At 36.4% G+C, this 72,089-nt stretch overlaps 5 protein-coding genes and 2 pseudogenes across 8 annotated transcripts; 5 read left to right on the forward strand and 2 right to left on the reverse strand.

Annotated features, from left to right (window-relative positions):
• Nucleotides 1-13,523: 13,523 nt before the first annotated feature.
• Nucleotides 13,524-15,306, forward strand: LOC120125589 (glucan endo-1,3-beta-glucosidase 1-like). Its single transcript, XM_039143986.1, has 3 exons — nucleotides 13,524-13,749; nucleotides 13,849-14,949; nucleotides 15,059-15,306. The coding sequence occupies exons 1-3, from the start codon at nucleotides 13,689-13,691 to the stop codon at nucleotides 15,088-15,090; spliced, it is 1,194 nt and encodes a 397-aa protein (XP_038999917.1). The 5' UTR covers nucleotides 13,524-13,688; the 3' UTR covers nucleotides 15,091-15,306.
• A 1,067-nt stretch (nucleotides 15,307-16,373) lies between these two features.
• Nucleotides 16,374-17,307, forward strand: LOC120125590 (zinc finger protein AZF1-like). Its single transcript, XM_039143987.1, has one exon. The coding sequence runs from the start codon at nucleotides 16,485-16,487 to the stop codon at nucleotides 17,256-17,258; it is 774 nt and encodes a 257-aa protein (XP_038999918.1). The 5' UTR covers nucleotides 16,374-16,484; the 3' UTR covers nucleotides 17,259-17,307.
• A 9,401-nt stretch (nucleotides 17,308-26,708) lies between these two features.
• On the forward strand, nucleotides 26,709-29,179 carry LOC120125624 (annotated as a pseudogene).
• A 798-nt stretch (nucleotides 29,180-29,977) lies between these two features.
• LOC120125623 (casein kinase II subunit alpha-like) lies at nucleotides 29,978-34,359 on the reverse strand. 2 transcript variants are annotated; one of them, XM_039144009.1, is made up of 10 exons: nucleotides 33,888-34,359; nucleotides 33,526-33,658; nucleotides 33,237-33,431; nucleotides 32,489-32,646; nucleotides 31,587-31,677; nucleotides 31,084-31,149; nucleotides 30,720-30,802; nucleotides 30,566-30,629; nucleotides 30,416-30,484; nucleotides 29,978-30,221 (listed from the first exon to the last, which is right to left on the reverse strand). In XM_039144009.1, the coding sequence occupies exons 1-10, from the start codon at nucleotides 34,235-34,237 to the stop codon at nucleotides 30,165-30,167; spliced, it is 1,266 nt and encodes a 421-aa protein (XP_038999940.1). In that variant the 5' UTR covers nucleotides 34,238-34,359; the 3' UTR covers nucleotides 29,978-30,164. The 2 variants fall into 2 exon arrangements, with proteins under 2 accessions (XP_038999940.1, XP_038999941.1); XM_039144010.1 differs by having other exon boundaries at nucleotides 33,526-33,655; nucleotides 33,888-34,357.
• Nucleotides 34,360-46,127: 11,768 nt separating this feature from the next.
• On the forward strand, nucleotides 46,128-47,186 carry LOC120125617 (LOB domain-containing protein 38-like). Its single transcript, XM_039144005.1, has 2 exons — nucleotides 46,128-46,585; nucleotides 46,676-47,186. The coding sequence occupies exons 1-2, from the start codon at nucleotides 46,402-46,404 to the stop codon at nucleotides 47,170-47,172; spliced, it is 681 nt and encodes a 226-aa protein (XP_038999936.1). The 5' UTR covers nucleotides 46,128-46,401; the 3' UTR covers nucleotides 47,173-47,186.
• A 2,202-nt stretch (nucleotides 47,187-49,388) lies between these two features.
• LOC120125613 lies at nucleotides 49,389-51,898 on the forward strand. 3 transcript variants are annotated; one of them, XR_005516377.1, is made up of 3 exons: nucleotides 49,390-49,575; nucleotides 50,035-51,537; nucleotides 51,630-51,898. XR_005516377.1 is itself a non-coding variant. In XM_039143999.1 (2 exons), the coding sequence occupies exon 2, from the start codon at nucleotides 50,057-50,059 to the stop codon at nucleotides 51,122-51,124; it is 1,068 nt and encodes a 355-aa protein (XP_038999930.1). In that variant the 5' UTR covers nucleotides 49,389-49,575; nucleotides 50,041-50,056; the 3' UTR covers nucleotides 51,125-51,610. The 3 variants fall into 3 exon arrangements, 2 of the variants coding, with proteins under 2 accessions (XP_038999930.1, XP_038999929.1); XM_039143999.1 differs by lacking the exon at nucleotides 51,630-51,898 and having other exon boundaries at nucleotides 49,389-49,575; nucleotides 50,041-51,610; XM_039143998.1 differs by lacking the exon at nucleotides 51,630-51,898 and having other exon boundaries at nucleotides 50,035-51,609.
• A 395-nt stretch (nucleotides 51,899-52,293) lies between these two features.
• Nucleotides 52,294-59,542, reverse strand: LOC120125677 (annotated as a pseudogene).
• Between the last annotated feature and the right edge of the window lie 12,547 nt (nucleotides 59,543-72,089).

The following is a 72,089-nucleotide window of genomic DNA, read 5'->3' on the forward strand; positions in this document are numbered from 1 at the left end:
TTTGAATTTTTTTTATTAATTTAAAGTGATTATAAGATAGTATTTATTTAAAAAAATTAATTATTTAACAATAAAAATTTAAATTTCTTTATAATTCATGATATTAAAACCTAAAATTTGTAAAGGTAATAATAATCCTTTAATTACTTGAAATAGTTTAGTTCCTACTGTTTTAACATTATTTTGAATCCAAACTTTCTATAACCCAAGCATTTTACCACAACGGTTCAATAACAATATGCCAGTAAACGGTCATATGTGGGATCATTAAAAAGTGACCTGACACCATTATTTTTAACTATATATGGAACACCTCATCGCTGTATCCGCTGTGATGCACGTCAGGCATTTAACCTTTGCTTTGTCGGCAATGTATAGCCAGAGTGAAGAAAGCATGTATTCAGTATTCAGTATTCAGTATTTCATCTGTGCTTTGGCGGGTTGGAACTTCTAAGTGCTACACTCATTTTTCGGTTGTGTCCGTAGATCTATCGTAAGTTATTTTGGGTGCCGTGTCGCTGTAAGATTCGTTCGAATTGGTTTAAATAAAAAATTATAAGAATCTAATTGAAAAGATTAAAGACTTAAAGGACCTGATCAATGAAATGAAAAACTTTAAACGACCAAATTACAAAACTGAAGGAGAATGAGTGACGGGAATCGAACTGACCACCCAAAGCACACAAGGATTTGCAAAGCATCTGGGTGCTTTACTTTAGCAATTAAGTGTGATAGCAAAGTATTTTTAAAAAGACCTTTGAAAAATATTTTAGATTATTTAATCAGTTGAGCGTTGGTATTTCAACCCCACAACGTGATTTCACTCCCAATTGCGCCATTTAGTCATATAATCCTTCAAGATCTTCAATATTTTTTATCGTAACAATCTCCTCAACATCACTTTAATTCATTTTTTTAATATTTTATTTTAAGGTAAACAATTCTTTTTGAAGGAAGAAAACCTTAGTTAACAAATAATCAACGATAAAAAATATAAGAATTTTTATCTTAAAATAAAATGTTGAGATAAAAATACTAATAAAGGAATATAAATTAAAATAATTATTTAATTAAGTATTAATTTTTTTAATATTATGTTTTATTTATTTATCGAAATAACACTATTCAGTATCACATAGGTGAAAACATATCATGTCAATTATCTTTCTAGAAATATTTTTTATTTATATACGTTTTCATCCATCTTAACTCTGGAAGGGTTTGTGTGATACATTATATGATCAAATAAAAACAATAAAAAGAGTCATAACAAAATCAAACGAATTTTGCCAAAAAGAAGAAGAAAAACATGCTATATATGTTAAGGACAAGTGTTAATACGAGTAGGGGTGTAAATAAATCGAGCTTGAAAGAAAAATGTTAAGTTCGTGTTCATTTGTTTATTTTTAAGGAATTCGTGTTCATTTATTTTTTATTCATGAACATATTCGTTTAATGTTCATAAACGTATTCGTTTATTTGTTCATTTAGCGTTCACGAACAAATTTGTGACTACATTCAATTTTTAGTTTTTACCCTTTCATCTGCAAGCTCAAGAAAATGGTAAAAGTATGTCACTAGCTCAACTCTTTAAAATTCATTGTTTAAATTTCAACTTTATCATTTGTTCAATTTAATTCATACCTTCACCAATATTTAAAATATAAAAAAAAGGAAAAGGAAAACCGAGTAAACGAGCTTGTTCATGAACATAAATGAATGAGTCGATAAACATGCTTGTTCGTGAACATAAATGAATGAGTCGATAAATGAATCAGACGTACCTTTGCTCGTATTTGTTTGTTTGTTTGTTTATTAAACGAACATAATTTTTTTTGTTCATACTCGTTTATTTAGCTTAACAAATGAACGCTATACGAACGGTTCACGAACAGTTCACCGAACCTTTGTTCATTTATACCCCTAAATACGAGTACAAGTTAAGCAACAGTAACAACGATATACGTGTATAGACTTTATCTTCAATCACCCAATAAATATATATATTAAAAGACCATAACACTTGATAAAACTAATTTCTAATCAACATGTGATTTGATAATACAAATCTCATTTCGGTTAGATATGGATTATTTTACTTACTTTAAAAAATAATATTTTAAATACACACTTATTTAATAATTGAAGATAAGACTTGTACACATGTATTATTATTGTCGTCGATTGTCTCACACTCGTACTGATATTGTCATTGACATATATTATGATATTTCTTCTTTAGATATAACATTTTGAACATTGTATATATATATTTTTGAAATATATGAAAGACACATTTCCTAATTTACGTTTTCTAGAAATTATGTCAAGTATATAAAATAGATATAATTAATAATAGAGAAAATAACATCAGTGATCAAAAATGACTTATAATATACGAATTTAACCATTTTTTTTGAATTTGTCAAACTGACCAACAAATTCGCAACGCGAATTTCAATTTCGCAACACAGTTTCCAATTTCGCAACGCGAATATGTAAATCGCATTGCGATTTTTCAAATTCGCGTTGCGATAGTCAAATTCGCAATGCGAAAGTCAAATTCGCAACGCGATAGTCAAATTCGCAACACAAAAGTCAAATTCGCAACGCGAAAGTCAAATTCGTGTTGCGAATTTGTAAATCGCAACACAGAAGTTAAATTCGCAACGCGAAAGTCAAATGTTTTTACGCGAAACACAATATTAATTTCACAACACAAATGTAAATAATATTATCGCAAATAATCTCTAACCTAAAACCCTAAAGCACAACTCAGTCCCATCTCCATCTCTCACTCTCTACGGCGACATCCGTCCCCATCTCCGACGAAATCCATTCCCATTTCCGACGAAAACCGTCTATCTCCATCTCTCAGAGCAACCCTCACAACCATTCACAGTCAGAAATGGAAAATCAACCACCGAGGGTTAGTTTTTTTAATCTCTTATTTTTATTTTGAAATTTTTGTATTATTATTAGATTAATCATTTCACTGAGATTGCTAAATTCATTCGGCTGCTGCCAATACTGCTAAACTGTTTAGTCTTTAACCCTGTGAAGTTAGTATTTGTCTTTGTTTTGTCTTTTTGTTGAAGAAACCTTAAATCACAACGCGCTTTTCATTTTCGCGTTGCGCTTTTCATTTTCGCGTTGCAATTTTCATTTTCGCGTTGCGATTTTAAGTTTCAGAAACTTCTTTTATTATGCAAATTGAAACTTGAATGAATTGCATTACTTCAACCAAAAAACAAAGACAAATACTAACTTCACAGTGTTGTTAATTTAAGTTTTAAGAATAAACTACTATTCTTTATGTTGTCCTTGAACCTGCACTAAACCTATATGTTGTCCTTTTAAATGTTTATATAAGTGCTTACTTCTGGAATGTTATCTGATGTATTTTGTGAACTATGATGGAATAATGACTTGGGTGAATACCGTGCTAGTTTGAAACATATTTGGCTTTGTTTTCACTGTTTAATATCATGTCTGTTTATAGTGTATAATAAGGAGTTTTTGGTATATCTAACTGTATGTTTATTGTTTTTGTAGAAATTTTTTTCGGTTGTATTGACCTTAAGGAATAAATTAAGCCTAGCCACTAAAATTGCGTCGACACTTACACCTCTACAAAGAAATTTGTTTGAGGATACTTGCTTCGGGCCATGGCTGAAAGTGCAATATACGGGTGGAGATGCTATGTTGACACATTTGTTTCTTCAGACCATGACTAATGATCTACCCGAGGGGATACAACGTGGTGATGAGGAGATATGGTTTCATTTTCCTCCGGCACATACTTGTTTTGGGCGGGAGGAGTTTTGCTTAATCACTGGTCTACGCTTCGGACACGATGATGTAGGTCGGTACACTAGTCATATCGCCTGCCCATCATGGTTATCTCGGGTTTTTCCTGAGCTGGCAAAGTCGAAGCCGAGTTTACACGTCGACGACTTGAAGAGATTATTTGATAAAGATGGTTTTACTCGGATGAATAACCTTGATGTTGTCCGAGTATGTCATTTATTACTTTTGCATGTCGGCTTTTTAGGCAAAGAGGGCAGACAACCTATCTAAAAGGACCTAATATTATTGGTAGAGGACCTAAATGCATGGAACCTATTTCCGTAGGGTTCATATCTATGGAAAGCTACCTGGAAGAAGTTATCGTCTGCCTTTGAGGACCGAAAAAGTTTGCGAGGCGATGGTTCTAAATACAATTTGACATGCTTTACTTGGGCCTTTAAGGTAAGAATTCCTATATAATGTTTCCAAAATTATAATTAATTATTTAACAATTACTAATGTTTGTGTATTATATTGTTTGTAGATTTGGATATTTGAGGCTTTCCCCAGCATGCGGACATATGCGATAAAAAGATCAAATGATATTCATAGGGCTATTACCTGGAAGAGGATCCGCATGTTGGATTGGGAAGAGTTACTCCCATATACGACTATGAATGATGTAAGTTAACACACAAATAATATCATATGTAAACAAGTTATTACTAGTACAAGTTTAACTTTGTTTGAGCTTTTATATTGTTAGGAGGCCAACTATCCATTACAGAGGCTGACACCTACAGAGGCTAAGCTTGCCACTGATTTGTGGCAAGCTAGTAAGCAGTTTTTTGATGGGACGGATGATGAGCAGCCCCTACTTCGAGAGCCATCACCTGATCGGGTCGATTCTACAGTTCGACACCCGGAGCCATCACCTGATCGAGCCTCTTCTCCACCTCTACCATCACCTATTCCATCACATAATTGAGCCTCTTCTCCACCATCACCTCATGATAGGCGATCGACAAAGAGGCCACGACATTTATCTCCCTGTTCTCCACCTCCACGTGATGAGTTAGGGGAATTACGTGATGAGGTTGGTGCTTTGCATCATGAGGTCAGTACTTTACGTGAAGGTAATGGTGCATGGCGTGATGAGGTTCGATCTTTACGTGGTGAGGTGGATTTTTTACGAGATGACAATGGTGCGCTACGCGGTGAGGTATATAGTTTACGTGATGAGGTTGCCGCTCTACACGAGATTGTTTCATTGTTGCAGAATGAGATTCATACTCTACGCAATGAGGTAAATTTGTTTAATACTATACTAAAAATGCAAATAACCTTTTTTCGGCATTATTTATTTATTTATTTACTGATTTATGTATTAATTTATTTTCAGTGGCCCGATAAGGTAGATGCTTTACGTCGGGTTTTTCTTGCACGATGGGGTTCACGCATCAGACGTCGTGCACGTACCATTACGTCTTCGTTCACCCCACTAGTGCCAAGACTCCGTAAGAATAAGCCCGATACATCTATCATTATTCAAGAGGCGTCTCCTATCGTTCAAGAGGTTACTCTCATCATCAAAGAAGCCTCTCCCACCGTTCAAGAGGCTCCTGTCATCGTTCAAGAGGTCCCGCCCGCCGTTCAAGAGCCCGATTCACATGGCGTCATATGTCGACATATTGATAAACCCCCTCCCGTGCTCGATATGATGGATGCGAGTTGGCTTTCGTATGTGTTACCGGCCAGTACCATTCCTCAGCAGGAGAGGGAAACACTACCGGAAATAATTACGGATAATACCCTTTGGGCTAAGACCGTAGCTGATTTTTATCTACATGAGCGGAGCAAGGGGTGTTATTCTGACCTATGCCAAATCGATGATGCTATTCATTTGTTTCTTGATCGGTCTTGGTGGGATATTTTATTAGGGGTTGAAGATAATGGCTACCTCGAAGGGGTGATAAGTATTATATTCTTCTTATATTGCATTTTGATTAATTTTTTTTAAATTATTAATAAATTCACTAATATATTTATTTTTTTAATAAAAAACAACATATTGATGCATGGGTGTCACGTCTTCTAATAATAAGGAAATTGAAGAAAAGAGGTACTCGATGGACTATTATGCCGACGTCTTTTCACGCAGCTCACTTGAAGGATCAGAGAGATGCTTCATATAAGTTGGCTAATGGAAAAACTAAACTTTATCCTGCGTGGTGGGAGGTCGATAAGGTTAGTATTTACTTTTTTGAATATTTTAAAGGTTTTCATAAATTTTATTTGATGTGCGCAATTATTTATGATTGCAGGTGTTTATCCCTATTTTGGAACGTCGTCATTGGCTTCTCGTCGAGCTTCAGCTCCCATCCCTGAAGACAATGGTATATGACATCATGTTGAATTACATACCATTGTCTGATTTGAGAGATATTATTACAAAGGGATGGAGCGATCATTTGGCTAAATACTTGAATGCGATTGATTATTGGACAAATTCTGGAAACAAGAAGCCAAAGAAGTTCAAAATTACAATGATCAGAGATGAGACTGCGCCATAACAAACGCAGGGAGCCAGAGGGGATTGTGATCCTCTTGTATGCTTGTGCTTGGAACGTTTGACGACAAGAAGTACACATTATCTACCTCACACAGATAGAGATAGAGCTGCAGTAGCCTTGTGGTTTCGGCATTATATGGCCAGATCGGTATATGCGAGACGCTGCCTACCTGCATCCACGTGTTGAAAGTTGTACATAAACAATTGGTAAGTTTGAGCAAGTGTTGTTAACATATATACTCTTTAATTAGTTTAAAAATATTTGGTTAAGTACCTAGAATTTAGTAATTTGCTGTTTGTTGGTTTTAGATGTGTAGAAAGTGTTGTTTGAGCAAATGTTTGGTTTCTGCAGGTTAATCCTGAAGTGAGCTGCGTGAAATGTATTTGTTCATAAACAACAATCTGGGGTACACTTTTTTTTCTTTGTTTAATTGAATTTTACATTGAAAGTTGATTTGTTTAATTGATGAGGAAATAAGATTTATTTTTTGATTAATTGATTTGTAAAAGTTGATTTGTTTACTTTGATTTGTAAATAAGAATTATTTTTTTGCTTGTTTAATTGATTTGTAAAAGTTGATTTGTTGTTTCTAAAAAATTCAATCTGCATTATGTTTGAAGGCAAAAAAGACCTGTTGAAGGTACAAATTCGCAACGCGAAATAAGCGTTGCGACAGTCAAATTTGCAACGCGAAAGTCAAATTCGCAACGCGATTTTTGGTTTGCGAATTTGACTATCGTAACGCTTATTTCGCGTTGCGAATTTGACTTTCGCGTTGATCGCAACATACAACATCAAGGTATATACAACATCAAATATATTCCAAGCTATAAATACAAGCTAAGTACACTTAAAGAAGCAAGAGAACAACTATCCAAAAACTCAAACACAATAGAAAATCCCAACATGATCAACTGAACAGATCATATCAATGTTCAAACTCAAGTTGTAGATTTTGATTTCCTTTTGCTTGGCAACATATGAGATTTGGATTTGGATTTTCTTTTTCTTGGCACCAAATGAGCTTTGGATTTTGATGAGCATCGGAAGCATTTCAGACTTATGATTTGGGTGGTACTCAGAAGCATTTCGGACTTATTATTTTTGTTATTATTACAAGTTGCAGCCCTCAATTATCGATATTTTTAGTTGCCATTTATTGCATTTCTCGTATACCACCCAGATCATACGCCCGAAACATTTCTGACGCTTTAAAGTTGACCAAAAAATACGATGGTCGGGATTTCCCTCGCGTTTAAAGTTGAATTTTTTTTATACATACAATATAATCAAACAAAAACATACATACACAACAAATTTATACATAACAATGTTCAAATAATCTACCCACAAAAATGAAATTAATCCGATGAAAAAGGGTTATTTCTAACGAAGTCTGGAATATTATTTTTCCAAATAATGTACCCATAACAATGTTCAAATAATGTACCCACAACAATGTTTAATTGATTTGTTGTTTAATTTTCAATCTGTATTATGTTGAAGGTAAAAAAGACCTGTTTAAGGTAAATTCGCAACACGAAATAAGCGTTGCGATAGTCAAATTCGGTTTGCGATTTTGCGTTGCGAATTTGACTATCGCATTGCGAATTTGTCTTTCGCGTTGCGAATTTGACTATCGTAACGCTTATTTCACGTTGCGAATTTGACTTTCGCGTTGATCGCAACATACAGCATCAAGGTATATACAACATCAAACACATTCCAAGCTATAAATACAAGCTAAGGACACTTGAAGAAGCAAGAGAACAACTATCCAAGCAATCAAACACAAGAGAAAATCCCAACATGATAACAATTGAACATATCATAGCAATGTTCAAACCCAAGTTACTAATGAATGTCTAACTGAAAATGTATGCATTCACACATAAAATACACATAATACAACGTTTGCATTTAAAAATCACCTAAGTTAATAAGTCCCAAAAGGTGAAGCCTGTTGTGATTGAGATTTTGATTTTGATTGCGATTTTGATTTCCTTTTGCTTGGCACCATATGAGCTTTGGATTTTGATGAGGATCCATTTTTTGATAGAGGAAAAAATGATTGTGATGGCACTGGTGATCCACAGGTCAACATTGTATGACCATTTTCCTTTTACCGACTACATGTCGATATCCTCTTCTCTTCACCCTTAGACGGTATACGATCGTGATTTTTTGGTCGGCCAGGTAGCCTGCTGTCCATGACTGGTGGCAAAACTGTTTGTAAGTCATCTGGTATGTCCCACTCAGAAGGATGTGGACATGGGTAGACAATCTCGGCATAAGTCTGTCGATATACTTCTGTAGTGTAACAATCCATAGTGTATGCACTTGAATCATCTTGGTTTAGATGAAGAGCAACTTTTATAACATGACTACACGGATAACCAGATGTTTTCCATTTCTTACAACTACACGTCTTTGCATTTAGATCGACAAGCCCATTTAAGTTATTATCCAATACTTCAAACAAAGTGTTTGAACATGGTTCAACTCTCCAGGACGTTGACTTCACAACATGTTTCGTTATCTTTTTTCAGTCCATGATGTAACGCGACGTTCCAATGTTCCTGTAAATTTAAATAAATAATACTTAGTAAAATATATGATAAGTTACGAATTTAAAGAAATAATACATGCATGGTTTCTTTTCTTGTAGTACCACTGTTGAATAGAGGCTCGAAAAAACTCCATTAACATAGTAATGGGTAATTTCTGAGAATGACAACTTAGAGCGTTGATTGATTATGCACTATTAGATGTCATAAAACCATATCTTGCTCCAAGTTGATGTACTCTTGACTATCTTTCAAACCCGACATCTTCTAGTGTTTGAGCACATTGAGGCAAAACACGTCTTAAATAATATAAATGCTTATTAAAATCCACTTCCCGATAAGCTTTTACAGTCTTCCAGTATGTCCATTTGTAATTTTTTATACCAGCAGACATTGATTTTAGATTTCTATACAAATAAACACCACAAAGTCCATGAAAAACATATGGGAAACAACTTCTAACAGCGTTGTCAATTGAGTTTACCCTATCGGATATAATTGTCAGATTATTAATAGGACCTATGCAATCCCTAAGATGCCCCATAAACCATGTCCATGAATAAGAGGTTTCAGATTTGCCAACCCCGTAAGCTATTGGCAGTATCCCATTGTTAGCATCCATGACTACTGCTAATAAGTTTACTCTAAGGTATCGACCTTTCAAATGTGCTCCATCAACTATAATAACTGGACACATGCAAGTAATAAACGAACGAATCTACAAAATCATATACACAAGAAATATAATCATTTAAATGTGAAATGCATGCAACTAACAAAAATGAGTCAACAAAATTATAATTATTTACTAACCGCAGCACCAATGGTGATAAACATCAACTCAAAGCGTCCATCTCTATCTGTTTTGATATGAGTTACCGACCCAGGATTTTTCAGCTTTAAATTGTGACAATAAGCCGGCAGTTGGGCAAACGATGGTTCTGGCAACCCCCTCAACAATTCCAAGGTATAACATTTGACTCTCCAAGCTTGAGAATACGAGATACTAATCTTGAACCGATCATTCATGTCAGTCATAATTTCATGTCCCCGATATACCCTTCCATTCAAAAACATTAACTCAGCCAGAAAACCATCCAACACATTTTTGTTTGCCTGTCTATGGTGAGGAAAAACTTGGGTTCTTGAACATGTATGTTTATCAATAAAAGTCCTAACTTGAAACATTTCACAATCTTTTATCCTCTTTGCAATCATACGTCACGTACAATTTTTGTCAATCATACAGCTTGTTTCAAAATGATCTTTGCTTGATTTGTTAACTCTTAGTTGATAGCCATTTTCCACATATTTCGTATACAAAGCTATCTTCAAGTCTTCCTTTGTATCAAAACAATCATCTTTCTTGATACGAATAACTTTTGTGTAACAATCAACTGATATCTTTACCAACTCTTCTTCCGGTATCTGAAGTAATTTTGGCATATTCCAGTTATACTCCCGTGGCATTTTCTTCTTTTTTCTTTCTTCGGGGACTTCTTCTTTTTCTTCTTCTTCAGGGTTATATGAATTACATAATGGATGTTCAATATGTTCATTCACAGTCGTAACTTCCTCCTCATTATCATCAACAACATCTTCCTCGACAGCGGCTGTTTCATCATCAAAATTTGGGTATTGACCAATATCAAAATCATTACATGCAGGGTTTGTTTCTTATTTCATCACATCATCAAAATCTGAGTATTAACCAAGATCAAAGTCCGGGTATTGACCAAGATCAAATTTCGAATACTGACTAGTACTCACAATTTTTTATGTTGGCTCATAATCGTCTAACTGGTCAATACGAAAATCAGAATTTGGTGCTGAAAGTTGATTGGGATTTGGATTAGGAAAAGGTTGTGGGTTTTGAGATTGTGTTTGATATTGTATTTGGAATTGTAAATGTGGTGAAACAAAATTTGCTTGGTGATGAAATTGTGGTGGAACCATTAAATTTTGGGTTGAAGAACTTAGTTTATTACTACCCACTACTGACCCAACTTCACTACTTCTAGGTTCAACAACATACAATGTAACATCATCTTCTTGCGAAACACTAATGTAAGCAATGAATCGTTCAACATCTTCATTGCCGGTTAACAAATAAACTTTACCTTTTCTCAGATAAGATAGCCTAAATCCACTTAGAGTCTCTAAATTCAATTTCTTTGCAACACGTAACATTAGAGTTTCATAAGTTAACTTTTTTAATGACAATTTTAGTTGAAGATTCATGGGTAAAGGCACATATTGTAAAACACCAAGAACATTCTCTCATGACCCTCCAAAACACAGATATATCCAAACATGATCAACATTAGATGATTCCATTCTAAAAAATGTAAATTAATTTACTAAACAAACGAGCTATAAACTAGATATCATCACTAACTTAGAGAAAAACATACCTTTATTAAGTTGATAGTTGATAATTTGAGAGAGAAATCATTGAAAAATTATATAGAAATAAAATTATGTAAAAAAAAAATAGAGATGGGGAAGGATGTCGTTGGATTTAAGAACGGATGTCGCCGGAGAGAGTGATAGATGGAGATGGAATGAGTTGCGATTTAGAGATTTAGGTTATGAGTTGCTACTGATGCGTTGTTATATACCCAAAACATTTGAGTTGTGAAACTAAAACCTGTTGCGAAATTAAATTCGCGTTGCGAATTTGAAATTCAGTTGCGAATTTGACTTTTGCGTTGCGAATTTACATATTCGCGTTGCGAAATTGGAAACTGTGTTGCGAATTTGTTGGTCATTTTGACAAATCTAAAAAAGTTAGTTAAATTCGTATATTATAAGGTATTTTTTGTCACTGAAGTTATTTTCTATTAATAATATTTTCTAAATTTAAATGTTGCATGTATAAAAATATATCCAATCATTTATGATTTTCCGGCTTTTGAATTTAAGTCTTGCCATTTTTTCATTTAATCTCTGAAAATAGCATAGTTTGATAAAAACGCCGCACTTCCTTTTGGAGGGGGTGTTGAAAATACCAAAATTTATAAGCCACTTTGAACAAGGAGAAATGGTTGCGTTGTTTAGTTGTTCTCTACTTAAAAAAAAGCTGGCAAATTGACTGGGATTGGTCATGGGGTCTATACGCATAAGGACAATTTGTCTTTTTTGTTGCGGGTCCCCACTTAATAACCATTCGCATTTTGGTCCATCCTCTCTCTTCAACAGCATTAGCATTTGGTATGGATTCGTTGTGCCGATGAAGTTGGAAATTTTGTGGAAGAAAAAAGAGATCAAATTTTAAAGTTTTAATCCAAATGGAATGAGATTAAATGATTAGTTTTTTATGAAGGGTCAATAATGTAATTTTTTAATTCGGTAGATAACTAAAAGGCTTAAATTATATACCAGTATTTATAGTAACGAGGGACTAAAATATAATCTAACCAGTTAATAAGGGGACCAAGGCCATCCCATCCACGATTCATTGACGTGAACAAAGTTAACCCCAATTATTTATTCATTTCTAAAGTATGTCTGCACGTTAATTCATCTGTACTCCAAAACATCGCAAAATATCATATTGACAAAAAAAGAATCTTAATTTTGACTAAAACGTAAAAATAACACACAACATAATATGTTTCCACTGATTGTCAAAATTAATTACAGATGCTTACAATAGAAGAAAATGGGTAAATGACACTCTAAAATTCCTCATGACCTTTATTGTCTGAAATTAATTGCTTTAGACAAGTGTTTGAAGTAAGAGTGTAAGAGAGCCGACCAAAATGGTACATGGAGTGGAAGACACGAAAATTTATTTATTTTTCCTTTTCTTTTTCTTCACATCCCAAGGGAATATTTGATTCACAAGGCAAATGCGCCATTTTCCCTTTATTCCCTTCTGGTTCCCCTGTGTTCTAAAAGCAGTGTGGGTCTCAGACTCTCCAAATATTATTCAAAGGGCAAAGCTACTAATAACATATAATCATCACGTTCATATTTAACTGAGTGACACTAAATAAAAAAACATACGAAATCTATGATCTACCTACTCAGTTTATTGAATTCCACGCCGCCAAATTGGATTAAAGGCCCACTCACATGAGGCCGAATCTATATGTACCAACAAAATTAAACTGCAATTTTGGTTTTGATTCACATCATTAAAGGCCGTTGGACCACCAAGATTGGGTCTCATTTTGCTTCAGCTACCATCAAATCATGGCCCATGAAATGCCATAGTCAATAGAACTAGCCAGTAGCCATTACAATTTACATGTATCAGCATGCCTGTAGGGAGCTAGTCAGAGCACTAAAACACAGAAAAAGTTGGAATTTGAGGAAGCAAACAGTAATACTGGTGAGATCAAAGATCATCAATTTCCCCTCATGAAGGCGGTCTCAGCCGTCTGATCGTTTATTGGCCCCCACACTCTGCCACCAATCACTGAACCACTTTTTGTTCTTTCTTGTCCACTTCACGTGCCCGAACCCCCATTAAATCGACGTCGTTTTAGAATAAGTTTGTCATTGAACTTCGCAGTAACAAAATATACAGAGCATGTTGTGGGGTGAGGTGCGGTGGTTGCTACAAAAGCTCACTCTTCCCACACCACTAACGCACAGTTTTTTCTTTGGTTTCCACGCTCCCCAGTGCTAAAAATTTGACCCTTCTATTTCAATGTAGATGTTGTAGCGTAATACATCTGGGGCACCAAGATTTTGCAGATCTCTTCTTGCATTTCTTGCTTGAACCCTTCACTTCTCTAAGCTGAAAAAAATGTTGAAGATGGGGTTAATGACCATCTGCTTGTTCTTTTTCTGTTTTCTGGGTCTTACTGGTATGTACATGAAGCTTGCAAATCAAACCTTATGAATGTGGGCTCTTTCTGTTGTACATTTTCGTCTTTTGAAAACATTTTGTGTTCCTCTTTTTGCAGGCGCAGGTCAAGAATCTATCGAATACCTTAAGCTTTATGAAACAAGTGCAGAGGTTATTCACGCATTATCTCACGATGATCTTCCTATAGCAGTTCATGTGAATGGCAATGTCCTCAGGGAGGTCTCTAGCAGTGTTTTGAAGGCTGAGAGTTGGCTCAGAGTCCATGTTCTAGCTCACTTTCCAGCTACCAAAATCACTACCATTCTTGTGGGTGAAACCTTTCTCTGTCAGATTGATGAAGAAGAAAGTTTGGGTTTTTATTTGCCATCTATTAAGAACATTTATCACTCTCTTACAAGGTGGGGTCTAGAGAAAGATATCAAAGTTTCAACCGCTTTCTCTTCCAAATGTTTGATGCAAAACTCTGCTCTTTTTAGTGATGGTTTAGCTAAGAATGTCATTAAATCTATGTTGGAGTTCTTCCAAAACACAAACTCCACTTACTCCATAATTGTGCCTCCAAATTTATCTTCCTCTTTAATACTACTATATTCCCACCTGGATTTCATGAAAAAGTTTGGATCTCTTATGCTTACAAAGGTCAATGTGGTAGTCTGCGGTCAAAAGGTGAAATCCTCCATAAGCAGGAAGCTCTCAGCCTTCCCAGCTAGACCAACCCCGTCACCAGAAACCACTGCCAATGTAGCCAAAAAGCCTCATCCTCCACAATTCCCCACCGTTTCACCGCCTCCATTTTCCTTCCCTGTTGATTCTCCACCGCTATTTTCCTTCGCCGTTGCTCCAGAGCTGCCTTCGCCGTTTGTGCCTGCCAGCTCACCTACTGGCTTCCATTTGCCTCCTTGTAATCCAGCCTATGACGACACTGCACCAGCACCGCAGACGGAGATGATGCAACAAAAGCTTTGGTGTGTGGCTAAGCCTAGTGTTCCTTCCGATACTCTACAGGAAGCAATGGACTACGCTTGTGGTGAAGGCGGTGCTGATTGTAAAGAACTTATGACAAACGAGAACTGTTTCTATCCAGACACCATGGTCGCTCATGCTTCTTATGCTTTCAACAGTTACTGGCAGAAGACCAAGAGGGATGGTGGAACTTGCAATTTTGGTGGCACTGCTATGATCATCAATGCTGACCCGAGTAAATTACACTTAACCTATAAAATTAGTTTTCACTTAAATTTAAGCTCTCTTGCCTTGATTTCTTTTGAGAGTTGTTTAATTACAACATGATTTCATGTTCGTTTCAGGTTTTCTTCAATGTCGGTTTGATCTCAGCTGAACAATGGAAAATGTTGGGTTTGTTTCAGCACAAACTGGGATATCTGTGGGGTCTGATTCCAGGGCGAATTTGTCTCTTTCTTTTTGCCTTTTATTCTTAGTGGTTAGCTTAGTACGGAGTAGGACTTAAAGATTCTGTTTCTTTAGTTCTGTGGTATCCTTTGAGAAATTTGCAAGACTTTTTTAATATGATTCCATATGCCCTTTTGCCTTGAAACCGTTTTTCTTTGCTTGATCTCTTTAGTTAAAATCTCATTGCCCTTTTATTTTCGACACTAGCTAAACATAGCTGCCATGTGGTGCCGTACTACTACCGAACCATAAAGTGGCCGGCCCCGGGCCATGTACTGAATGTCATCGACTCGTTGGCAACAACCAACAACATGACTTGGTCAGTCGGGGTGTTGCTCTCTACCTCTATGAGCTACCAATTAGTAGCCGGCCAACTTATTCAAAGCATTAAACATTCATAAATAGATACAACAAAAAACAATTATAACAAGCCTACGTCTTGACTTGGATTTCAGCAAACCTGTCATTTTCATGCATTTCAAGTGTATTGGAATAACTTTAAATTAACCTTTTGTTATAGCAATAAATTTCACTATCTATACTTTGAAGTTCCTATATCGAGATAATGACCATCATGTTAGAAAAACTTTGTGCTTATCACTTATTTGATGAGATAATGCCGGAGAGTAAGAGATAAATAGCCCGATCTTTTAGTTAAGCTAAGTTAATTAATGTAATGGTCAGTGATCGACGTCGAGCAGGCTAGCTAGTCCTTGGCCTACACATTGCACGGTTTCTCGTGGGCTAGCAGCTTCTCCCCCGCTTTTCACTCACCTGTTCATGGACAGGTGGACCACCCAAGAAATTTCGCGATGACTCAACCAACTAGCAAAAGTCGCAGCCGCGGTTACCGATTGATACGCCACACTATCAAAATCAAACCAAAAAGCAAAGTCATCGAGTTCCCACTTCTGCTGTGGCAAACACGATACAAACGCTAGACACACCAATCTCTCATGTTTCCACGGCACTACACATAAAAAGAGAGAAAATTTGGAAATACTTTTACCAACTCACCTATAGAAGGCTCCTGTTCAAATTACTGCTGGAAAAAGAGCAGGAAAGTTGAAGAATAGACCAAGTCCTGGTTTTTGACTTGAAAATAGTGGAGTAATTAAGTCACCATTTGCTTTTATTAATAAAACTATGGTAATTAGTAACCCAATCCACACTTCATTCACCCAATGGACGACGACGTGCTAACATATCTTCAGACTATTTTCTCTCAAGCACTTTCCTTCCATCCTTCTTTTATATTCCTTGTTCCTTCCAATATAAAAATCATTCCTTCTTACTCAAAACCAAGAGAAAAACGTCTCGTCGATGGCTCTTGAAACGTTGAATTCTCCAACTTCAGCACCTCCACTGCTCCATCATGATGACATGGTGGACCTCCACTATGTTGAGCCATGGACTAAGAGGAAAAGAACGAAACGACCCAGAATTGAAAACCCACCTACAGAAGAAGAATACTTAGCTCTTTGCCTTCTCATGCTGGCTCAGGGAACCACCGCCACTACCAGAAACAACCCCTCTGCCGCCGCGAAAATCTCCCTCAATCATTACAAGTGTAAAGTTTGTAACAAAGCATTTCCGACTTATCAAGCTTTAGGTGGACACAAGTCCAGTCACCGGAAACTTGTCATTGGAGCTGACGGACACCCTACCACCACCGCTTCTGCTGAAGATAAATTCTCTGCTTCCGGTTCCGTCATAGCCACGACGACTAGAAATTCAACTCCTCCCATGGTGAACAACCAAGGTGGCAAGACTCACACGTGTACGATCTGTTACAAGACGTTTTCGTCTGGTCAAGCCTTGGGAGGACATAAACGATGCCACTACGATGCTGGCACCGGCAGCAGCAGCAACAATAACAGCGGTAGCGATGGTGTTAAATCATCGAGCCAAAGTCAACGTGACTTTGACTTGAATTTACCTGCTGCCCCCGAGGAAACTAGTATTGAAGATGTTCATCGGAAAAATAAATTTTCCGGCAACGATGAGGAGGTGGAGAGCCCTTCCGCCGACGGCAAACCACTGCGACCACCACGTTTATTGAATGATATTGTAAAAGATCAGATTTGGATTCGGTGAATGATTGGAGTGGACTTTGTTGTTGTTTATTTTATTTTTTCCAATTTAATTTGCATGTTCATCGTTATTTATTCTAAACTCTTTCGGTATTGTTTATCTACTGAGGATTGATTGAATTATAAAAATTTTGTTTGGTTGAATGAAGATTAAATATTATGATATACCTCGACTCGTCCTATGTAACATCCCCAACCCGCATTCAACCCGATTCCGAATTCTATGTGTCACATTGACTTTTCAAAACATTTTCCTTACAAATTAATAAAATTTAAATCCATATTTCAGGAAGATGAATAATTTTCATTAAAACATTTGGTTTTACAAAACCAAATCAGAGCATATACAATACAATTCTCTTAGTATATGCCAACTAAATATAACAAGGTACACATGATTCAAAATTCTTTACTGATTTGAACTTCGTAAAGGAGATGTTGACATGTCTTACTCCACTTAGCTTCTCTTCTCGCTTTCCAGAACCTACGTGTGAAACACTCACACGCTAAGTTGTTGACTTAGTGAGGCATAAAACAAGAATAATATGAACCTTATATACTTAATAATGCATGAACATTTCACAATTCATATAATAATATAACACAAACATCATATACAATTTCATATAACCAATTATATACATTAACACATATAATCATTATTTTAGTCGCTTTATTGACATTATTACTATCATTAATCCATTTAGAGCATATAATTTGATCTTAATCTTTGAAGAACTTTATATTATACTTTTCACAAATGAAACATATAATATCATACAATATTTCTTTATGTTATTTCTTTGTTTAGCCCATGTACACTTTTGAGAACTAAAGATATGTGAGTCTATTGAGGTTGTGCACGTATGCTGTCACCACAGCTCGTATAATTCTCACTAGGGGCACTGAATATTTGTCCCGAAGGACCACTATGTCCCGAAGGACCACTGTAATCCCTCGACTCTTGGCATTGCCAACTATACCAAACTCAAAAAATGCAGATTTGTTATGGAAAAATATGGCAGATTCCATCAGAGAGGTAGGCAAAAACACCCTTGGGTTGTCGACAGGGAAGGTCAAGGAACATAAAGAATCGTGGTGGTGGAACGACGAAGTCCAAACTAAGGTGAAGACAAAGCAAACTTGCTTCAAGGAGTTGTTACAATGCACTGACGACGAAGAAAGATCGAAAGCTAAACAAAGATACAAGGAGGCAAAGCGGGAAGCCAAGAAAATGGTGGCTAAAGCAAAGGATAAGGCATACGAGGAAATGTACAAGAGATTAGACACTAAGGAAGGTCAAAACGGCATCTTCAGGCTTGCAAAATCCAGGGAGAATAGGAAAAAGGATCTAGGTAGCATTAGGTTTATTAAGGACAACAATGGTGTCCTCTTAGTGAAAGATCATGATATTAAGAGGGTTTGGGGTAGTTACTTCTTTGGCTTATTTAATGACGGTGCCTCTCCCTGTAGAGATAGTACGTTGATGGTCAGCCGACCATCATACAACAGTCATTGACTGCCCTACAAGTAAGATTGGGTTTGAGGAAGTCAAAATGGCTCTTAGAAAGATGGGAAGGGACAAAGTTGTCGGTCCAGATCAAATTCCTATCACTGTGTGGTTGGCACTAGGAGAAGAGGGAGTTAAGTGGTTGACCAACATCTTTAATATTATTCTAGAGACTGCCAAGATGCCAGAGGAGTGGAGAGAGTCTACGGTGATACCAATCTATAAGAATAAAGGCGATCCCCAATGTTGTGGGAACTACAGAGGTATTAAACTACTCAGCCATACCATGAAGCTATGGGAAAGGGTGATAGAGGCTAGGTTGAGACAGGTTACTAGGGTTTCAGAAAACCAATTTGGCTTTATGCCAGGCAGGTCTACTACGAAGGCGATTCATCTACTTCGACGGCTTATGGAGAAATATAGGGAAAAAAATAGAGGTCTTCACATGGCGTTCATTGACCTTGAGAAGGCGTATGATAGCGTTCCCCGCGATACGATCTGGAAGACATTGGAAACTAGACGGATCCCAACTGCTTATATCGCGCACGATTCGTGATATGTACTGTAGATCTACTACCTATGTCAGGACTACAGTTGGTGACACCGAGGCATTCCCGTGGAAATCGGACTCCACCAAGGGTCGGCTCTTAGCCCTTACATCTTCGCTTTGATTATGGACGACATCTATTGTGCGACACCAGACGGTGTGCCATGGTGTATGCTTTTCGCTGACGACATTGTCTTAGTGGCTGAAACTAAAACTGAGTTGAATAGTAGATTGTATACTTGGAAAACAGCTTTGGAAGAAAAAGGTCTAAGGATCAATATTGAAAAGACAGAGTATTTATGTTCAAACTTCAGTGGGAACCAAAACGATGAAGATGTAGAAATATGCATAGAAGGACACGTTCTCCCCTCAAAGGATTGTTTCAAGTACATAGGGTCTATGATACGTAAAGATGGGGGTGTAGATGAAGACGTTTCTCACCGTATAAAGGCGGGATGGCTAAAGTGGAGGGCTGCTACTGGAGTTTTGTGTGACAAGAAGGTACCTCTAAAACTTAAGGGAAAATTTTATAGAATGGCAATAAAACCAGCGCTGCTGTATGGATCAGAATGTTGGGCTATCAAGAAAGATCACGTAAGGAAGATGGAGGTCGTAGAAATGAGAATGCTTCGATGGGTATGTGGTAGGACACTGTGGGACATGACACCAAACTCTGCTATTAGGATGTCCTTGGGGGTGGTGCTTGTATCTGAAAAATTGAGGGAGGGAAGACTACGGTGGTTTGGGCATGTCCAAAGACGACAACCATCGGATGCGGTTAGGAGGGTAGAGTCGATTACAGTCGACGGTACCAGAAGGAGAGGTAGACCAAGGCGGAAATGGGAAGACTGCTTGAGATCTGATTTGAAGGATTTAGCCCTTACCGATGACATGACCTCTGATAGGAAATTATACTAAAGACCAGGGTAGCCGAGTAGGGCGAGTCACATCCGTGTATCATCTTTGTCTTCTTTTAATGCCTTTGTAGTAATTTCATTACTTATACTTTTTATACATTTCTGTCATTGGAATTTATGAAGGCCTAGAACTAAGGTAGCGGAGTAGTGTTGCCTTAGTTTAGGTTCTAACCCATTTGACTTTATCCCTTCTCGAAGCCTGCTATCGTTGAATTTTGTGTATACTGCTCAACATGTTTCCTCTTTATAATTTTGGCAGGGTCTTACGTTTCTGTCTATATGCAGATATTTTTATACAGGGATTCATTTGCAGGGATTACTTACCATTACAGACGTGCATATGAGGACTGCATATGAAGATTGTTCAACTACGTATTTTATTTATTTATTTAAGTATGCATTGTATTTTATCTTTATTTTTAATTTTTTGACTGCCGGAGGTCCTCATGGAAGCTGCTCTGAACCTGGCGTTGGGGGACAACCTACTACCCTACTCCCCCTTACCCCATTACATATGGGAATAGGGTTTTGTTGTTGTTGTTGTTGTTGTTACACTTGTATTCATGTATACTCTTTCTATAATCCATATAATAATGTCATATACTCATCTCATCCAATAATTGAACATAATTATATCTTAGTTTCATTTTTATGCCTATATCATATAAAACCTAAGTCTTCCTCATAGAGTTATACTACATATTCACATACTCTCATATTATCCTATAAGTACATACTTATCTTGTCTCACTTTTCCATTTACTCACATAATTATTTATACCATGTCACATGATTTATAATAATATCTTGAATTTATACATATCATATAACCTATACCATAACATATAATTTATATCGCTTATCTCATTTTATTTATGTACTAAGTTAATCTATTTATTTCGTACAGTTCCACACAATTCCTATCATCTTCTCACCAAGCTTTATATTTCTTTACCCTATAACTCCTATTTCCTAGTTTCCGTTAAATATATATATATATTCCCTACATCGCTTATCTTATAGATTCATATCATTATCTATGTTCATGTCCTCTAATTTATAAACTATTCTCATATAGTCTCGTAATTTCATTATCATATAGTTTATAGTTTGTTTTCTTATGTCTTTCCATCGTCATATATTTACATATATCTTATCACATGGCTTGTCTCTTGTAATTATATAGTTACATAACTTATTTTATATTCTCTTATTATCACATAATAGTATTCTACATGAATCATGTAGTACATACAAACCACATCAACAGATATAGGCATGCATACATACAAATCATGTTATTCACACAACTCATGTAATACATATAATCATATATACTTATATCAAACACATGATCATGTTCATGACTTCATGCATACTACTATAGGAAATAGACTCATTGCAAGTCATATAAACACCATATGCCACTGGTATGCACTCACCTGACCTCACTAGTCAATACCGATCTCTTATCTTTCCCTCGATCGATCTTACTTGCCAAATGTTTTGTAACTTGTTTAGGCTTAGTATCTACATAAGTATAATTTCCAAGATGATTATCAGAAGCCTAAACATTATAATTCGATGCTAATAACTTAAGCTAACTTAATGAGAAAAATTCATATTTTCCTTTTAGGAGGGTATCAGTACACTACTGGGGTATCGATACCCAAATTAAATTCGACATTTGCTAGTATTGATACGTGCCTGATGGTATCGGTACCCCTCCTTTAGGTATCGATACCTCATGAAAATGTTCTTCAAAATTGGTCTTAGGGTATCGATAATCATTCATAGGGTATCGGTATCCCTTGCACAGAACATGACATTTCACCCGAAAAATCATCAACACTTCACAACAAATTCCATACTAAAGCCCCTTTCATACCACCAAACTCAACTACAACCATTTTTACTATCCTTTAACTTCTTAACACTTTAAAAACTTGAACATCTCATTCCAATTCTTGAAACTAAGAAATTTACTAAGGGTCTGTTTGTTTGGGGGGAAACCAATTACGAAATTGGTTTTACCTGAAATCTCATGTTTGTTTCACGTAATTCGTTTTTCGGAAAATGTTTTCCAGTGTTTGGTTGGAGGAAAACTGGTTGGTCAACGTAAAACATTTTCCTGGTCAACAGAATTTCCTTTGTGTTTTTCTGGAAAATAACTTACGGTCTAATTTTCCGTAAGTCATTTTCCGAACTTTTCACTGCAAATAATAAATACTCAAAATAATTATATTTTATGAATTTACTATTAATAAAATATTTTAATAACATTTTAATCAAAATATTAATTTTTAAAATTTTTAAAATATATTTATTAATATTTCTAATAATATAATATTATATTTTTAATATTATAATAAACAATCAATTATATTATAATAATAAAGATTATTTTTATTTTAAAATATATAATAAATTATTAATAAAATTTATATTATTTATTAATTCCATAGAAATAATATTATTAAATTATTAATAATGAATAATATTATTTATATATTTAATATTAATCTAATAATCTAATAATATTTTAATAAAGATATTTAAAATATACTAATTAATATTTTTAAAATATAATATAACACTATTACTTTAATAAATAATTAATATAATTTATAATATTTTTATTTCAATAAAATATACTAATATTAATATTTGTATTAATAAAATTATAAAAATAATATTTAATAAAAAATAAATTATTTTAATATTTTTAAAATAATAATATTAAATTTTATGATAAATAATATTATTTATTATATTTAATATGTGTAATAAATAATTAAAAAAAACTCATCAACTAGTGGAAAAAAGGTTTAAACAACATCTTCCAAACATCGTAAAACGTTTTCCAGATATTTTTCAGAAAAATGTAATTCATTTTACGAAAAACATTTTCCGGAAAACTTTTTCCAGAAATGTAATTCATTTTCCAAATTTAAATTATAGTAATTCATTTTCCATAATTCAATTTCCAGAAAACCAATTACATGCAAACAAACAGACCCTAAGTTTTCCACGTAATCCAGACTTAGTTCTAACACTTATAACATCTTATTCACACCTATGACAAGTCAAATTCAACTTTCAAATTCATTTAAATCTTCTTATTCACAATTTCACTTAAAAATATATTTACTTAATCTCTCCTAACATATCTATCTTTGAGTTTTTACTTATCTTTAAACTTCCTTAAGCTTTCTAACTATCCAAAGAATCAAAACCCATAATAAAATTAAGGAATAATCAACTTATAGGAAACCCACCTTGCAACTGAGCTCACGGGAAGAAGAAGAAGCAAGTTGAACCATCTTTCTAGACTTTTCTTTCTTTTCCTTCCTTTTCCAAGTGATATATCTTATATAAAGGAGAAATAAAAATCTTTCTTATGAAATTACCATTATACCCTTCAAACTTTACATAATTATCATTTAATCCAATACTGAAATATTCCTATTTAAGTCCTTGAACTTTTAACTTGTTTTAAAATTGGGCACATAGTTTTTAAAATTTGCAATTTAGTAACTGGCCCTGATTTAGATAGTTTTTAAAATTTGCAATTTAGTAACTGGCCCTGATTTAGGATGTTACACCCTACATATGTTTATATGATTTACATCTTATGACGTAAAACTACCAAAAAAATTATATAATTTTAAATTTAATAAAAATTATTATAAAAATTAAATGATCTCAATAATTAAAGAAATAATGATTATTTTTTAAAAATATAATTCGAGCAACAAATACTCGTGGGCAACCTAACTAAACCCAAAACTTTTGGTTCTCATCTTCCTTGTTTGTGGCACATGTAATATATAATATGTGTATTTATTGACTTGGTCGGCACTCGTCTACAAATATTTGGTCTAAAATATTAAAAAGTTTACTTTTCAATTCTGATACATATATACATATGTACGTACGTACATACATACATACAAGATATGACTCAATCCCACAGCTCATGTTTAAGATTTTCTTAGTGGTGGGCTGGACTGAACTGGTTTTAAAAGCTCGAACGTGACAATTGGGTGACTTAGGTTAAATTCGATAATCCTAACGTGAAACAACATGGTTTTAATAATTCAATGCAAAGACTAATATTTGGACAGAAGCTTAGTTAAACTTGCTCCCTTGCTTGCTGATTAACTTCATTTAGGTACTGCATGTGATGTAATATACTCAGTCCTCGCTTTCCTCAATAATTCCCATATATATAATACTACTTTAATTATGTACATATTCAGGCATGCAGTCGTCTCTTTTAAAAAATTTAAAATTTTATATATAATTTAACTATTTTTTATAATTTCTATTGATAATCTTTAATTACATATTATAAACATGTACATAGTAAAATTTATATATCACAATGATTTTTGTTATAATGAGACATTATAATTTTAGTTTTATATATTTTAAAGGATTTAAAAAAATTATGCAACCATAAAATTAAGTGTTAATGTGTATATGCAATTTCATCACAGGTTCATTGAATATAGAGACTAAACCTGGTAAAATGGTATGGTACATGGATCTTCCATACAATTTGACCCAAAGAGCTGAACTGAAGCGACGGATTCTGAAAGATTGAGTAAATCACAGAAGGAATAAACGGCATGAACTGCAGAAGGTTCATTGAACCCACCATTACCAAAGTTCTCTTATTTATTCAGTTTTCTCTCCATTAAAACTATGAATCTGGAAAGCTAAAGCCAACGAACATATCTTTACAAACATGTCAGGAGGATCCAAGATCTTGCTTTTTAAGTTATCAAACTCGGAATATTCACGATTTTACTTGATGTTTATAAAGATTTGAAAGAATATTTGAAGTCAAAACAAAACCTCCCAATGTGATTTACGAAGAGCATGAGAATCCGAGGCCATGTGCGTTGCCATTATCACCTAAAGTTTTGAGTAACACAAAGCCTTCAACTTTATCAACTCTGTCTGCTGCAAATATATTATTTTCTTTTCGGTTACAGCAATGGCAGTTGGACAAACACAGAGATTTGCTAGTTAAGGTTGAATATCTGTCCTTTGTCCGTCTTTCGAGTAGGGAAATTTTCATTGGAAAGATTGTTTAATTTTCTTAGAACGTGCGAAATAATAATAAAATTGATTATGTGTATCATATTTATATTATTTCCATATGAAAGTATGGTACTAAAAATATATTATACTAGAAAAAACAAAATAAATACAATACAAATGCATTCATATATCAAATTATAGTATAAAATATAGCAAACGATTCATTGATGGACGGGTCGTTATCTTAGAAACAAGCACTAAACAGTGGATTGTTATCATCTCAGACCACTCTAAAAGCAAGTGAATTACTAAAAGTTTACCTTTTTTTCTTTCTTTTTTGCAAAACCCAAAAAAGAAGTGTGGTCAAAGTTTGGGTTTTTATTTATAGTATTACGAAAAGTTTGGATTTTTATTTAAAATCAGAATATACATAAGATAAGAGGGTAAGAAATTTAGTTAAGGAGTGGGAACATTCTGAGATTCGGCTGTCAAAAGATGGGGATCAGGCGAGGCGATCAGCCAACTTTGTTGATGTGATATCTGGTTGGTAGTTTTTATGCTATATGGGACTTTTTTATTATTATTATTTGATTTGGTGTTTCTTTGATGTCCCTTGCTTAAAAGATACGACACACACACATATAAGGTAGCTGTTTTATGCACTAAACGTTTTAAGGCTCCTTTTTCTAGTGAACCCACCAGGTATGCTCAATTCTAATGCTTTTGAGTCGACCACTTTGTTTCATGGTGAGGTGGATTTCTTAGTGTTTTGACTGCTTCTCTTCTGTTGTTCTCTGCCATTCACAATGAAACATACGATGATCTTGTTGATGTGATGCCACTGCTTGTGTCATTAGATTTCATTGTTTTAGTCCAAAAACGATGTGTTCTATTGAGCCGAGTATTGATTATTTGGTTCAGTTGTTTGTTAGTGCTTTGTTTAGGTGATAAGAACATGGGCATGTTCCTGGATTGATATTTGTGTCACATTTCTGGATTAAATTTACCAGTTTTCTCATCTCTATTACTTCGGAACAATCTCATTGGAATTGATGATTACTTGAGTAAACCCTTTATGTTGGTTTCTTCAACTCATACTACTCTCTTCCTTTTCTTGCAATTTTTTTACCTTAAAAAATGAACTGAAGATTCATTCTGGGTTTTGGGGTTTAGAGATTTTTGTGGACCTCAAAAGTTATTGGTAATGTTGTAGGTGAGAATACCAGTTACCCCTTAATTCTCCCCTTTATGGTGGCCTTATTTTGTTTGATCATACTAAGAAATATACATGATTTTCCTTTGATCCATCCCTTCCTAGTGTTTAAACTGAAATATATTTGACATTGAGGAACTCAGTTAGTATTTTGGTACTGATTTTTGCCTTGGAATGTTTATAGATTTAACAGCAGGCGAACTTTTCGAGTACTAAAAAGAATACAAAAGGCTTCAAATCTTTCGTTATCAAGATGAAGTTCATGAAACTGGGATCTAAGCCTGATTCATTTCAGACTGATGGAGACAACGTTAGGTGAGTTTAATACACTCATTTATGAAAACTAGTTGTTTTTATCTGATAGTGCTTTCAAGGTAAGTGTTATTCGAGTCTGATCAAACATGTTTCTTAAACTTGAATTTAAACCACGGATATTTTGTTGATATAACTGGACAAACATTTGTAATAACAGGTATGTTGCAACTGAGTTGGAAACCGACATGATCGTTAACATCGGGGACGTGAAATTCTATATGCATAAGGTAGGAACTATGAACCCACCGTCAATCTATGATCATACAAAGGGCATGTGATTTGATTGTCATGGGAGATATAAATGGTTATATGCTAAATTTTCATCTTTTTGTGTCTGTTAATGGTCGAAACATCATGGTTGCTGACATCAATAACGAACAATGTTTCTGCAGTTTCCCTTGTTATCCAAATGCGCACACTTGCAGAAGCTGGTGGCAACATCAAAAGATGAGAACAGGGGAGAAATTCACATTCAGGATATACCTGGTGGACCTGCTGCTTTCGAAATATGTGCCAAGTTTTGCTATGGTATGACAGTCACTCTCAATGCATACAGTGTCGTTGCAGCTCGATGTGCGGCTGAGTACCTTGAGATGTACGAAACCATTGAGAAAGGAAATCTTATCTATAAGATCGATGTCTTCCTGAATTCAAGTATATTCGGGAGCTGGAAAGATTCTATCATTGTTCTTCAAACCACAAAATCTCTACATCCATGGTGCGAGAAACTAAAGGTGGTTAGCCATTGCCTTGATTCCATAGCTTCCAAGGCTTCAATAGATGCTTCCAAGGTGGATTGGTCTTACACTTATAATAGGAAAAAGCTCCCATCGAATAAAGGAAATAGTTCACAATGGAACGGTGTAAGGAAACCGCAAACGGTCCCAAAGGACTGGTGGGTAGAAGATCTCTGTGAGCTTCATATTGATTTATACAAGCGTGTGATAGCAACAATTAAAGCAAAAGGCCGAGTTCCAGGTGATATAATCGGAGAATCCTTAAACGCATACACGTCGAGAAGATTTCCATGTCTTAACAAGGGTATGATCTGGAATAATGATTTCGTGAAGTTTAAGTCATTGGTTGAAACCATTGTGCAGCTGCTGCCCGCTGAAAAAGGCACTGTTTCTTGTAGCTTCTTGCTTATATTATTAAGGGTAGTCATTCTATTGGATTGTGAAGAAACGGAGAGAAATGAGTTGACAAGGAGAATCAGTCAGCAGCTTCCCGAGGCCACGGTGACTGATCTTCTAATTCGAGCTCCGGCTGGAGAAGCTACAATATATGATGTTGACATAGTTCATAACTTAGTTAAGGAGTTTGCAACTCACAGTTCTCGAATTGACCACATTGAAAATGAGTTCGAGGAGAGTCAAAACCCCAAGTTTGGACCAGATGGTTCTAAAGTTTTGGTAGCAAAGCTAATCGAGGGTTACCTAGCTGAAATCGCACGAGATCCGAATTTATCTCCTTCAAAATTCGTCAATCTTGCTGCTAGTATAGCAAGCTTTTCAAGACCTTCACATGATGGACTTTACCACGCCATTGACATGTATCTGAAGGTAATTTCAAACCTTTTCTTCTCTGGTTTTTAACGTTGGTAATTCAATCATCTTTCTGTTCCATAATTCATGTTTATCGATTTCAATTATTTCAACATCAAAATGCAGTTTGAACTTATGTGTTTCTATAAGAACTACACTATAATTGCAGGCTAACCATTTCTTCTAAATACAGGAAAACCGTGCAATCAGCAAGAGAGAGAAAGAGAATATGCAGGTTGATGGACTGCAGGAAGCTATCGCCTGAAGCGTGCACGCACGCTATGCAAAACAAGAGGCTCCCATTGCGTGTTGTTTTGCAGGTCCTCTTCTTTGAGCAAGTAAGAGCTACATCATATGCTGGCAATAGCACAACTGAACTTCCAGGCTCCATTAGAGCCCTTCACCCTGGAGAATCCCATATCAGCTCGAGGTCAACAACAACCAACACCGAAGAGGATTGGGATTCTGTTCCAACAGCTGAAGACTTCAAGGCTTTGAGAGGGGAGCTTGCTACTCTAAGATTAGGCAATGATAGAAGCCAAAACGATGCCGTCAAAAGTGCTGCTGCATGAAAGGATTGGTCATGTCGAAGATCTTTTCGAAACTTTTATCAGGTAAGGAATACGGTGAAACTAGCAGCTCGGATACATCGGAGAGCCCTGGCTCAATCAACGCTGAGGAAACAACTTCCAGCCCTTCGACAAGTAGAAGGCATGCACTAACCAGAACTGGAACATGCGTTAGCTGACTCTAAAATTGTGACAAAATGACAGTAGGACATTGGAACGGACATTTCTAGGTGGTTCAGTTCACCTCATTGGTTTTTTATTTCTAGTAAACAGAAGAAGGCGACGCATATCGAATAGCCCGGTGATTGAGTTGTAACAAAAATTCCATTCACTGTCACATTACAGTATAAGCAGGGATAATCATTTTAAGCATTGAAACGTTAGGATCATTACAGTATAAGCAGGGACTGAGCTTCAATGTCACGTTCAGGATTGGGTGTTTAGTCTCCTTGTGTGACAATGAACGTGAGGAAATAAATAAATAAATAAAAGGGATTAACGCAAGAAAATCGGTTACATTGGTAATCTCCCATTCTCTTAAATTCATTCATGCACTTGTTATTCTTCAAGGATATGAAGTTGGTTGGTTGGTTTCCGGGTACAATGGGTGAGTGACAACACATCAATGTGGTATTTGTTAATTCCATTTTCACGGTCTAACAGGATTTTCACTACATCGATTCCGTCATATATTTACAACATACAAAATAATAATCCATATCAATATAGTACACACATACTAATAAATCAAAATTTATGACACAATAAAAATAGCAGATCTTACCTACCAACAACTCAATTTCTTTCATTATCTAATTTCTACATAGACCTTTTCTTTCAATTTCCCAATTTCCTTTGAGAGAAGAAAATGACCCAACAACTCTAGGTTGAAGCTGATCTTACCCACTAAAGAAGCCCATGAAAGCCTAGTGAAAAGATGAAATCATTGTAATGTATTATATGATTGAAGCGCGCGCACACAAAAAAAAAGGTCAGATCAAGGAAATTTTTCTCATATCTGAACAGTAACATTATCTACAATAATAGTATCAAATATGGAAGGTCAGAAACAAACTGAAATTTCCCTTTCAGCCAAACATACAAAGAGTTGGTTCTCAATCAAAGCACATATAAATAATCAAATATTCGATCCCGCTACAAAGACAGGGTTTAGGAACCAGCCAAACCACAAAAAGAAGATTTGTCAATTGCTTTAATATCATTAAGATGAAACTGGCAGTTGCTACGTTCGAGTTCTGCTGCTTTCCGCATTCCTAATTGGGTGAAAATAAGGATGAGCCTGCATACCAATTACAACAAGTATCCAATTAGGTAAACCTTTTTAGCGAGTTTAGTAGCACATTAAAAGATTACAACGTTATGAGGTCTCATTTGATGATGAGCAAACAAAAAACAGCTAGACAAAATCTGAAAGTTGCGTCTAACAAATCAAAGGTAATTCCTTAAATAGGTTCATAAAGATAAGAAGTTCACCATTGCTTCTTTAGCAGTTGGCCTTTCTTGATGATCGTATCGAAGCAGCTTATCAACAAAGTCAATGGCCTTCCAAGAAATACATGACATTAGAGGTGGAATGCAGGGAAAAGTCTAAGAATTGTAGAAAGAAATCACTAGTTCTACTACCTCGGGCAAGGCTAGATGTTGATTTTCAGCATTAATAAACTTTGTCCAAGGTTTACGACTATGCCTGTATCAAGAAAAAAGAAGAAAAGCTCTCATCAACCAGAAATATAGCACTTCTCTATCATCAATATGATAATCAGATTATATTACCAACCTCCCAACAAGGGCCGCCAGATGCAGATCCAATTCTATGCGGTACTTATTCAGATAAGCGTTTAATCCATCTGTTCCAAGAACCTATAGCAGCAAATACAAGTATTAAAGGAACATATTGTTTTTATATCCGTGATAAATTCAATTTTAACAATGACTGAAAGGACTCTCCCACTCTCCATCGATCTCCATTATGTGTATAAAAGCATCTTATTTCATTAAAAACAGTACCAATATTACAATAAGAGGAAGGTAACAACCATACAGGCCTCAACAACAAAATAGAATATTATAAGATGAAGATGTAAACAACAGCATGCAATTCTATGAGTTCACTCGTACTTAAACATCAACAAATCACATACCTTAGCTATCTTGACCAGTTGATCATAATTATCATGCCCGTAGAAGAATGGCTCCTTCCTAAATACCTGTACAGCACAACCCTTAAAAGTAAGCATCTCAAAAGAGAGAGCATGAAATTCCTGAGGGTTATATCAACTTTCAATTCTCATCTGCTATCTGCCACCCACGGGTGAATATGCAAGCAGATCAAGAAGCACTCATCTAATGGCAAAACTCTGCCCCATATGTAGGACACTAATATTTGAAAATATTCAAAGGGTCCTGAGACAAATAAAGTCCATTTGCCTGATTCCTATTAACATTGAACGATAAATTGGTAATATAGCAGATGGCATTTGAGCCAAGACTTCAAGATGATCAGCCTTCCCGAAAGAAATTTACAAGTCTACTTCCCGAAAGAATTTGATATATGAAGTTCGAAGGGTAAGTAAACTATAAAAACCTAACTCTGCAAGTGATCTAGGCCTAAATGGGTAGACTAATACCAAGGCTAGTAACTCACCATTCCAGCAAACATACAGCCAAGGCTCCACAAGTCTAAAGAGTAATCATAGTCTTGCAAATCAACAAGAAGCTCAGGACCTTTAAAATATCTGCAAACCAGAAATGAAATGATAAAAAGATAAAGATATTACTGTATATTGAATAGGATTTTTCACTTTATTCATCATTTTCAATCAAATAGATGATAGTACTGCATATAGTAACCTAAAAGAGTACCCTTAGGGTACTTGTTAACAAAATCCTATAAAATAATACCCTTGAACTAACTTGTCAGAATTATAACAAGTCTTTCCCTACATAAATAATGCACTCTACTGCTCCTAAGAGGATATCACCCCCATCTCCAATCTCCCCTCCACCTGTACTTGCATTTTGCATGCATATTGAATATTTCCTTGTCTTTTGTCTTCTAACTTACTGTAATTTTAGAATTTTCAGAGTTACATTGAATTAGAAAAAACATGGAATTATTTTTTCCCCTCAAACCAACAGCAAAATGCATATTTCATGAGTGCTTCTAGTCAGCCACTGCGATTATTCTTGGCCTCCTACATATTTATTGTAGCCTTAGGTTTCTGAATTGTATTGAATGAATCTTAACTAGGAATCAACAAGTCAATCCTTTTATCATCTAAGTCAACTGTGGGAGCAAAAGTTGAATAAATAACACTGGTAACGCCCCAGCTACTGTAATTTATATAAATCAACTTCAATTGCCATCTCCAAAATCCAGTTAAAAATGTTACGATAAATAAGCATATACTTTTGATTATGCAATATATAAGATAAGTAATTTGGTGCAACCAGAAGGATGTAAAATAAAACCGACCATAAGAAGGATAAAAACAAGAAACAACAATTGAGAACTTTAAAGGCAAAATGCAAAAAAGGGAAACAGACCTTGAAGCAACACGAACATTGTATTCTTTTCCCGGATGATAGAATTCTGCAAGTCCCCAGTCAATAAGACGAAGTTTACGCTGCTCATGATCAATCATCACATTATGTGGCTTCACATCTCGATGCATAATACCTTGCGAGTGGCAATAATCCAATGCCTAAAAAAAGACTCAATACTTAATGATTGAAACGTCTATCCTCATTGTCAAGATAAGAGAATAAAAAAAAAGAACAAAATTCACATCATAAGAAAAGACATCCTACAAACAATATCGAAGCGTTTCTTCAAAGCCGATCTAATGATTACCCCAAATCAATAGTATAACTTTTGATAAAGCTGATAATTCAGCTCCAAAAGCGTGTATCATACAAGGTAAGAATGAGGTTGCCTCTATTTCCACAACATTAGAGCACTGTCTTGCTTTTTCATGTATACAACAAAAACAACATTTGATGACCCAGAAAAGAAAACCAATATGTAGCTTAAAGTCTAAACAAAAGAAACAATCATTTTTTTTCTTTGAATGAGAAGATTGATTCCAGAAAGAAAATCATTTCTCAGCCTCCACCATGACCACTAACCTAATTACCTAGGTTTAAACTTATTCTCTCACTGCAAGAAGAGCTTCAAGACAAATGAAAACATGCTTTCAACTTTTAAGCCTACAAATAGGCATCTCATTTCAATTTTAATTTCAATGTCAATGCACATGTGAATAAATAAATCAAGAAGTAAATGATTACTTGCCTTCAGAAGTTCATAGATATAATACCGCATATCATAATCAGTCAGTGTTGGATAAAGCACTTTAAAATCAGTATTATTCACATATTCAAATATAAGACTCGGAGTCTTCGATTGAGGATCCCTAACTATATCCAGCAACTTCACAATATTTGGCCCTCCACAAAGATTCTGCAGTATTTTGATCTCCCTTTTAATCTGCATTCCAGACAGTCATTTTATGAAAACAAGTTACACAAACACAAAACTAAAATCAATGGAAGTACTTAGTACAATGCCACAGAGAACGAACCTTCTTCTTCTTAACCGGTTTGAGAATCTTGATAATGCATTTCTCGTTATCGGTGCAGTGAACCCCCTCAAAAACCTCACTATATTTCCCTCTCCCAACCTTCCTCACCACCTCATAATCGTCCTGTTCACTGCTAAGCAGTACTCAAATCAATCAATTAACCAAAAGTTTACCAATTTTCAGCCAACGGAATCGGTTAAACCTAATTTTCCAGCCAATATAAGCTGAATTAGAATAAAAACCCTAGGATACTATTCAAAGGCGCCAAACCGCAGTAATTAACTACATTCAAAATTATTAAAACAAAACAAAATAAGAATACATATAAAACAGAGGATTAGAAAGAATAGGGAGAATAATACCCCCATTGGACAGTGAGGGTCTCGTAGTCCCAATAATCTTTAGGGCGAATAACGTTGACATCGGCGTAAACCCTAGACTTCGAAGGAGCGCCAGAGCGCCTAATGGCTTTTCCGATCTTCTGATCCAGGGTTTCGGCTTCTTTTAGCTCCTTTAACAAAACGCACTTTTTTTGTTGTTGTTGTTGAGAGACGGGAGAGGCGGAGGTGGTTTTGGAGGTGATTCCGCGGAGAAAGGAGAGGGGGACGGAGGATGAGAGGGGAGAAGGGGAAAATATGAAAGAGAGGTAGCGGCGATGGAGACGGTGGTGGTGAAGAGATAATGTCGCGAAATTGAAGGGCCTTATGGCCATTTACAGCTTGGCTTCTCTGACAAAAAGGAGAGGATAACTTTAGCCGCCGCCAATATTTTTTTTTTTCGAAAAGCAACAACGGCGTCGTTAATAGAACGGCACTGTTTACTCAATGGATAGTCGGATCGGCCATTTAAAGTCCAACCAATTACCTAATGGATTGAGGTTATAAATCAACCCAGCATTGTTTTTCTTAAACCAACCACACACTTGCCATTTGCGCGCTCTCTGTGCATTGGTTTCCAAGGCCATGGTGTTAAAAAATTTATAATATATTTGGAGAGTTATCATGTAATTGATATTTAATCTTATTATTAATGGAATTTGAAGTTTTTTTTTATGAAATAATATTAGTAAATACGATAATTTTGTGTATCGCAAAGATAAGAAAACTAGTGTGCGTGTGTATTTGGAGTCGGTGTACTTAAGATGTTTTATTTGATGGGTGGAGCACTTGGAATTAATTTGAGTGTTTGATTTCTTAGGAAGTAAAAATGATGTAGTTGTAGGGCATAATAACAGGGATTGAAGGGGTAATTCATAAAGTGACAAATTGCCACACCGATGGCTAAAGCCGCTACTGAAAAGAGACGACATAATTCAGCCACTCGTATGTGAGCTACTACTTGATTACCGAATCATGGATGTGAACATGAGCTTGGTGTCCAACCCTAATTTGCCTAACACATCGTATTTGAGTGCTGTCTGACGTTACCATTAGCTCAAGTGCTATGTTCTATGTTCCAATGTTCACCAAACACTATGGTGTTCTCATCGTATTTTAGATGAGAATTTTTCCCAATCTAATTCGAGTCCACTCTAGATTTTTCTATATTTTTTTTTAATTAATCTTATATTTTTCACCGACCAAATAAAATCACTTAACATTCAAACTTTATTCAAAAATTAACAATGTGATTTTTTCTAAATCAACATGCAACTTACTTGAACAATGATTTATACATGAATTAAAAAATTAAAAGAATAAAAACAGTATAAAGAGTTCATATTTGTTTCTCTTAATCTACACAATCTTTTGTCATAAAAAAACAACCCTAAGTCTAAACAAGGTTCCCATCTAATGATCATCTCGTTCTGGAACATGAGAGGTTTAAACAATCCTCTCAAACAAGGCAGAGTCCTTGGACGGGAAAATAAGAATAAGGTTGATATTCTTTGTTTGATGGAAACTAGAGTGGAAGTTGATAAATTTGCAGAATTACTAGCAACATATTTTGAAAATTGGAATGTTCTCACCAACTATGATTTTGCGAGGAATGAAAGAATTTGGTTTTTGTGGAGGAAGGGACTGGATTTATCCTCATGTTACACCACCGATCAGAGTATCACTGTCAAAGGTATATTCAATGATCAACCCTTTCTTATTACTGCGATTTATGGCAGTAATAATGGAACTATAAGAAGACAACTCTGACAAGACCTTCGGTATCTTAACTCAAATTTTAGTACTATCCCTTGGATCGTGGGAGGAGATTTTAATGTTATTTTGCACAATCAAGGAAGTTCTGATTTTGAGCATATGGGTATGATTTCTTCTTCTGATATGTTAGAGTTTCAAGAAGTCATTCAAGATCTACAGTTACAAGACCACCCTTTCTTTGGACCAACCTATTCTTGGAGTAACAAACAAAGTGACAATTACCTCGCTCGGAAGCTGGATAGAGTGCTCGTCAATCCTCTGTGGTTCAATTCATTCCCTCGCTCATTTGTGGAATTCTTGGCTCCAGGTCCGTCAGATCATTGTATGGCAATGGTGGATCTTAACAAAGAGGTTCATTTAAACGGAACCAAACCCTTCAAATTTTTCAACTGTTTGACTCTACACCTTGATTTTCTTAACATTGTTAGTCACTCTTGGAATAAGGTTGTCCACGGAAATCCAATGAAGTCTTTATTCCTAAAGCTTAAACGTCTCAAACTTAGTCTTAAATCTCTCAATAAAGATTGCTTTAGTGACATTTCAGCGCGTGTCAGACTTAAGAGGGAAGAACTTGAAATGCAACAAATACTTACCTTAAGAGGATCGGAGCCCATTGAGAAAGAAATAGAGCTGCAAAGACAGTTCAAATCTTTAGAAGAAGTCGAAAACATGATCTTAAAGAAAAAAAGCAAAACTTCATTGGCTAAAAGAGGGTGACAAATATACAAAGTTCTTTCACTCCGTCATCGCTACAAAGAACAAAAAACCAATGTTTTCAAAATCGGACCGGACATTGAACCGGTGAAGGTACTGGTTCACTGGTTCAACCGGGTTCAACCGCGGTTGAACCGGATTTTATATAAAATAATATATTTTTTTAATTTTACATAATATTTAAAGCAATATTAATATATATGTAACACTTTTTTTAAGTTTACAATATTAAAAGGTATAAAAATATCACAAGTCATAACATGTATAAATGAAAAACCATAAAATCAAGTGAAACAAAATGATTCAAATCAACTACAACATAATATTTAAGGTAAAACATATTAAATAATAAATATAATTATATAACTATAATCAAAAAATAAATTTGGGGCTGAAAAATATCATAACAAACGATGTCGTTTGATTTATTTATTTTTTTAAAATAATCCCACATGGCTAATAAACATAGAAGAGCATCCCAAAAGTCTAAAGAGTAAAAATATGATACCAAAACAATCACACATGGCTAAGAAACATAGAAGAGCATCCCAACTTACTTCTATAAATAATAGAGGTAATTTGACATTCAAAATCATGGAGCCTTTTGGTGAGCACAAAGCGAACTATTCTTTCGCTTCAATTGAGCTCAAATTTTAGGCTTCAATCGAACTTCTAATTTTTTTTTTGATTTCGAGCCTTTTCGATTTCAAGTTTTAATATTATATTTCGAGTTGATAATTTTTAGCTCGTGAGTTTTTGAGTCGAGTTGAGCTTACTTTTAAAGTTTTCGAGTTCGAGTCGAGCTCAGCAATACTCGAATTTGACTCGGCTCGTTGAACAAACGACGTTGTTTGGTTTAATATTTTTTTTAAAGAAAAAAGTGAGCCGGCGGTTCAAACCGGTTTTGCCGGTTTACCCCGGTTTTCCCAGTTTTCAGTCGGTTCTTTACCGGTTCTGTGCTAATCAGGTTTTGGGAGTTAACCGGACCGGACAGGCCACCGGTTCACAGTTCAACCGGTCGAACCGGCCGGTCCGGTCCGGTTTTAATAACATTGCAAAAAACATATCATAAGGGTCCTTCTCAACAAATAGGGGGAAAGACTTGAATCTTTTGACGATATGTCCACGGAAGTTATTAAATTCTTCAAAAATCTCTTAGGATCCCATGATCCTAATGTAAAAGTTTGTTCTCCTAAAATGCTTAAAGAGATGATGCATTATATTCCTTCCATGGAAGAATATGAAGCACTTGTTAAGGAAGCCAGTAGCGAAGAGATTAAAGATGTTTTATTCAGTCAGGGTAATAATAAGGCTCTAGGTCCTGACGGTTTCACTTCTTATTTCTTCAAGAAAGCATGCCCAGTGGTTGGTAAAGATGTTATTAAGGCTATTAAGTTTTTCTTTCAAGACTTATACATTTATCCAGCCTTTAATGCAACCACCATTGCTTTGATCCTTAAAATGTCAAACCCAAGCAAAGTTTCTGATTTCCGGCCCATATCATGTTGTTATGTTATCTACAAGACCATAACAAAGATTCTTTCCAATAGGATGACTAACTTGCTTCCAAATATTATTGCTCCCAATCAATCAGCTTTTGTTAAAGGGATGAGCATCTCGGACAACACCCTTCTTGCACAGGAAATTATGAAAGGTTATGGTAGGAAAAACATTTCCCCTAGATGTGCATTGAAAATTGATCTTCAAAAGGCTTTCGATTCCATTAATTGGGACTTTATTTATGCAATTCTTAAAGCTCTAGAGTTGCCACCCAAATTCATTGAATGGATTGTTTCCTGTTATTCCGATACAAGATTTTCCATCGACTTCAATGGTAGCTTGATTGGTTACTTCAAGGGAGCCAAAGGAATTAGGCAAGGTGATCTACTTTCCCCTATCTTATTTGTTCTGGTCAAGAATGTCCTTTCCAATATTCTCAACAATGCAGCTTCTAAAGGGATTTTTGCTTTCCATCCTAAATGTAAGAATATTGGACTTACTCACTTGTCATTTGCGGATGACTTATTAATTTTCTGCAAGGGTAATATTGAGTCTGTTATGGGTTTTATCACTTTCTTGGATTACTTCTATGAATTTTTTGGACTGAAGCTTAATGCAGGTAAATGTGAGATTTTCACAGCTAGAATTCATGCTCAAAGACTTGATTCTATTCTCACATCTTCTGGTTTCAAACATGATCATTTACATGTTAGATATCTCGGGGTACCACTTGTTACCAGAAAGTTATCCGATAAAGATTGTCATGCTCTCCTCGACAACATAAAGAACAAACTCCATCAATGGTCTAGGAAAAAATTAGCTACGCAGGCAGGGTTGAATTAATTAAAATTGTTCTCTATAGCGTAGCAAATTTCTGGTGTAGACAACTTGTACTGCCACAGTCCATAATCAAGAAAATTGAGCAATTGTGCTCAAGATTTTTATAGAAAGGCTCGGATATTCTTGGTATTGGAGCAAGGGTAAGTTGGGGTAACCTCTGTAAATTGAAATCAGAAGGAGGTCTAGGACTAAAAGATATCAAGTCCTGGAATAATGCATGTATGATTCATCTAACCAGAAAATTACTTGCGAGGGATGGCTCATTATGGGTGGCTTGGATTCATAGCTACATAATCAAGCAACACGACTACTAGACCATGGACGAATCATCGAGTTTTAGCTGGAGCTTCAGGAGATTACTGAAACTAAGAAGAATTGCTCGGCCAGTCCATGTTACTGATGCAAAAAACAAAAGAAATTTGGGAAGAAATTCGACCCAAAGATGCAAAAGTCTCATGGCAAAATCTGATCTGGTATCCCCTCCACATTCCGAAGCACAACATCATTTCCTGAATGATTATCTTGGATCGGCTGCCTACCAAAGACATATTATATCGATTTGGTCTTGTTAACAATGATACCTGCATTTTTTGCTCTGCAACAACTGAAACCATGAACCATCCCTTCGCTGAATGCACGAAGACATCAACAATTTGGAGATCAATTCTTCATCTGTCTAGTTTGAACAGAACCTTCTCGACCTGGACTGACCTGTTGGAATGGGCATCCACCTCCTGGAAAGGTAAATCACTGATCACTAGAGTATTGAAGCTCTCTTGGTGTGCATTTAATTATATTATATGAGAGGAAATAAATAGAAGGATTTTCAAAGGAACTAGCAGAACTGATGAAGATCTTATTAACACTATTAAGGAGATAGTTGGAACAATTGTAAGTAATAGAAATGTTAATAGACTAGGTAGCATAGATTTTGATCTTTGTAATCAATAGGGTATAAGCTAATTTTGATGTAAAGGTAATAAAAGTTTAATTGTCCAAAAACAAAAGTTCCCATCTTTTTAAACCTATAATAGTCCAAATTAACGGAGAGTAAACAAAACTAATAGTCCAAAGGATAACATGCAAATTAACTTATTCGACAACAAGTAGTGAAAATTAAAAAAAAAAATTATTCGATGCAAATGAATTTTACATCCGAATTTGTTACGACTTTGATCCTCTCTTCCAAAAATTCCGCTGCGATTCAACCTAAATTGAAATTTTAAAAACATAATTATATAAGATTGAAACAAGTTAGGATCGTTCTTTTTTTTTTCTTTTACATATTCCTAGTTATAATATCATTGGCCTTCTAAATAATAAAACTGTTCTTTAATTTTTAATATATATATATATATATATATAATATTTAAAATATTTATAATAATAAAATTATATTTTGACTCCTCAAAGCAATTTTATGATTTAATCTCTTTAAAATTATAAATTTCAAGTTAACAAGCTTTATAATATTAAAGTTTTATTTCGCCTCTTTAAAAATATTAATTTAAACTTGAGCATTAAGAACTTGTCGAGCGACCACAGTGGTTAAAGAGAATATTGTTTTCTCTAAAGGTTTTGAATTCAAACAATTTCATCTGCATGATATGTGTGCCTTATCAATGACTAAAAATAAATATTATCTTATAATCATAAGATATTATTTAAAAAAAACTATGAGCATTAACATGATCATAGAAACATTAATGGTATGTTTGTTTGGCTGTAATTGGTTTTTCGGAAAATGAATTACTGCAATTTGAATTACTGGAAAATGAATTAGTGGAATTTAAATTCTGGAAAATGAATTACATTTCTGGAAAACATCTGAAAACGTTTTATGATGTTTGGAATGTTATTTAAACATTTTTTCACTAGTTGAAGAGTTTTTTTAAAAATTATTTATTACAAATATTAAATATAATAAATATATTATTTATCATAAAACTTAATATTATTTTTAAAATATTAAAATAATTTATTATTATTAAATATTTTTTATAATTTTATTAATAAAAATTAATATTGGTATATTTTAGTGAAATAAAATATTATAATTATATTAATTATTTATTAAAGTAATAGTGTTATATATATTTTAAAAATATTAATTAGTATATTTTAAATATCTTTACTAAAATATTATTTAAATATATAATAATATTATTCATTATTAAATATATAAAAAAATTTATTATATATTATTAAAATAAAAATATAATATCTTATATTATATTATTATAATATAATTGATTATTTTATATAATATTAAAAATATAATGTTATGTTATTATAAATATTAATAAATATATTTTAAATATTTTAATAAATAATATTTTGATGGAAATGATATTAAAATATTTTATTAATATTAAATTCATAAAATAAAATTATTTTAAGTATTTTTGTTTTAAAGTGAAAAGTTCGGAAAATGACTTACGGAAAATGAATCTGTAAGTCATTTTACAGAAAACACAAAGGAAATTCTGTTACTAGGAAAATGAATTACATTCCGGAAAACGAATTACGTGAAACAAACACAGGAAAACATTTTTCAGAAAACGAATTACGTGAAACAAACACGGGAAAACATTTTCCGAAAAACGAATTACATGAAACAAACACGAAATTTCAGGAAAAACTAATTCCGTAATTAGTTTTACGGCAAACAAACACACCCTAAGATTTATCTGGTGTATACGATGGGAGAAGAGACAAAATAAGTTCCTTGTGAGTAGAAAGCAGTTTTGGTTCGAGAAGGAAAAATGGATGGTCCTCAAAGAACTTCCCCCGATAACTGTGTCAAATTTAATGTACAGTCCCACCAATCATTGGGTAGGGGACCAAGGTTTACATATTTCCACTCCCAGATAAAACATCTGGCTTGGTTTGGCTGGTATATATATTACATCTCCATAACTCTTATTGGTTCACTGAAATAATGGCCCCATGCTATTGATCATCACAAGAGTTTTATAATCTTTAAACACAGTCCACTAGAAATGCACCATTTCAACTCTAAAAAAGCTCCCTCTTTCTGGCCATTTACAGAAGCTGACAATATCAGATTGCCAACTGTTGTGAAAGGGATATTATTAATATAATGTCCTCTTTCAGGTCCGTAGGAACCATCAATATTGCACCATATTTAGCCGTGGATCAGTTGAGAGCTCAAGGCTTTGGTTTAGCTGAATGTAGGAAAAGTTTGGTATGTGAAATAATAATAAGGAAAACTGATGGTCCATGGATTGGCCGACGTTTTTTAACATTAATCATTATCACATCAATGATCGACTTCCATTACTGTAGCTGCAGTTGTGATAATGGGCCACTAGGAATTGATTCAACTTTGACAGGATATTAGAGTGGTGAGCTAAGTCTCTCGGTACAGGTAAATTTGAAGGCGTTATCTATTTCAACTCATTGAAAGCCGGCCAGCCCCGAAGCAGAGTGAACTATCTAAAAAGCCCAGGGCAGGAGCTCTTACGACTCAAACAGGTTGCTTGCTTCCTATATCGAAAGCCGAAGGCCTTCGTCAACATGTTACGAGGCTCCAGTCTTCGGCGGGTCACCATTACTTGACTTAGAAAGGCGAACATCTGGGCAAGGGAAAGCGCAGTGCGCCTGGTGCAAATGGCTCTCTTCTTTTTTCATGATATACCAATCAGAATGGAGGGCCCTACCTTTCTGTGAGGGGTCGTAGGCCAGTCTTTCAATAATTTCCGAGGGCAATAAAAATAGTTCTTTATAGGTTCACGAACACGACCCGACAATCGATTTCCTACAACCAAAACAGACAAAACAGACGTATACGGAAGAGTCATAACATAAAAAAAGTTTTTTGTCCACAAAAATTATGTTTTATGCGTCTGTGATCTTACAATTTTATTAAATTGTACAAATATTCTTATCTTTATTTATTGTAAAATAAATATAGAGAGGAGAGTTGGAGAGGTTTACATATTGGTTTTAGTGCTGGCATCAAGTATATAGGGTGTATATTTAAAGACTTACAGGTAAGATTTTCCGTGATCATGTCAAAAACTTACAACTTATAGGAGGATATAGAATTACAGAGGCTTCGAGGAACTCTAAAGGTTTAATGAATGAAGAAATTCATTCAAAAATCTCAATTGATAGAAAATTAACAACAGAGGTATTACTCATGAAGGAGGTCCGAGAAAGCATAACACCATCAAATTTTTTTTCTTAATTCTTTTCAACGTTCGGGTTTGATGCTAAAACTTGTAAAAGAACTCGGGATTCATTTTCTTCAATTGATTCACTGTCTTCACCTTTCGACTCCATAGCATCAGGTTTAGTTTTCTTCGTTTTCTCTTTAGTGGAATCCATTGTTTCAATTGGAATCGAACTATTGAGTTCAGAAAACTGATCATTTTGAATCCTGAAACCGTGAAGAACATAAAAACAATTATTTAAGGACAAACTATTATTTCCATTTGAGAGAAAACAATGGAATTCAAAACTGATTTACCCTGAAAAAGCTTTTCTGAAGAACTTAAACAGAGAAAAATAAGGCAGAGGTGAAAACCAAGAAAAGAAAAGCAAAGAAGAAATCAATTTAATTGATACTTGATAGCATCTTAATTAACAATATTCTTTTTTACCACTTATTCGAATATACACATATAAACCTGTTTAAATTCAACCAAAAGATAGAGAATTGTTTTGATACTTCGGACAAATTCTAGACATAAACTTTTGATCATAAGAAAAGTTTTGAGGACAAAAATGAACAATAGATTAAGGAAGTCGAGAACCCTGTACTTGGTGGAAACTTTAATTTATGATCCATATGAAAAACCAGGCTGTGCTTGATTTGACTCAATATCGTACACTTGACGTAGCCATCCATTAACAGATCGAAAATGCATTAGAAAAAGATGCCCATACAATTGGTAGACTGCAAGACTCTGATGCTCACATTTTTGCTTAAAAATAACCCAACAGCTGGATCAGAGTTTTCAAACCTAATCCAAATTCCCCTCTTTAACTGTCCCCACAAATCCGAATCATGGAGATATTGCCTTCATTTTCATGCTGATTTCCACCTCCTGTTCGCTCTTATCATCCACCATATAAAGCTGCTTTCTCATGCTTTATATGGTGCATGGTCCTACTCATCTCTCCCCTGGACTTGTTACTAATTCTTCCCCATAGGATAAAGTTAGATATTTAATTATAATCGGGAATCATTTCCAATTCTGGTGTCCACCTTAAATTATTTACTAGGTTTAAATTTTAGATTTAATTTAAGATAATTTATTCATTAGTCTATCCACAATGATTATTATGTTAATGTAAATTTTATTTACATATTGAATTATAATGTTTATATAATTTGATTGAACTGAAACTTATCCTATTTTGTTACTTATGATTATTGAATTATGGTTTAGTAACCTAACTTATTATTGAATCTCATTCATGTAATTAACCTAATGTAAATGTTATTATCGTTATTTTATGATTGTAATTATTTTGTTATAAAATCAAATAGATTATCGTATTTTAAATCTAATGTAAATAACCTAATCAAATTATAATAGGTTGCAGGTTAAACTGTAATCGAACTGTTAATAACAGTTATTCGTTAATGATTAAATGTTTCTTATCGATTAAGATACATACCATAAAATTTAATAATTACATATGATTAATTAAACCATTTAAATTAAATGTTACAACAAATCTACTCCCACCCCCTTCCCCAAAAAATACTAACCGAGAAAATTAAACCCTATTTGGATGCAAGCATTTCTTGTGCTCGTGACTTGCTAGATGCGTGAAGAGATATTATTATATTAAAGCAAATCCAAGAACCATGGGTTTTTTAGTAAATATAAAAGAAAATTCCAAAAATTAATTACATTACATGCATTAGTTGCGGTGAGGAGTTTATGCCGAAAGTGTAAATGAAATATTTGTGCCCATAAATTATTATAGTTAGTTCAAATGAATATATATGATCTGATATTTTTTAAATCAAAATTTAATTTAAGTAATTAGAGTTATTAAATGTGTTGAATTTGAGAAGTAAGTTATTACTTGATATATAAATGTTGCAAAAATTTAGTTTGTAAAATATTTCTATCTAAATTTTAAAACATTATTATCTAAAATTTTATATTTTAAACTCTAAATTTTAAATCTTTTAAGTTCTAAACCTTAAATAGGACATCTAAACCTTGAAATAAACAGACGTGTATAAAGTCGTGTATCAGGTAATTTTTTTTTTAAATATTTTAATGTATGACTTGAATGTCATGTGAATATAATATTTCTTTTAATTAGTGTTGAAAAATCTTAAATCAAACTAAGAACAACATAAAGTAATAACTGGTTTGAAATCTTATTCATGATCTTTTTAAACAAATATAATTTTGTTTTTTATCATTACAAACATAAAATGCACCTCTTAATCATTTAAAAGAGATAATAATTGATTCTAGTAAAAACAAGCAAATATTAAATCAAAATTAGAAACTTGTTTATTTAATAAAAATATAATTTTTAAATATACCTCAAATAATGGTTGTGTTCTTAATCTCACTCAAAGCCTTCAATAATTAGGGTCTATCAAAATAGCATATCCCCCCACTAGCATTACAATATAACACCACCCATCCACTCCGAGAATATTTTGAATACATGTGCAGGCCATGCCATGCATACATCACCACCATCCACCCTCTTCAACACTTTCATTATTTATTTAAAATACCCTTGACGCAATATTGCTTTATTTCAACATCTTTTCATAACTTTAAAATAATCATAGTAGGAACGAAAATAAATAAGTAATTAAACGAAGGGCCACCGATAGTTCTTATTTACTCAATTCATATAGGAATTTCACAAATTATATTTAATCTATATTGTAAAAATACATATAAGATATTAGTAAATAAATATTTTTCTTAAAACAGATATTAGTCTAATTCAAAAAATATATTATTGATTTTTCCAAAAAAGATAAAAATTTTATTTTAATGACGTTAACCAAGATCGACATCCTTTTATTAAAATTAAAAAAGAAAGAAAGAAAGAAGTACAAAGTTGGAGCGACGACCATCCGCGGAAACAAGGAGCCGCTCGCGCCTGCGGCTTTGGAATCTAATCTTCGTCACGCCATTTCCATTTCCTCTATCCCATCAAACAGTTCATGGCACTTCCCCCTATAAACGCACCAATAGATGAACATTTGAAACAGTAAAATAAAATTTATTAGGATGATGTTGCATATTCAATAAGTACGGATAAATATCGTTAATGATGAATATTATTAAATTAGTTTATAAAATGTTAAATCATAAATTATTAAATATTATAAAATTATATGAATATAATACATTAACCGGAACAAAACCACTGCCAAACTAACCTGACCCTAACCCTTGGGTTTGATTTCAACCCATTTTCGTCCCTTTAAAACCCTCCAAAATGGCTCCCTTCCAACCCTTAATTTCCCTTGTCTCTCTCTTCCCTTACCTTTGCCAGTTCCATTTCCTCATTTTAATTTTTCTCACTTGTTTTCTTGTAAACCAACGATCAGCCAGTCGACCTTGGGAAGCTTAGGAAATATTGGGGTTCAACTTTTTTGCGAGGAGGAGGAGGAAAGAGTAGTAATTGCTGCTGTTATTGAGCCATGAGTTGCAACGGATGCCGAGTCTTACGAAAAGGATGCAGCGAGTCATGTATTTTACGTCCATGTCTGCAATGGATCGACAGTCCCGAAGCGCAAGGCCATGCGACCGCTTTCGTTTCCAAGTTCTTTGGTCGTGCCGGGCTCAAGTCGTTCATCTCCGCCGTTCCAGAATCTCAACGTCCTGGTATCGGCGCTCAACTTCCCCTTCATGATGTTTTATTTCTGGATTTTCATTTGATTGCGAATTCTCATTGGTTTCTTATATATATATCAGCTTTATTCCAATCACTTTTGTTCGAAGCTTGTGGGAGAACGGTGAATCCTGTGAACGGAGCCGTCGGTCTTTTATGGACAGGGAACTGGCGTGTTTGCCAAGCGGCAGTGGAAACCGTCTTACGAGGAGGAACTCTAAGGGCGATGCCTGAACTTATGGCTCCCACACCATCCGATGAAACATCGGAAGCTACAATTATCTACACGTTGAAGTTGCAAGAAACATCGATGAATCTTAACTCGAACTGTCGGTTTTCCTGTTCGAGATCTAAGGTTTCACCTAAGCGTATCAGAGTCGAAGAATTCAGTAAATTTCATTCGTCTGATCTAGATCTTCGCCTGACTCCAAGATCCACGGGCAATGGGCTCTCCCATAAAAGACGACCCGGGAATCCGTCGTTGAACTCGGAGGAATCTGTTACGACTACATGTTTTGAAAGTGGTTTTGCAGCTCAAACCGGAGAAGCAGATAAAAAGTTATTAAACTTGTTTGTCTGAAGAGAAAATAAAAAGTTTTCTTTTATTGGTGAATCTAACATTGAAACTTGAAAGGACCTTGTTTGCTGCAATATTCTCCTGTTCTACCACATCTTTTTTGGGGTTTAGATATTTTCTTTTTGTAATTCTGGGGAGTAGTTTTACCCGGAGTTGAATTTTCCGGCGAGTTTTTTTTTTGGGGGGGGGGGGGGGAGTAAGTGACCGGCACTGGATTTCTCTCTTTTGTTTTTTGCTTTACAGTGTTGAAACTGTTAAAATGGAGAGAAAACTGAGAGTTGGTCGGTGATTCTTAAAATCAACCCTTTTTGTTTCTACTTTGTTATATTTTCATCTTCTTCGTGATTAGTGATGAATGTACGACATTAATAAATAAAAAGTTATTACAAGTTTCCCATATAGATAATAGTTTTTATTACCTTATATCTAAAATAATTTTCGGATCAATAAAATGTCTAAATATTACAGTTCCTACCGTCGAATATATTTTATTTGATCACTGTTGACATGAGATTATAAACCGTAGAAAAACCAACATTTATGCCTTCACATCATTTATGTTATCTGAAATTTTCTCTCATATTTATATAGAATAACTTTAGTTGATATCAGATGATTTTTTTATTTTGACACAATAAAGAATATGATACCCTAAGCTTAAACGTAAACTATCTTCCATCCAACCCTAATCTATTTTTAAACCATGAACTATTGAACAATTAATTTGACCAAGAACATCTTTTAGTTAGAGTGTTCCGTAGGATACAAAAGTGTCTAATCAATCGTATTTTTATTAAATATTGTTGATCAGAGAAATCTAAAATAAATTATATTTATATAAATATTTTAAATATTATTTCATTATTACTTTATAAAAGTATTATTTTTGAAAAACTGTCATCTTTTAATTTCATAAAACATTTTTAATATAAAATGAACAAGAAAATAAAAAGTTACTAATGAAATCGTACCATCAAAGAATAATAACTACGTGGCGATAAGTGTAAGCCTCTATTTTCAATTAAAAAAAAGCAGAAGACTGTTTCAGCGGAACCAACAAGAGTGTAGAGTAGAGCGCAAGTGGGGTGCACCAAAATGGTACCTTTGAAACTCATCCCCACAAAAACCAATGTTCTTCCACGGTCATTGCATCGTGTCCCCCACTATCCAGTACCAGCGCGTCATCCTCCAAATTACAATTAAACCCCCCTGCAGATTGCGTCATTGAGATCGTCATACTTATCCACAACAAAAATTAGCATTAAGAAGAAAAAACCAGAGAGAAATGAATTGGGATGGAATTTCCAAGGAAAGAGGACCTTTCCGGCGGTTGCAGCAGGCGGCATTTGGAGTGCGCAAAGAGGCGTAAGAATGTACTTATTGGCAGGGGCGAATAGAAACCTTGGATTCTCATGAATCACAACATGACATGTTCGGAATCCATGTATATACACGCAGTTAACTAACTCAGACAACCAGACAAATGTTCCTTTTTTTTAAAAAAAAATTATATCATTTAAATCCACTGAAATTATTTCTATGTTTGTTTGTGAAGTGTAGATTAGACCTAGAAGGCTTGGTTCATATGGATGATAAAACCTTTTGATAAATCTCCGTCGTTTACCTTTGTTTTCCCTTTTTATTTTCAATCGTTTTACATATATTTTTCATGTGTTTCGTAATAAAGCTGTCTATAGTTGGAATTTCAAAATAATTAAATGCTTATTTGTTCAAGATCGTGGTCGTAAAATCAAACTGAATTCACTAATTGAACCAGTTAAATTAAAAATAAATTTATTGTATAATTGAATCATTTAAATCAAGTAAAAAATCAGAGAATTGATGAAAAATACGAACCTGGAAATATTTTTAAAATGGTTACCTTTAATTTGAGGTTTTCCATCATGTTTGGACTCATTTTAATCCTTATTTAATATATATATATATATATATATTATTTATTACTTTTAAAAAAACTAAATAGTAAATAGTAACAATTTTCTCCTATAGGCTGTCATTATCGGAGAAAATTAGTTAACTAAAAAAACTTTAAAAAATAAATAGAATAAATAAATTATTTTGATAATCATATGATGATGGCTTCATTATCTAATATCTTCCATTAAAGACTGATTAGTTTTGATTTTCGATGAACAACTAACTGCAAACGCCTACATGATCCGACACGCCCAACTAAAAACCAAGCTAACTAGCACTAGTTCAGATTTTAAACTCGTTTCAAATCTCGCACGTGTTACATTGACCTTCATGACTCCAAAAGAAGGCTAAAAAGAACTTGATTGCTTCATGCCCTAAATCTCTTTTCTTTCTACTTTCTCATCCACTGATTAATTTTTCCCTGTAATTCAAAACAACTGAATTCAGTCTCATAGTTCGTTATTTCAGGTGGGTTTTACCTTCTTTCTATTTTTGGGCTTTCTTTCAGTGTTTCACTGTCTGGGTTTTTTGTTGTTGTTTTGTTTTGGGGTTTTACGAGTAAAGCTGTATTTTTTAGTGTATGGAATTTGCTCGTGTTTTCTTTAAGGTGCTTTGACTTGAGATTGGAAGGCTTTAAGTTTGTAGCTTTGTGGGTCTGGATTTCTGTTTGAGTTTTGGTTTTTGATTGATTGATTAGTTAAATGAAGTTAATTTACTGTTTACTCTACTTTTTTATTATATGGGTTTTGTTAATTTTGCTTGAATTTTAGTACTTTTGGAATTGGACGATTTCAGGAAAAACTGTTTTTGATCACCATTTGACTATGTTAATAGATGACATGACATTAGGGTTTTTGATATTTTTTTTGGTTGAGAATTAAGTTGATTTTTCATGGATATTGATGGTTTTCCATTCTTTGGGTGAAGTTTTAGACTTTGGTTGATAGTGATGAACTCGGAAACCCAAATGCCTGCCAGTCATAAAATTTGTAGAGTAGATACTTTAGAGCTGAAATCCCAGATTGTAAGGAAGATCGGGCGCATAAAAGCCGAGAAGTACTTCAATCTGCTCACAAGATTTTTGAGCCTTAAGATTTGCAAACCTGAGTTTGATAAGCTTTGCATCGGTACAATTGGGAGAGAAAATGTCCGTCTTCATAATAATCTCCTCAGATCAATTATTAGAAATGCTTCAGTTTCAAAGACTCCTCCACCGATAGCGAACAATTTGGAAGGTTCTTTAAGTGTTAAAGTGTTAAATGGGTATCAAAGAAGTAATCTTCAGTCACTGTGCAAAGACTTTCCTCAATCCTCTCGTAAGAGTAGGACTCCAAATCTTCACGATCGCAAGTTAAGGGACCGCCCAAGACCTTTAGGGCCTCATGGGAAGAGCCATAACACTGCTTGCGAAGATGCAGTTCGTAAAGTACAAGAACAACAGAGTGCTACCGAGTTGCTTTCTTTGGGTAGCAGACCGCCGGGATCCGTTGAGGATGGAGAAGAAGTCGATCAAGCTACGGGAAGTCCAAGCATTTACAGTAGGATTCCTGTGAGTGCTCCGCTTGGCATCACTTTGAATGCTAAAGGAATGCGTAAGGTACCATGGAATGGATCGGCATCTGATACCGAGACTTGTTATTTTCGGGGTGAACTACCTGATACTGGTTCTTTGAGGGAAAGGTTGGAAAAGAAGTTGGAGATGGAAGGATTGAATATCTCAGTAGATTGTCCAGATTTGTTGAACAATAGCCTTGATGTTTACATGAAGAGATTGATAAAACCTTGTTTGGAACTGGCTGGTACGAGGTCCAGGCAAAAACTTATTGACCGGGGCCAGAATCTGTCCATGGACTATTTGGATGGGATGCAGCCTATGAGGTATGCACCGAATCAAAGAGGCCCTGTTTCTGCATCAATGTTAGACTTTCAAGTTGCGATGGAGATGAATCCCCTGATTCTCGGAGTAGACTGGCCAACACAACTCGAGAAGGTGTGCCTGCTTGCTTCAGAAGAGTGAGAACCAAAACTAATTGGCTTCATGATTCGAGTTAAACTGGATTCCAGCCAGAGCAATTTTGAGTTATTTCGATTTTGACGTTCACACTAACATTGGTCTCGAGCATATCATTTTTATATAATAAATGAAGTAAACAAGTAAAAAGGTTACTAGAGTTTCGGATAAAGCTGCTTATATTGTAAATATGTCATGGCTTTGAATTATCCTGGAGGAGTGATGTCTCAACTAGGTGAAATCCAATGATATTGACACTTACACTAGCAACTATTTCCACCTGATATCTATAGCTTTGTTCCAGGTAACACCTGTTTTCATAATAATAGAGCATATCTTCGGTTTTTCTGGCCTGGCCCGCTGTTGTTGAATTTGTCCTGTGAAAGCTACTTGTTCCTTTCATGGATCTTATTGGCCAGGTAACGATATCTCATGTTCGTTGTTTAGTTTGTTATGCATCGCTTGGATATTAAATCTAATGCTTCTAAGCTCTTAATCGATCCTGTGCCAGTTCTTGATTTGGATGACGATTCTGCTGAAATACGGAGATGATTGAAACTGTACCGATACTTGATCGTTTCCGAGTAGTTAGTTTCTTGCGGAATCTGAATTGGATCAGATATAGAGAAATATGGAACCTATTATTGCAGTGATATGGAAGATCATAGTGCAACTAATGTTTGATTGATTTGTTCAGTTGAATTTGTTACTTTTTTTTCCTTGTAATGTTAGGCATGTTCTTGTTTGGATCATAAACATGGACATGCTAGAAAATGAATTCTCGGCCCTAGCAAATGAAAATATTTGTCTGATGGATCATACGTACTCTCATGTATCTGACTTTCAGTTTTTTCTCAACCATAAAATCATTTCCAAATATCCATTTTCTGGTGAATGATTTCAGATAACTGTCTCATTTGGTACCATCTTATCCTTTAGCAAAAGAATATTAATTGATGATTCAATCAAGAAAAAATTGCAATTATAAAACATACTAGAAATTACAATATAATCAATCAGAGTTTCAGAGAAGTAGCTTTTAGACTGGCAAAAACCTCCATGATATCACCTATGATCACCATGAATGATGTGGTATCAAACATAAAGATGACACTATTTACAGAAATATCATACAAAAGAAGCAGATATGGAAAAAGAGGTGGGGGGGGGAGGTCCAAGAATCATGGTGCCCCTAGAAGAAGAAAAAGAGAGAGAAGTAGATGAGAGCTACAAGTTGGTTCAAGCCTTGTAATTAACACAGACATTAAACACTTCAGAAAATGGTAATGATAATTTAGGCAAAGCAACATGTGGTGTCAAGATATGGAGTGCCTCCTATCCTTGGCTGGTCTTGTTCGACCTTTGCCATCGGGACCTGAAACTCTGTCTGCCCGGATGAAGGGATAAAGCCGTCCTAGTTTTTTGGAAACTGAATTCATGAATGATTTTCTAGGCAAAGGAGGCTTATCAGATGATGGCGTTAAATTTCCCATTGGATTGCTTACTGCTGATTTTGCTGATGTTGATTTCTCTATTTCTTTCAATCTCATTTTCATTTTCACTAGCTCTAGTTTCAAGTCCTCATTCTCTCTTTTCAAGCTTGAAAGTTCACCTGAAGCTGGGTGGATGTCAGTAGGGTATAAATTCACCCTGGAAGAAATGACACCAGGGGAATCTCCACTCGAGACACTTCCATTCATGACATCTCGAAGGCGTTGCTGCTCGTAGTAAAGGACTTGAACCACGGCTTGGACTGGAAGCCGGTCGTTTTGAGCTGCGTGAGCACAGGCCTCCCGTGAGAGTTTCTGGCAATCCATTAAGCTGCAAACTTTCTTCCTCTCCAAGTCAGTTATAGTGGGATGAGCCTATTAATTGTAATCAGAAGGCGAATTAAAATGAAATCATTGTGGAATATAACTTGTTTATCAAAAAGATCATAAAAGAGATGTTATATATCTACGGCTCTGTACATCCCATCCTCTGGTACCCTCGATTGTTCAGGAATCAGTTCAGCGAGACCGATGAATTTCGATACAGATAGATTACGGTCGGATGCTAGTTCGACTAGGTAGCTCTCCATTAGCTTTCCCACTCTTTCCAAGTCACTTGGTGGAGGAGAAATGTACTCATCTTCTTCTTTGTAACCAAAATGGCTGCCTTCAGTATCATATTCAATGTAGTTCGTCAAGATTTGCTGCACAGTGTCGACATCGAACAATGTATCCCCAGTAAAAGAATAAGCAGGAATCAAAAGATCATCTAAAACAGCCTGTCCTAATTGCAAGGCCATCCTTTTCTCCAAATCGAGTCGACAAGCAACAGTTGTTTCGAGGTATAATGCTGCACGAAGCAACAAGGATAGAAAGCTTACGGACAATGCATTTTTCTCTCTAGGCAGAAGACTCACTATGGTTTCCAACACAACCCTTTTATCGTGTTCTTGTCGTGGCTCGATTTTCTTCCTCCCCTTTCCGTATACCTCCTGCAAAAAAAAGGAGTCTGCACTGCACTTTTAGACATCAAGCATATATCCGGTAAACAAGTCTATTATGTTGGTTTGGGGTCTCACCAAACCTCTAAGAGCTTTTTGTGCATAAAGCATAAGCACTGGACCAAGATCATACTGTTTAAAACCTCTTGCCATCATTGCAATCAGAACCCGTTGGAAGATGTCGATTCGAAGAACGGTCAAATCTTCAGCCCACCAATCAACAATAGGTTTCGAGCTAGCGAATGTCGAAGAAATGGCACTATCATTGCCACTATCAGACCTGCTAGACATGCAAAACTGGCTCTCTTTGCAAGCTAAAAACGCAACTGCATCTATGCACCGGCTCACCAATTTAACCTCCTCTGCAATTGGCAGGAGGATTTGAGACATGTAAGACAGAAACAGCTCCAGATAGGCTATTAAGTACCACTTCATTCAAGTAGGCTTCAGTTCTTCCCACAAGGTTTCCAACTGCATAGTCCTTGGTCATCTCGAGATACTCAGCGGCACATCTTAGCATCACAATGTTTTCGGTGCTTATCTCGAAATTTATCCCATAACAGAATTTAGCTATGAGTTCAAACGCATCTGCTCCGCCTGGAACATTGGGGATTTCTATGACCGAAAGATCAGCATCATTGGATTCTGATACAACTTTCCTTATGTAGCCACTCTTAGAGACCAATGGAAACTGGAAATCAAGTAGAAAATAAGCTCAAAAAGTGCACAATTCTGCCATAAATTCAACAAAATCTTGATGCTAACTTGGTTTGCTTGTCATCCTAATGAATGGGAAATGGAATCATATGTTTCCCAAAATCAAAAGTATTTGATTTCTACCTTATGCAGTGAAAAAGAAACTCCTCCAACTTGAACTGTGACATCACTGGGGATCTCCTGTGAGAAAATCCTGGGAAAAGGGGGTCAAGTTATTAATTTAAGCAGCCAACTCATACAAATTGATACCTGTTAATGAAAAAAAGGGGATTGTTAGGTATGGCTCATAAATATACCAGTAAAGAGGACAGGAGATGGAGCGGAGTGAGCGAACGCAGCGAACATCAACTGTCCTTACAAAGAAAGTCTCGTTGTGGGGTTACAAATTATGTGGGTTGGGGGGGTGCGGGGGCTATGCCCCCGCGGTACGGTACAGGGTTGATTTTGTAATTATGTACCAGGGTTTTCTATTATAAATAGAGATGTAACCTAGACCTAAAAAATTATTGAATAAAACTTCTAGCGCCGCCTAGGCACCGAAGACGTAAGCACATTGCCAAACCTCGTAAAATTCTCGTGTTCTTTCGTTTTCTTTACCCGTTTTCGTCAACAATTGGTATCAGATGTCAGGAGCAAAATTCGAAGTCGCGAAATTCGATGGTCAGGGTAACTTCGGATTATGGCAAACGAGGGTGAAGGATCTATTGGCGCAGCAAGGGATCTTGAAGGCTTTGCGACCTACAAAGCCGGCGTCGATGGATGAGGAAGATTGGGAAGAATTGCAGCAGCGAGCGGCAGGAACCATACGATTATGCTTGGCGGACGAGGTCATGTATCACGTCATGCATCTATCGTCTCCAGACGAAATTTGGAGGAAGTTGGAAAGTCAGTTTATGTCCAAATCCTTAACGACAAAACTGTATCTAAAGCAACGGTTGTATGGGCTGAAGATGCAGGACGATCACGATTTGGCGTAACACGTGAATGTCTTCAATCAAATCGTTTCTGATCTGGCTCGGCTTGATGTGAAAATTGAGGATGAAGACAGAGCGATGATTCTGTTGTGTTCGTTGCCTTCCTCTTACGAACACATGGTGACTACTCTTACATATGGGAAAGAGACTATCAACGTTGAGGAGATTACTGCAGCCTTGTTGGCTCACAACCAGCGGAAGCAGAATGCAGGGGAAAGCTCTCAAGCCGATAGCTTATATGTCAAGGGTAATCGAGATCGTGGACGGAAGCCAGAGAAGGTAGGGTCCGGGAAGCGGAATTCCAGATCCAAATCCAGGGATAAGAAGACGATTCACTGTTACAAGTGCAAGGAGGCGGGACATATGAAGCGAGACTGTCCGAAGTTGAAAAAGCAGACTGATGAGAAGCGTGATGGCTCATCCAAGTCTGTGAACGTAGTCGAGGATGATACTTCTGATTGCAGTGAGGGTGATATGCTTTCTATTTCAACGACACAATTGACGGATGCTTGGATTCTTGATTCTGGATGTTCTTATCACATCACGCCAAATAGGGAATGGTTTTCGACATACAGGCCGGTTAATTCTGGTTCGGTTTATTTGGGTGATGATCGATGTTGCAATATTGTTGGTATTGGTGATGTCAGAATGAAGATGCACGATGGCTCCGTTCGGACGTTGAGTGGTGTTCGACATATCCCAGACTTGAAGAAGAATTTGATTTCCTTGGGCACTTTGCACAAGAATGGTTTTATCCCTAAGGCTGACGAGGATAGGGAAACCATTCGGATTGTTAAAGGAGCATTGACTGTGATGAAAGGCAAGATGACTGCAGGGAATATCTACAGATTGTTAGGGAGTACCGTTGCAGGTGGAGTTCACTCTGTTGAGTCCTGTGATGATACGACAAAATTGTGGCATATGCGCCTTGCTCATCTTAGTGAACGTGGTATGGCAGAATTACACAAGAGAATCTTGTTGCATGGTGTCAAAAGTTGTAAGCTCGATTTTTGCAAGTATTGTGTTCTTGGTAAACAGACTAAAGTCCGTTTCAAGACTGCGAAGCACACAACTCAAGGGATTCTTGATTATGTGCATTCTGATGTATGGGGGCCTTCCACGACATCGTCTTTGGGTGGATCTAGGTACTATGTTACTTTTATTGATGATTTTTCACGGAAAGTTTGGGTGTATTTTTTGAAACAGAAATCTGAAGTTTTTGAGAAGTGAAAGCTGAGGTAGAAAACCAAACAGGACGAAAAATCAAGTGTTTGCGGTCTGACAATGGTACGGAGTACACAGATTCACAGTTCCTACAATTCTGTAAGGAGCATGGGATTCAGAGGCATTTTACAGTGCGCAAGACACCACAACAGAATGGTGTTGCGGAACGAATGAACAGGTCGTTGAATGAAAGAGCCAGATGTTTGCGGTTGAATGCGGGGCTTCCCAAACACTTCTGGGCTGAGGCTGTTAACATGGCGTGTTACCTTATCAACAGATCGCCAAGGGCATCGCTGGCTGGGAAAGTTGCAGAAGAGGTATGGACTGGTCATGATGTTAGTTTTGATAACTTACGGATTTTTGGTTGTCCTGCTTATGTGCATGTACCTGCTGATGAGAGATCCAAACTTGATGCAAAATCGAAGGAGTGCATTTTTCTGGGTTACAAGAAATGTGTCAAAGGATTCAAGTTCTGGGATCCAGTTGCGAAGAAAGTTGTGATTAGTAGAGATGTCGTTTTTGATGAACAGTCTATGTTGCAGCAGAAGCAAGACACGACAGTGGTAGATTTCGAGCAGTTTCCAGTTGAGAAACCAGAAACTTCTCAACCGACTTCTGGTGGTTCCACTACGGATGATTTGCAGGATTATAGTCTCTCCAGAGACAGGGTGAGACGGACGAATATAAAGCCTCCGAACAGATTGGGTTTTGAAGACTTGGTATCTTTTGCACTTACTGTTAGCAGTGATGATCCAGTTACTTTTCATGATGCCGTTACTAGTCAGGAAAACGACAAGTGGATGGCAGCCATGGTTGAGGAGATGGAGTCTTTGAATCACAATCACACATGGGAGTTAGTTCCCCTTCCTGAGGGTAAGAAGCCGATTGGTTGCAAATGGGTGTATAAGAAGAAACCAGCAGTAACAGAAAAAGAGGGGGAGAAGTTCAAGGCTCGTTTGGTAGCGAAGGGTTTTTCACAGCAGAAAGGAGTTGATTATGATGAAATCTTTTCTCCTGTGGTCAGGCACACTTCAATCCGAGCAGTACTTGCATTGGTGGCTAGTTGGGATTTGCATTTAGAGCAGATGGATGTTAAAACTGCTTTTTTGCATGGTGATTTAGAGGAGCAGATCTACATGCGGCAACCTGAAGGTTTCACTCAACCTGGAAACGAGCATTTAGTTTGCAGATTGAAGAAATCTTTGTACGGGTTAAAACAGTCTCCGAGACAGTGGTATAAACGGTTTGACTCCTATATGATCAAGATTGGCTACAACCGATGTGAGTATGATTGTTGTGTCTATGTTAAGAGCCTTGATGATGGTTCTTTTATTTTTCTATTACTGTATGTTGATGATATGTTGATTGCTGCGAAGAACATGGATGATGTTATCGGTTTGAAAACTTTATTGAGTCAGGAATTTGATATGAAAGATTTAGGTGCTGCAAAGAAAATTCTTGGAATGGAAATTTGCAGGGACAGAGACTCAAGGAAACTGCGGCTATCTCAACGGGGTTATGTTGAGAAAATGCTAGAAAGGTTTGCGATGAGCAGCGCGAAACCAGTTAGCACTCCATTGGCGAATCACTTTAAGCTCTCATCAGAACAGTGCCCTAAGACAGATAAGGAAGCTGAAAATATGGCAAAGGTTCCGTATTCTAATGTTGTTGGCTGCTTGATGTATGCGATGGTATGTACTCGTCCTGATTTAGCTCATGCTGTTAGTCAAGTTTGTAAGTACATGTCTAAACCTGGTAAGCAACATTGGGATGCAGTCAAGTGGATCTTTCGATACTTAAAGGGTACTGTGGGACATGGAATTGTTTTTGGGAGTCAGCGGGATAATCCTTTGGTTGTAGGATATGTGGATTCAGATTATGCAGGTGACTTGGATAATAGAAGATCTACGACAGGGTATGTGTTTACTCTTGGTGGAGGGCCTATTTGCTGGAAGTCTACTGTTCAATCTGTCGTGGCACTATCTACAACTGAAGCTGAATACATGGCAGCGGCTGAAGCTGCAAAAGAAGCTTTATGGCTTACTGGTTTAGTGAAGGAGTTGGGTGTTCAACAAGGTGGAGTTCAGTTGCTTTGTGATAATCAAAGTGCTATTCACTTGGCTAAGAATCAGGTGTATCGTGCTAGAACTAAACATATTGATGTAAGGTTCCACAAGATCAGAGAGTTGGTTGCATCTGGAGAGGTTTTGTTTCAGAAGGTACATACTGATGAGAATGCCGCTGATATGTTCACCAAGCCAGTTACGACAGACAAGTTCAAGCATTGCTTGGACTTGTTGAATGTTTCGAGTTGTTAAAGAAGCAAGGTAACCCAACCCACATTGAAGTTTTCAAGGGGCAGGATATTCGCCAAGGTGGAGATTTGTTAGGTATGGCTCATAAATATACCAGTAAAGAGGACAGGAGATGGAGCGGAGTGAGCGAACATCAACTGTCCTTACAAAGAAAGTCTCGTTGTGGGGTTACAAATTATGTGGGTTGGGGGCGGTACGGTACAGGGTTGATTTTGTAATTATGTACCAGGGTTTTCTATTATAAATAGAGATGTAACCTAGACCTAAAAAATTATTGAATAAAACTTCTAGCGCCGCCTAGGCACCAAGGACGTAAGCACATTGCCGAACCTCGTAAAATTCTCGTGTTCTTTCGTTTTCTTTACCCGTTTTCGTCAACAGGGATAATAAAGATACCACTCGCTGGTTCTCTTCATGGCTGTGGAAAGAAGATCCTTTTTAGATGACATGTTGAGACTGGTGGGTGCGGTTTCTTCCTTATCAAGAACCACCATGGAAGACACTGAAGAAATTTTGTAATGATCTTACCTGTAACTCCATTACACCATAGATGATGAGAACCTAGGCACAGAGAAATTCTGACACTATGCTTATAGCTATTACAAGGTTATAATGAAGCAACAGAAACATGTCATTTCCTTCACTGTTTTGTCGTTTTTCTTACCTTTAATGCTTTAATGAGAAGCTGGGACACAAGCTCAATGTCACGAAATTGGGCCTTTTCCCCACACTTTGGGCTATTTTGGCTATGTTGGGCCACATTTGGTCTTGGAGGTTGATAGAATAGTGTAGATTATTCTAGAACACTCAAGACTTGTACATATTCTAGAAGCATTCTAGAGTCTTCCATGTTAGGTAGGAAATAATGGAGAATTCTAGAGAATCTCTCCCTATCGTAGGATCAAATCAATCTCCACCGTCCATTGAGGAGGTGGGATGCTATAAATAGGTGTAGAATCCTCATTTGTAAATCATCCAAGAGTTGTAAGCATTCAAGCATTCAACAAGCTTTCTCTCTAAGTTCTTTCCTTTCTTCTTTGTTTCCTTGCCAATCCTTTCTCTAGCACGAGTTCGAGTGAGGCTGACTTAGCTATCGCGAGGGGCGAAAAGGAGCTAAGGCCGCACGAGGCTTATTGAGCGATTAAGTCCGTGACAGTTGGTATCAGAGCCAGTAAAGGCGTCAATATCGTGCACGTGTATTGTAGGAATGGCCGGAAATTCGAACGAGTCGATTGTTGCTGAGGAACGTGGAAGAGAAGCTGCACCCACCAACAAGAATAAGAAAAGGGACCAAAGTAAGGCTCGCGAGAGCACTTCCATAGAACCGATGGTGGCAGAGTTTGGCGAGAAGCTGGAAAGGGTCCAGCACGACTTCAAGAAGCTGGCAAGTTGACACACTCAAAGGAAATGCCGAAGAGACCAACAACGAGGTGGAAGCTCGGTTCATACAGCTAGAGGATATGATCCAAGCCATCCGTGAAAGCATCGAGGGGATGCGGGAGGACTTGACGCTCTGCAAGAGAGCCGCCGTTAGCGGGAGCGCTAACCATGTTTCCACCCCGAGGGTCGAGTGCCCCAAGCCACAAGGGTTCAACGGGGCAAGGGACGCCAAGGAAGTCGAAAACTACCTATGGCGGATGGAGCAATACTTTGAGGGAATCGGCCTTAACGACGAGGCCGCCAAGGTAAAGACCGATGCCTTATATCTTTCCGATACTGTTATGTTATGGTGGCGTAGGAAACATGCCGAAATTGAGCGAGGAGCTTGTCGGGTAGATACGTGGGATGAGTTCAAGAAAGAACTCAAGAAGCACTTCTATCCCGAGAATGTGGTCTACGAGGCTCGCAAGAAATTGCGGGAGTTAAAGCAACGGGGTATCATGCGGGACTATGTGAAAGAATTCACAACCCTTATGCTTCAAATTCCCAATATGTCCGAAGAAGATCTCTTGTTCTACTTCATTGACGGACTACAAGGATGGGCCAAGCAAGAGATGCACCGTCGGGACATTAAAACGGTTGATGAGGCCATTGCCATCGCCGAGTCACTTGTCGACTTCCAACCCTACTCCCACACCAATGCAACGAAAAATAAAGATAAGTATCCAGCCAAAGGTGGGGGAGAACGGCGGGAGAATTACCAAGGCAACCGAGACCGAGATCACCGAAGGCCACAAACTAAAGAGGGAGATCGTGATCGACGTCCGGGCCGAAGGGACTATGAAGAGAAGAAAAAGGCCTTCGTTCCCAAAGGAGGATGCTTCTTGTGTAAAGGACCACATCCGATGAGTAGCTGTCCCAAACTTGGTTCATTGTCTGCCATCGTCGATCGTCAAGACACAGAGTCTCAAGCCGAGATGGGGTCACTCCAAGTTCTAAACGCCTTGAAGGCCAAGCCATTGACACCAACATCGAGTAATGGGCTCATGTATGTGGAAGCAGTGATCAACGAGAAGTCGACAAGAGCCATGGTGGACACGGGAGCTACCCACAATTTCGTGTCTAAAGACGAAGCCAACCGTTTGGGCCTAAAGTACACTGGGAGCACAGGATGGCTCAAGACGGTAAACACACAAGCTGTACCACTCCATGGCGTGGCACGAGGGGTCGAGCTACGCTTAGGCACTTGGAAGGGCCAAGTGAACTTTTCTGTCATTCCCATGGATGACTTTAAAGTCGTTTTGGGGTTAGACTTTCTCCGACAGGTAACCGCTATCCCTATGCCTTCCTTTAGTTCTGTTTGTATCTTGGAGAAAGGATCTCCTTGCATGATCCCCACGGTCGAGGCACCGAAAGAGAAAGGTCGAGATGCCACACAACTCTCGGCCATACAACTTGGTAAAGGCATCAAGAAAGGGGACATTACTTACTTGGCCACACTAAAGGAAGATGATGAGATCGAGAAAACGGATGACCTACCATTGATCATCCGTGAAGTCCTAGAGGAAAACAAGGATGTGATGCCGCCCGAGTTACCAAATAAACTTCCCCCAAGGCGTGAGGTGGATCACAATATCGAGTTGGAACCCGGTGCCAAGCCGCCTGCCCTGGCACCCTACCGAATGGCCCCACCCGAACTTGAGGAACTTCGAAGGCAACTCAAGGAGCTAGTAGATATGGGAATGATTCGACCTTCGAAGGCACCGTATGGCGCACCGGTACTCTTCCAAAAGAAGCACGATGGGTCATTGCGCATGTGCGTCGATTATCGGGCACTTAACAAGGTAACCATTAAAAATCGCTACCCGATCCCTTTGATTGCCGATTTATTTGACAGACTTGGAGGAGCCAAGGTGTACACGAAGATGGACTTGCAAAAAGGCTACTACCAAGTTCGAATAGCAGAAGGCGACGAGCCAAAGACTGCATGCATCACCCGATACGGATCGTACGAGTGGTTGGTCATGCCCTTTGGTCTAACCAATGCACCGGCGACGTTTTGCACGCTCATGAACAAGCTCTTCCAACCGTACTTGGACCAGTTCATGGTGGTGTACTTGGACGATATCGTGGTATACAGTAATTCCATCGAAGAACATGTAGACCACTTGAGGATTGTGTTCAAGATACTTCGAGAAAACGAGCTGTACGTCAAGAAGGAAAAGTGCACGTTTGCCACCGAGGAAGTACACTTCCTTGGACATGTAATCGGTCACGGGAAGCTATTAATGGACAGGAACAAAATCAAGGCCATAACCGAGTGGGAGCCGCCGACCAAGGTAAGTGAGATGAGGTCCTTCCTTGGTCTAGTAAATTATTATCGCCGGTTTATACAGGGCTACTCAGCGCGAGCATCACCATTAACGGACCTACTCAAGAAGGGGAAGGCATGGGAGTGGTCCGAACAATGTCAAAAGGCATTTGAGAACCTGAAGGCAGCAATTAGCCAAGAACCTGTCTTGGCCTTACCCGACTTTACCATGCCGTTCGAGGTGCATACCGATGCATCCGACTTCGCTATCGGGGGAGTATTAATGCAAGAGGGGCATCCGATAGCATTTGAGAGCCGCAAGCTGAATGACACCGAGAGGCGGTACACGGTGCAAGAGAAGGAGATGACAGCCATCATCCATTGCTTGCGGGTATGGAGACATTACTTACTCGGCGCGCACTTCACCATCAAGACCGACAACGTGGCGACGAGTTACTTTCAGACCCAGAAGAAGCTATCACCAAAACAAGCTAGGTGGCAAGACTTCCTAGCCGAGTTCGACTACACGTTGGAATATAAGCCGGGCAAAGCCAACGTTGTAGCCGATGCCTTAAGTCGAAAGGCGGAGCTCGCTGCGATCTCTCTAGCCAAGGGAACCGTGTTGGAGCAAATCAAGGAGGGCCTTGAGCAAGATCCAATGGCAAGAGAATTAGTAAAGCTGGCTAGCGATGGCAAAACCCAACGGTTTTGGGTAGAGGACGGTCTACTCTACACCAAGGGACGACGAATCTATGTTCCAAAGTGGGACAACTTAAGGCGAGATCTTGTCAAAGAGTGTCACGACACCAAGTGGGCTGGTCATCCGGGTCAAAAGCGCACTATGGCATTGCTAGAGACGGCATACTATTGGCCCCATATGAAGGATAGCGTGGAGCTTTACGTGAAGACTTGTCTTGTGTGCCAACAAGACAAAGTGGAGAACCGACAGCCGACGGGATTACTGGAACCTTTACCAGTTCCCCAAAGACCTTGGGATGCGATCACCTTGGATTTCATTAGTGCATTACCCAAGTCCGAGGGATACGGTTCGATCATGGTCGTCGTGGAACGATTTTCTAAGTATGGGACTTTCATACCATGCCTCAAGGATTGCACTGCGGAGGAGGCCGCGCGAGTATTCTTCAAGAATGTCGTGAAGCATTGGGGCCTACCAAGGAGCATCATCAGTGATCGAGACCCTCGATTTACCGGACGCCTTTGGACGGAATTGTTCAAGCTCCTTGGCACCGAGTTAAATTTCTCCACAAGCTTTCACCCTCAAACTGATGGGCAGACCGAACGGGTGAACTCCTTGTTGGAGTGTTATTTGCGACACTTTGTGAGTGCTAACCAGCGAGATTGGGCTAAATTGCTAGACGTCGCCCAATTCTCTTATAACTTGCAGCGAAGTGAAGCCACAGGCCGGAGTCCGTTCGAGCTTGCGACCGGACAACAACCGCTCACGCCGCACACATTGACAATGCCACTTGACGAGGGTAAAAGTCCCGGGGCCGCCAAGATGGCTAAGTCATGGGAGGAGAACGCCGACATCGCCCGCGCATGTCTGGAGAAAGCACGAAAGAAGATGAAGAAATGGGCGGACGAGAAGAGGCGACATCGAGAGTTCTCCGTTGGAGACCTAGTCTTTGTGAAGCTTTTGCCACAACAATTCAAAGCCCTCCGAAGCGTTCACAAAGGACTAATACGGAGATACGAGGGACCATTCCAAGTACTTGCCAAGGTGGGAAAAGTGTCTTATCGCTTAGACTTGCCAAGTACACTTAAGATTCATCCGGTCTTCCATGTAAGTATGCTCAAGCCATATCATGCCGACAAGGAAGACCCAAGCCGAGGGTATTCGCATCGAGCACCTCCCGTAGTAACCAAGTCTTATGACAAAGAGGTGGAAACGGTGCTCACAAGCAGGACAGTCCGCAAGAGAGGAGTCCCACCGCGTACCGAGTATTTAATCAAGTGGAAAGGACTACTAGAGTCCGAGGCAACATGGGAGCTAGCTGAAGACTTGTGGCAGTTCGAAGAACATCTCAAAGCATACGAGGCGACGAGGACGACGCCAGAATAGGTGGGGGAGAATGTCACGAAATTGGGCCTTTTCCCCACACTTTGGGCTATTTTGGCTATGTTGGGCCACATTTGGTCTTGGAGGTTGATAGAATAGTGTAGATTATTCTAGAACACTCAAGACTTGTACATATTCTAGAAGCATTCTAGAGTCTTCCATGTTAGGTAGGAAATAATGGAGAATTCTAGAGAATCTCTCCCTACCGTAGGATCAAATCAATCTCCACCGTCCATTGAGGAGGTGGGATGCTATAAATAGGTGTAGAATCCTCATTTGTAAATCATCCAAGAGTTGTAAGCATTCAAGCATTCAACAAGCTTTCTCTCTAAGTTCTTTCCTTTCTTCTTTGTTTCCTTGCCAATCCTTTCTCTAGCACGAGTTCGAGTGAGGCTGACTTAGCTATCGCGAGGGGCGAAAAGGAGCTAAGGCCGCACGAGGCTTATTGAGCGATTAAGTCCGTGACATCAAGCTCTCTAATGAGAAGTGCATTATCAAACGTCAGCCATACAAACAGTTATCAGAAATGGAGAATTCCCAAAACTAGGCCTGCCAAGAAAACTGGAGGGACAGCCTGTAAGGTGGGCAACGTTTAAATTGAGTGGCAATTTGGGTAGTAGTGGAATGAAATGAGGTGAATATAAGAAGATAGATGAAGATTAACCGTATGTGGTGCGGGAATTTTTGGTTTTTTTTTTTCGGTTAAAGAGATGATGATGACTTCAGTTTCCTTGGCAGCTAATGGTTGAAAGTTTCCGAGTGGGACATATGCCCATCCACAAACCTTGTGTTCTCGGACCTTTGGTTCGTTGTGCTGTAACTTTTTTCCTCCGTTAATGAATGTGCTTATTTGATAAAAATAAATAAATGTGTGTGAAAACATCACCTTTTGTACGTATCTACCAGTGATGTTCATCTGTTTTACGCAATTCAAGGGTCCCCTTAAAGTTGGTACTTAGTTCATTGGCAGATAATTAATCAGTTGATCTCCGATCCATATTAACATTAGATACCCAATGGCAATGGGGTTTATATTTCACAGCTATTCTCGGCCCCATCCATCCGATTGGATTTCCTGTTGAGTTGGGATCCATCCACTTGCATGATCCGGGACCTGTCACCTCCATTTTCACTTCATTTCCACGGAAAATAACAAGACTTGCTTCAACTTTCAGACACAAAATCAATGGTGAACCCCTAAGAAAAGGAAATAGACCTAGGGCTGTAAATGAGTCGACACATATCGCGAGCTACTCGAGATCGACTCGATCAAGACTCGATAAATACTCGGATCGAATGAACTCGACTCGAGTTCTTACCGAGCCTAAACGAGCTACTCGATAATCGACTCGAAAATCTCGTGAGCAACTCGAAAAAATGTTATATTATAATTTTAGATTTTTTAAAATTATATTATAAAAAAATTATTAAAAATATATTATTGATAATTATAAAATTTTAAAAATATATTAAAACTTCTATAATACAACTACCCTTAATTTTTAATTTTTTTAATTAAGCAACCCAAGTCCAATTGTTATATTGTATATTATTAAAAGAAAAAAAATCCATTTAATTAAGCACATGTTAGATTACACCTTAAACCCTAAACCCTAAATCTTAAATCCTAAACCCTAAACCCTAAACCTTAAACCCTAAATTTTAAACCCTAAACCCTAAACACTTAATTCGATTATGTGATAGGGTACTAAACGAAAAATAAAAGCCCATTTAATTAAGTACATGTTAGATTACACCCTAAACTCTAAACCATAAACCATAAACCATAAATCTCAAATCCTAACCATAAGCCCTAAGCCATAAACCCTAAGCCCTTAACTCGATTATGTGATAGGGGTTAAGTTATGCACATGAAGGTAATATACAAATTATGCAAAATGAAATTAATGAAATTAACAAGGGTTTATATGTAAATAAACTAATAAATCATACTTGATCAAATCAATCAATAGGTCCATTATCAAAACAAACGGTGATCAAAACATAAAATAAAAATAAATTAACAACCCAAATCATAAAAACGTAAACCTTGATTAATGACAAAAACAGAAGATTACAAATATAACAGGTCCTAAAATGCTAATACTCCATTTCTAAAACACGGCTCGGCTCATTCCTCATCAGCATTTTCTGATTTCGTGTTTACACCCCTACCATTAACTGCCTTTTCTGCTTTTGTTCCAGAGACCTCCAATTGCTTTCCCGTCGGCCGGGAAGAGATTCCAGATTCTTTTTCTGAAGGCAAAGTGCCAAGGCACTCAGATGAAATTTCAGCTATCTCATTCGTTTCATGCTTCTTCGACTCGACTCACTACTGATTCAGTTCTGCTGTGAATATATCCTCATCAACATTTATGAGAACGAACTCATTCTTGTTGTGAGAACCATCAATGAGTCTTCCTTTGGTGTCCATCTAGCTCCCAAACCCCGACAATAAAAACAAACCCAGGTTAAATAAAAGCTTTAAAAGCAACATAAACACACTACAATGGAGCTATTCTCTCTTTCTGTCCATCACTCAAAACTCATAAAGACCCAAACTTTACCCCCTCTTCGACTCTATGTTCCTCTCAGGCACCAATTACATGGAAGTAGAAACCCACATTGTAGATAGAAGCACGTGACGGTGACCGGGAATGTGGATCCGAACAGGGTGTTGAAGAGGGTGAAGAGCACGGGGAAGAGGGCGGAGTTCTAGCCGTATATCTCACTCACAACATGTGGCTTTATATCCCACGTCTTTAAGATAGAAACAAGTGCTCTACAAGTGATCCTATAAATTAAAATCCAAACTCAATGGTTCAATCGAGTCTCGAGCTTTAGTCGAGCTCTTAATTTTTTTTTTGAGTTCGAATTTACATTTAAAGTTTTCGTAAATAGACCCATGCTAGCCAATACCCCATCCCATGTGCATGGTTTTATAATAGATTAATAACAAACTCCACCCATCAAATTATACACATTTAAGCGAATTAATTTGGATTTCTACCTTCATGTGCAAGTTACTTATAATATACAGAGAAGGACACATAAAGAGGTGAATTTTTAAAATTCTAAAATTTTAGGATAAAAATAAATTATCAATAGAAAATATTAAAAAAAATATAAAATATATGATATTTTAAAATTTCCAAGATGACTAGGTCCATCCCTGCTCATGGAGATTTAAACATCCATGGAAATTATAGTAAGTCTGGTTGTTTTCGAGTTTGAATTTGAAAGTTATTGCTAGCGAAGCTTTCCATTAATGAAATGCAGAGTTGGTGCAAACATAAAGTGAGCTCGTCAATAAGAGCCAGTGAAAACAGGGGGTGAATGATTAAGACATTATTGACATAAGGGCAAATAGTTGACGATGAGGATGACGGACCATATTAAAGGAAAAAGGGGGAGAACATATAGAAATTAGCCATATAATTGAGGTTGTCGTCATCATACAAATTGGAAAACTGGGTTCCTTTCCGCACCTGGTCAAGAAGAAAAGGCAAGAGAAATAATGAGAAAAAAGAAATTCAATCCAATGGACCAGGTTTCTTCCCTACAAATTGAAACTCTTCACTAACATTATTGTCTCGGTTTCATTCATCGTAATCGTTTGTGCCTTTTGAGTCAGATTGACCTTTCATTGTAGTTTTTTAGTTCCATTAAAATGCAATGCTAAAACCAGAAATTTTTGGGGATGAAATGGAATTATACTTTTTATGGGCAAAAAAATGTAATTCTACCATATATTAACTTATATTTTTATAATTTTCTAGGGACTTGTACATAATTTTACAATTTTGGAAGAAGAAGATGATTTCATTCCACTGATCGAGGTTTATTATTCTGTCCGATAAATTTATTGGTCCAGAAAATCAATCAGTTAATTCTTTATTTTGGTTTTTTTAATAGTAAGAGATGTTTATAAGATAATGTATGTTTAAAATTTTTAATTGTTGACAACATATGCATACTCTATAGACGCACATACTTAAATTTATAATTTTCTTTTTTATTATCGAGGCCTCTTAATGAGTTTAATTATCTATTTTTTAGTTTTGTATGATCAAATTATTAAAAATATCAAACACTAATAAATAATTTGAAAAATATTAAAAACAAATCAAGAAAAATACTGAATTTTCAACGGCAACATCAATGACGAAGCTGATGAGGCCATTCTATCAATGAAAAAGAGCCACAGAATACAAGTAAAATTCCATGCTCAAACAAAAAAAGAAGCAAAATTCCAACATCATTTGTACAATAAGATTTTACCTTTGGGTGTTTGTCATGTCTCTTAAAACAGCCATAAATGTAAATTTCATGTAGTGGCAAGCAAGTCTAGAATGTGGACAAACATGAGCATCATGGATTAAACTAGGCCTTTGATTCCAACAGCATGGCTTTATGTTATTTGTTGTTATCGTGCTGATTACGGGCTTGATTTTAGGGTCTAATAATTCCAGAAGCTAAGATGATTAGATAGGCAATGCTCCAAAAAGCCTACCATGTGATTAGACGGGTCGACCAACCCAAAAACAAAATGGTAATGAGCAAATACGGTGTGTAATCACCTAACTTCGTCTGCATAGTTCTATACACCAGGCCCACGAATCACAAATCTAGATATGTATCATTTTTAGGTCTATACATCAGGCCCACGCCAGCAACATCAGTCACTTGAGACAATAACCGATTCAGAAATATTTTTTAGCTAGATACATATATATTAATTACATAAATTTTTCACATGGGTCATATATAATTTAAATTTTAGGGTGTACACGATCAATAAAATATATCACTAATGGAAGGAAACTCATTCGAGGGTGGGCAACATAGGCGTGCATCCACTGAAACAGATATGAATTATGCCAAGTGAAGGGAGGATATGAACTATGAAGATATGAACTTACGCTAAGATCACTGTTTTTCATGCGAAGATTGTTGAACTAGTATTTCTATTCTAGAATTGGCAATACAGTCGAAGGGATGATATTGCATTGAAACTCACCATTGGAGATCATCGAACACTTCTATCGGGAGGGGAAACTCACCTGTGTGAATGACATCTGCAGCAGTGGCTGGCGTGAAAGGGGGAACACAAACTGTACGCTCTGTTTAACTGATGACTTATGAGGTCACCATTTCAGCATTTTGATTGCAGGAAAATGTTCTTGAATTTGTTTAACAATGAAGCCGACTATAATCATCAAGCTCTCTCTGAGTTTTGTTAGTAAAAAACAGAGCTCACTTCTTAACATCCATGAAAACTATAATGATTCATAGCTGAACTTCTAATTTCTTTTCTCCAACGTTGAGCTTCTAATTGTTACTTGTTACACAAGATACTTCTCTGATCGACCTAAAGATAACATATCTGGCAGTTTGATGTCATTTTATGAGTAGCTGATAGCTTTCTTCTGGTAGGGAAACAAACCTTCACGCAATACCCAATTTTACCCCAATAACAAAACTTATAACATTTAACACGCATGGCTAAACTTTACAAAGCTTGGAAGTTTTACAGAATCCAACTTGTGATGGTAATGCTAGAAATTCACAGTTGTGTTGTAACATCCCAAAAGTTGGGTCAATGACCAAAATAGAATTTTTGGTAATTTAGTGACCAATCTCAGAAAATATTGAAAATTTAGGGATTCAAATGAAAAGTATTGATGTTGGATTTAATAACAAAGTTTGAAAGTAATAAGGGTATTATGGTCATTTCTCAGGAAAGATTTTTATTTCCCTTTATAAAAGGTAATAAGCACGTGGGAAGGAGATAATTTCTCCAGAGCATTCTTCAGTCTTCTTCTTCTTCCTCTCTACTATGAAGCCTGGTATAAGGTAAGTGGGTCTTCAGTTGGTTAATTCTTTCGTTTTAAAGCTTGTTTTTGATTCTTGGGATATTAAGAAAGATTAAGAAAAGCTTTACGTGACTTAAAACTCAAAGATTAACAAGTTATTAGAAATTAAGAAAAATGAGTTTTTAAGTGAATTTTTGAAATAGAAGGAGTTAATAGATTTTGAAGTTGATTTTGACTTGTCAAAGGTTGAATTAAGAGATGTGAAGTGATATAATGAGTTTTAAAACATGTTGAAAATTTGGTATGACTGAAGTTAATAAAGAGGAGAGGATATTAAGGTTAAAGACAAGATAAATGAATAAAAATGAATCTAAACATGTATATGTAAGTTAGGATTATAAAAGAGGATGAATCATGAAGTTTTGAAGATGAAAGAGTGAATTATCGTGCCTAAAGAGTAATTTCTGGGCAAGGTGCATCGGTACACATTCAAAGTGTACCGATGCACTCTTTAAAGAAGAAACATCGAATGCCAGGAATGTATCGATGCACTATGAGTGTGCACCGATGCACCAAGACAAATTTTGAAGGTGCATCGATGCAGTAAGGGGTGCATCGATGCATCAATATTTCGAAGCTATTTTGGGTACCGATGCACCTATAGTGCATCGGTACACCTTTGAAGGAAAAAGTGAATATTAGTTTATTAACTTCGTTTAAGTTGTTAGCATCAGATTACAAGGTGTAGGTATCTGATAATTGCCTTAAAATGTATAATTATGTAGATTCAGAGCTTAAACAAGTTTCAGAATCATTGACAAGTAAGATCGATAAAGGGGAAAGATAAGAGATTGGAATTGACTAGTGAGGCCAGGTGAGTGCATAATAGTGACATGTATTGTTTAATGGAAATAGGGCTTGAGTGAGTCTATTTCCTAGAATGATATGCATGAAGTCATGAATAAGATTATGTGGTTGTTATTATTATATGTGTTATATTTGATTATATATATTTTTACATTAATTGTATGTATGTATAATTAAAGATATTGATATGCTTTGTATATGCTATAGGATTTGTGTAAAACACTAAAATGTAATAATGGCAGAACATGAAATAAATTATATGATAGAGACATAAGGAATGAAATGAACGAGTGAGCATAAGATAATCAAGCATAAGTTATATTATATTGTATATGTGATTACATGAGAAAGGATAGAAGACTCTATGAGGATGATATTAATTCGAGGGCATATGTATAAATAAGGATACATAAGTTATATAGGGAAGATTTATATAGTTAAAGGAAACTATGGTTTATGAATTATAAAGTGAAGAGCTACAAAGCTTTATGAAAGAGTATATGTATTAAGTAATGGGAAATTGAACTAATTAAATAGATTAAATTAGTATATATAGATGAATTATGTAAGTGAAAGGGGAAATGAGATAAGATAAGTAGAAGTTATTTATAGGATAGAATGAGACTATTTGAATATGTATTATAAACTTTATAAAGGATTACTTAGGTTAAATCATTATATGATATAAATATAGGGCATTACTATGTAAATTACATTAAAGAGACATGTTTACACGATTACAAGATATGATACATGACATTAGATATATGAAAGAGAAAGTATATGTGATATGAGA

Source organism: Hibiscus syriacus, unplaced genomic scaffold (genome assembly GCF_006381635.1).
Source record: "Hibiscus syriacus cultivar Baekdansim isolate YM2019G1 unplaced genomic scaffold, ASM638163v2 tig00110435_pilon, whole genome shotgun sequence".
NCBI lineage: Eukaryota > Viridiplantae > Streptophyta > Magnoliopsida > Malvales > Malvaceae > Hibiscus > Hibiscus syriacus.

Bases quoted from the DNA above. Each gene is read 5' to 3' on its own strand.
- LOC120125623 (XM_039144009.1), bottom strand. From the start codon at position 34,237: ATGGCCATAAGGCCCTTCAATTTCGCGACATTATCTCTTCACCACCAC. The intron at 30,803-31,083 runs GTATGTGATTTG...TTGCTGCTATAG, and splicing joins AACTGGTCAAGATAGCTAAG to GTTCTTGGAACAGATGGATT. The intron at 30,630-30,719 runs GTTGGTAATATA...TTCTTGATACAG, and splicing joins CTGGCGGCCCTTGTTGGGAG to GCATAGTCGTAAACCTTGGA.
- LOC120125590 (XM_039143987.1), top strand. From the start codon at position 16,485: ATGGCTCTTGAAACGTTGAATTCTCCAACTTCAGCACCTCCACTGCTC.
- LOC120125589 (XM_039143986.1), top strand. From the start codon at position 13,689: ATGTTGAAGATGGGGTTAATGACCATCTGCTTGTTCTTTTTCTGTTTT. The intron at 13,750-13,848 runs GTATGTACATGA...CTCTTTTTGCAG, and splicing joins CTGTTTTCTGGGTCTTACTG to GCGCAGGTCAAGAATCTATC. The intron at 14,950-15,058 runs GTAAATTACACT...TGTTCGTTTCAG, and splicing joins GATCATCAATGCTGACCCGA to GTTTTCTTCAATGTCGGTTT.
- LOC120125617 (XM_039144005.1), top strand. From the start codon at position 46,402: ATGAGTTGCAACGGATGCCGAGTCTTACGAAAAGGATGCAGCGAGTCA. The intron at 46,586-46,675 runs GTATCGGCGCTC...TATATATATCAG, and splicing joins TCCAGAATCTCAACGTCCTG to CTTTATTCCAATCACTTTTG.
- LOC120125613 (XM_039143999.1), top strand. From the start codon at position 50,057: ATGAACTCGGAAACCCAAATGCCTGCCAGTCATAAAATTTGTAGAGTA.